Source organism: Schistocerca nitens, chromosome 2, assembly GCF_023898315.1.
Source record: "Schistocerca nitens isolate TAMUIC-IGC-003100 chromosome 2, iqSchNite1.1, whole genome shotgun sequence".
In the NCBI taxonomy this organism is placed as follows: Eukaryota; Metazoa; Arthropoda; class Insecta; order Orthoptera; family Acrididae; genus Schistocerca; species Schistocerca nitens.
In genome coordinates, this window is record NC_064615.1 from 47,135,263 (window position 1) to 47,207,351 (window position 72,089).

The following is a 72,089-nucleotide window of genomic DNA, read 5'->3' on the forward strand; positions in this document are numbered from 1 at the left end:
GGTTAATCGTAATGAAAAAATGAATGTTGGTGGGGAGAATAGACATATTCAGCGTAATCCATCACTAGGTGGCAACAATGAAAGTAGGATGTAACCCAACATAATCGATCTACTATGACGCCGAGAGCGAAAGGAGTATAAATGGTTCAAATTGCTCTAAGCACTATGGGACATAACATCTGAGGTCATCAGTCCCCTAGACATAGAACTACTTAAACCTAACTAACCTTAGGACATCAAACACATCCATGCCCTAGGCAGGAAAGGAGTATAAAAATTATTTTCTGAAGTATAGGGAGAATACGAGCTGAGTGAAGAATTATTATTAGAAAAGCAGGAGTCAGTGAACAAAGTATCTACGCTGATAGTGCGCGCGGAATAGTAAGAGAAAAGGAATTACAATTTTTGATTGACACTGGTAGTCAGTTTAGTTTGTTATCGAAAGAAACCTGGGAGAGATTTAAACCGTTCTGGAAATGTCCCACGATCCCAGTGACGAATTTGCATAATGTAGGATCCATCGGTAATAAAGATGAGAAAGTAGAAGAGGAATTACTGTTGACGTTTAATATATCTGGAATTGTTTTGCAAAAATGTATGTTAGTAGTTTCAGGAATTAATTTACCTATGTTATTAGGAATAGACTGGTTAATAATACACGAGGTATTGTTAGATTTAATTAAGAAACGAATGAGAATTAAGGTAAAAGATAAGCATTTATGGATTAAGCTAAATAAATGTAGTTTGACTCAGGGTCAAGAAGACAATTTTAAGAGCTGGAGCATTCAATTAGATAAAGGATGTCAGGAGAAGTACATGGAACATGTGATGCCGATTGGAATGATTTAGTTAAGGAAAAATTTGCAGAACCTAATGCTTTAAGTGAGAAACAGAAGCGTGAGTCAGCGTTAACTTTAATTAGAAATAAGGGAGCTTTAGTGATCAACTAGGTACATTTAAGGGTTTACCAATGTGCGTTAAAGATTAATGATCATGTACCATTTTCTAAACCTCCAAACCCAAATGCACTTAGTATTCATGATGCAGTGAAGGAAGAAATCAATAGGCTGGTACGTCGGAACATAGATGAGAGATGAAATAGCCAATATAACAATACGATTGTGGCAGTTGAGAAACCAAATGGTTATATTAGTCGGGCCCTCGATGCTACAACCGTGAATAAGATTGCTGAAATTGAAAGGGATGGACCAGTTACTATAGAAGAAATGCTACTTATATTTCATAAAGCGAGGTATTTAAGTTCGATCCACCTGACAGCAGGCTATTTGCAGGGCGCACTCGCGAAAGAGCTAGAAGGTATACAGCGTTTCTGTTGAATGGTAGATCTTATCATTTCTATGTGCTGCCCTTTCAGTTAAATGTATCAGTAGCTGAGTTTGTTTGAGGTTTAGACATGTTACCGGGTGATTATATGCTAAACCAAGTGTTTGTTCACGTAGATGATGCATTAAAGATTACTAAAACGGGAGAGGAACACTTTAAGTTAGTGGGAGAAATACTACAGGGGTTAACTCAACGAGGAGTAACAGTTAAGTCTTCTAATAATTTCCGGGTATGCAGCCGGATCCCGTCGACATTCTGCCACGATATTTCGGCCCAGAGACGTCCGGCCATCATCACGTGAGTACATAACTACTGAAGAGCCCAGGTGCAGTCACGGTATTTATGCCAAATCTCGCGCATGCGAATTGTACTGGCGTCCTACAGCGCATGCGTCAGGTGTTGTCGGGGAATGAAGACTCCTACGCCATCTGTTGGTGTTCTGTTAAGTCTGTACATTGTGCTGCCCTCTGCAGCGAATATATTTCGGGTAACTGTAAAATGGACGTGTGAGAATAAAGGTGTGTGTGAGCAGAAGTTTTACTGTGTCCTTGATTTCACTACTGTGTAGCAACATTTTGGTGCCGAAACCCGGGAAAACATGAAGAGATAGAGTGCTACTACACATTAAAGAGGACTCGACGCTGGCGGAGAAGGTTTTGAGCGACTTCAATCTCAAAATCCGGTCACGTCACGCCACATTCAGCTCACACAGATAAGTTGCGGCATTGCTCTGAAACTGTAGCAAAGGACACTGCGGGGCGATTGATTTGTATGTGATGTTACTTGGTGCATGTTTGTTGGTGGCATAGCAATAGAGGGCAGTTGGCGTATTAATTGCAAGGCACAAAGGGGACTTGCTAAAGTATTGGTAGACTGCAGCGCCATCTGTTAGCAACAGCGACCACTACTAAAGGTCGCGGAAGTTGAAAACTGCACGGTCGCGCCATCTGTTGAGAACTACAAACACCATTAGGGGGCTGCTAACGGTTCACACTCCTGGACAGCGCCATCCCTTAGCGATAGCATCCAACTGACGGGGTGTCTTGACCTTGAACGCACTCTCGTGACAGAAAGCAAAACCACCAACTCACCATGGCAGAAGCAGTAGCTACGAACTTGGGGAGGCTGCGCCGGAAGCGGACGACCTTGCGATCGAATGCGACGCGTTTCGTCAGCCAAATAAACGCCTTCGATGGTTCTACAGCTGCAGGAGAAGTAGAACACTTCCAGGAACGCCTACAAGAAACATTAGAAGAGTTGACCCGACTCAACGATACAATACAGGACTTGCTGGATGACTCTGAATACGAAGCCGACACGGAAGCTTGTGAGGAATATACTGATAAATGCAAACGCGCCCTCCGAAAGGCGAAAGGCCTTCTAGGAGGAGCGCGCTCAGGAGACAGAAACGCGACGTCAGCGGCTCAACAACACGCCTGTATGGACATAAAATTGCCTACTATCAAACTGCACGCATTCTCAGGGGATATAGAAGCTTGGCCTCGATTTTGGGAGCAATTCACAGCTTCCATAGACGAGAATCCGATGGTGTCAACAATGAACAAGCATGTATTCCTCCGTGGTTACCTTGATGGGGAACCTAAGGACTTGGTCGATGGCATTGCTGTTACAGCCGATACATATGAGCAGACTAAGCAAATTTTGAAATCCAAGTATGGGGATAGGAACAGAATTATCCAAAGTCACCTGGATTTCTTGGAGAATCTTAACACTTCGACTTCAGGCAGTCCAGAGGCTCTCAATTCCACCTACATTGAGTGCCATAAGCGCATCCAAGCACTACGAGCACTAGGAGAAAATGTGGACTCTTATGGGAGAGTGCTTGCACCCAAACTTCTTCGAGCCTTTCCTGAAGAAATTTGCAAAAATTGGCTTGTTCATGCCTGAAGGCAAAAGATTGAAGAAGGGAACCTCACCCACCTTATGGTGTTCTTAAATGAAGAGGTGGAAGGAGCTATCAACACACGCAAAATTCGTGGAGATATTGTACCACACGAAAATTACGTACAAACTTCATCTGCCTTCCATGTAAAGGTTAAAACGAAGTGGGATAAGAAGAAACAACAGAATTCAGAGCCCTTCTGTGTGTATTGCGGCGAAAGAGGGCACTGGGGCCAAGACTGCCAAAAGATTGCAAGCTTGCAGGCAAGAATCGACGCCCTCAAGACAATGAACCGTTGCTTTCTGTGCCTGAGACGGGGCCACAACAGAAGTCAGTGTTTCAAACTGGGAAAGGCGTCCTGTGCGAAATGTAAGGGGGAGCATCACATTTCTATCTGCATTAGCCATATCACAACAGTAAATAAAATTGAAACTATGACTTCTAACTTCACATACCTGCAGACTACTCGTGTGAGTATCACAGGACCCACTGGTAAGAGCAAACAGACACGTGCCATCCTGGACACAGGGAGTCAATCGAGTTTCATTCACCATTCACTGATCGAATCTCTCCAACTAAGTGTCATTGGAAGCACTACTCTCGAGATAACTACTTTCGAATCCAGTTACAGTTCATCACTCTCAAGGAAGAAGGTGCAGTTTAATATGATGGGGTGCTCCACTAATTCCCGCATATCAGTAACAGCGCATGTCGTTGGCACTCATGGGTCTCAAAGCTTCATCACTTGTCATCACTACATATTCCTAGATGGATAGGGACGCTGGGCAGAGGTGGCTCTGCGGAGGTGCATGTATTCTGTGATGCATCTGAAAGAGCCTACGGTGCTGTTTTATATATAAGGACATCTACTGAAACTGGATACACTGTGCACCTTGTCTGTAGCAAGAACAGACTGGCTCCTATCAAGAAGATAACTCTACCCAGGTTGGAGTTACTTGCTGCATTGGTCGGATCACGACTCCTTCATTACTTTTGCCAGGAAACAGGGTTTGATGCCAACAGAGCTACCTTGTGGAGCGACTCAACAGTCACTTTGGAATGGGTACGGAGTGATCCAAACAAATGGAAAACATTTTTCTGTAATCGTGTGACAGAGATATTGACATACACCACACCCAGCCAATGGAGGCATTGTCCGGGAAGCCAAAATCCTGCAGATCATCTCACGCGGGGACTAGAAGCAAATGTGCTAGCCACTCTTGATATCTGGTGGGGTGGTCCACCATGGCTTTCGGAAGACAAGCAGTTCTGGCCAATGGAAATCTTATCCCCACCTCCATCAATGCCAGAAGCCAAAACGAGAGCAAATGTCACTCTGATCAGCATCACTGAACCACTACTGGACATTGCAAGGTTTAGTTCATAATGGCGAGTACTGCATATAACTGCCTCTGTATTTCGATTTATCAGCACAACAAGAAACAAAAATAGAATCTTTGGCAGTTTTAGTGCTTTGGAATTGCAAAATGCCCGCACCTACTAGATCAGAAGAGTTCAAGAGGAACTATTCACTAGTGAACTGTCTGCATTGCGTAAGGAAGAACAATTGCCCGAGGAATCAAAGATTGCTCGATACAATCCCTTTATATCGGATGGCATCCTTCGTTTTGGTGGTAGGCTGCAATGTGCTGCACTGTCACACTCAGAGAAGCATCCAGTTATATTGGATGGACGTCACCATTTCACTGAGCTTCTCATCAGACACACACATGTAAGACTGCATCATCTCGGTGTGCGGATTGTGTTAGGGGAACTGCAAGAAGAATTTTGGATTCTGTGAGGATGACAAGCTGTTTGGAGAGTTCTTCACTCTTGCCTACCATGCAAGATAATACACAGTCGCCGGTATGAAGAGATGGAGGTCCCACTACCACTGGACAGAGTTCAGCCTTCAAGACCATTTGCAGTAACAGGCATCGATTTTGCCGGACCATTATATGTCAAATCTGGACATCAAACAAAAAAGTCCTACATGGTCCTATTCACATGTGCAACAACACGGGCCATTCATATTGAACTTGCAACTGACATGTTCACTGACAGATTTTTGATGGCCATGCAACGCTTTGCAGGATGTAGGAGCCTACCAGTCACTGTCTACTCAGACAATGCTACAACATTCCATGCAGCCAACTCAGAACTGGCAGAGCTTTTCAAAACCATGCAGCATACTGACGTACAGCTCTACTGTGCCCACCATGGAATCACTTGGAAATTCATACCACCACGTGCGGCTTGGTGGGGAGGCTGGTGGGAACGCATGATAGGCTCAGTCAAGCGCTGCCTGAGGAAAGTTCTTGGTCGCTCCCAGGTGGATGAAGAGAGCTTAAACACCACCTTGATCAGCATAGAAGCCGCAATAAACTCACGACCCATCACTCAAGGAGAGAGTGACACTGCACTGACGCCAGCCCACTTTCTAAATGGTGGGAAATTAGTAACAATTCCATGTGGGCCAGAGCCAGCAACTAGAAAGGACCTTGCCAAGGAGTTCCGACTCAGACAAAAGGTCAATGACGACATCTGGCGCAGGTGGAAGACAGAATACCTCCTGCTGCTAAGACAATATCATGAGGATATCATGAGGTGAAGGGATACCCTTCGCAGAGGAAACCGAGAATTGGAGAGGTTGTTCTGCTCCAAGAAGACAGCAAACCACGGCACTTGTGGAAGAGGGCTGTGGTAGAAGAAGTGCGGCATGGCAGAGACAGTAAAATACGGTGCATCATCCTCCGCCAGCCAGATGGTATGAAGATCTGTCGACCGGTCCAGCTGGTCATCCCCCTCGAGATGGACCAGGGTGGGGAGGATGTCGGGGAATGAAGACTCCTACGCCATCTGTTGGTGTTCTGTTAAGTCTGTACATTGTGCTGCCCTCTGCAGCGAATATATTTCGGGTAACTGTAAAATGGACGTGTGAGAATAAAGGTGTGTGTGAGCACAAGTTTTACTGTGTCCTTGATTTCATTACTGTGTAGCAACAGGTGTTGACATGCGCGGCATAGCCGAGTTGTACGTGCTGCCCTCGGTGGTGAAAATAAAAGATCATCTAGTCATTGAGTATCGAATGACGCTGTCGATTCCGCTGTGATTGTATAATTTTAATAACAGGATTCCAATTTTTATCCAGCTGAAAGCCGTTGTCACGATTTATAAGATTGTCGGCAAGACGTATTTCCACTGATTCCTTGATTACGGAATCCCAAAATCCGGAAACCGGAGCTAAAATTTTTGTTCCATTGTATTTCATTGAATGTCCCAATGAAATACAGTGCTCTGCTACTGCCGATTTTGACGGTTGCCGCAGACGGGTGTATCTTTCATGTTTTGTACATCGTTCATGGACAGTACTTGTCGTCTGGCCAATATATGCAGAGCCACATTCACAGGGAATTTTGTAGACGCCTGTTTTCTTCCATTGTAAATCGTCTTCAACGGATCCAACCAGGGCCCGGTTCTTCGCTGGTGGACGGAAGATAACCTTGATTTTATTTTTCTTCAGTAATCGGCCTATTTTCGACGACACATTCCCGGCGTATGGAAGAAACGCAGTTGATTTAAAGTTGTCATCAGCGTCCTCAGTGCGTTTCTTCTTGTTATGACAGTTCCGCATGGCCTTCCTTATTTGGCGTGAAGTGTAGCCATTCTCTTTAAAAACCTTCTCCAAGTGTTCTAATTCTGCGTGAAGGTTTTCATCATCCGATATTACATGCGCTCGATGTGTTAAGGTACTGAGAACACCGGCTGTTTCTGCTGGGTGATGGCAGCTTGACGCCTGGAGATACAATCACAGCGGAATCGATGACTAGATGATCTTTTATTTTCACCACCGAGGGCAGCACGTACAACTCGGCTATGCCGCACATGTCAACACCTGAAGCATGCGCTGTAGGATGCCAGTACATTTCACATGCGCGAGATTCGGCATAAATACCGCGACTGCACCTGGGCTCTTCTTTTTTCGCCATGTTACTCTTTAAGTCTCCGACTTTATCGCCTGTTTTTATTATTTATTCTCTTCATCTTTCTAACAAAGTCTGTAGGCTGAAGAGCGGCATACTAAGCTGCTGCCAGCCCGCCCCCTTCGGGGGGAATTGAAATTCAATAAAGAAGAAAAAAAAAACTGGGCTCTTCAGTAGTTGTGTACTCACCTGATGATGGCCGGACGTCTCTGGGCTGAAATATCGTGGCAGAATGTCAACGGGATCCGGCTGCATACCCGGAAATTTTTAGAAGAAGAAATACGCCGGGAAAATTTCAGAAGTCATAACAGTTGAGTCCTCAAGGGCCCATTTTGTTTGTAGCGAGATTGAATTCTTAGGGTATTTAGTTAGCCGTAAAGGTATTGGACCTGATCCTAAGAAGCTACAAGCTATTCGTGAGTGCCACACTCTTAGAAACAGGAAACAGTTTAAGTCTTTCTTTGGCTTAGTAGAATATTATAGGCGTTACTTTCCTAGTCATGTGATGAGTAGTATAAAGCTTAACGCATTGGTTGTGGAATGAGCAGTGTCATGCCAAATGAGAAGCAAAAAATATGCGTTAATAAAGGCATCGATTCTTGGGCATCCTGATTTAAATAAGAAATTTTGTTTAGCAGTTGATGCATCGATATATATCATTGGTTGTTAGATGTTCCAAGAGTTTGGGGTGGATGGTGAGTGCCAAATACTGACTCTTGCATTCGCTAGCAGGACGCTAAACATGAGTGAAAGGAATAATTCAACCATGCAAAAGGAAGATTTGCCATGGTGTGGTCGGTAAAGATGTTGAAGTATTTATTTTATGGGCACAAGTTAGCAATATATGGGGACCATTAGGCTTTCAAGTTTTGATGTCCAGTAAGGTCTTACATGACCGACTAATAGGTTGGGCTTTATTCCTTCAAGCTTATGACATAGAAATACGGTGCGTAAAAGGAGTTGAGAATGAAGTACCAGACGCTTTGTCACGATTACTCATAGGTATGAAGGAGTCCTCAGATTGTACAGAATATGGTAAGGAACTTACAATACATAAATATTCCAGCTGTTAGAGTATGAACGGGAATTAAAACGACTGGCAAAGAATTCGCGCCAGGAACAGCAAGACGACTCTTGGATTCGTAAAGTGGGAGCGAGGTTAGTATCCGAAAATTGGATACAGTGAAGTTTATAGACAATTCGTTTAATTGTTTAACTTTCTGAACATTTCGACTGTAAACAAAACCTCCGTAGCTAGGTGTGCGATCAAAAGCATATGCTATATTCAATGTCTAATTATTTCTTTCGTAGCGTTCTTTTAAGTGAAACTCAATTCCTTACATACAGACGTAATAGAGTTCGTTCTTGCAAAATATAACTTCTGACATAGTCGAGTGTATTAAGCTATTTTCGAAGTAAAGTGTTCTCTGTATGTCAATCTGTAATAATTCCGTCAGAGTTCGTTATCCTGTCTGCCTAAAACAGTCAGTCGCTATCTTTGAATCGTTGCTTACGATTTCAAGTTCCATACTGTCACAATACTAACAAATCAGTGTTGATAGGCGCCGTAAAATTTTGTAGAGTTCTCTCAAAACACTGCCACTAATATTCTCTTTTCAAATAAAAGCACAGTAATATCGTTTAAGCAGGATTGAATTCCGTCAGTTAATTATCAAACGAAATCATTATCTTACTCTTCCAAAGATAACCTCTCTTTTCATATTTTCGTACTTATCCGAAAAAAAAAAAAGGCTGAGCACTATGGGACTTAACATCTGAAGTCATCAGTCCCCTAGAACTTAGAACTACTTAAACCTAACTAACCTAAGGACATCACATACGTCCATGCCCGAGGCAGGATTCGAGCCTGCGACCGTAGCGGTCGCGCGGTTCCAGACTGAAGCGCCTAGAACCGCTCTGCCACACCGGCCGGCTATCTGTCAAAATCAACCATTCTATTACTTCAAACGAAATTGAATAATATCAGTCACTATCGTATATAATACTGCTCAAATAAAGATTTTCGTAGATTCTAAAGTTCGATTCCTTTGATCAAAGCTGCACATACTTTATCACTGTACGGTAAGAGCAAGACAACAAAGACAAAACAAAAATCCTAAATTCCATCGCTACTTTGGACCATAACCTTACATTAACATTCATTCAAAAATTGCAAACCTAAACTTCTTCAGGCGTAGACGAAAAGCGCCCCTTTATAATCCTCAGTGAAAAATTTTAGCAGCAAACCCCACTTTCATTAACTTCCAAGTCTCAGTATCACTACGCGCTTTATATTGATGGTTCCATGAGTTGTCTCAACTTTATAACAACCAAACTGTGCAAAGGTGCGGTTTTAAATACTTTCGGGCAACAACCGAAGGCCAAGCAAAATATGTGAATATTTCTGTCAGTGCGACATTTAAACCAAAATTGCTATCGAGACATTACCTCGCTCCATGCAACACTACAGCACACTATGAAATAACAAACTTGCAACCTCCTGGTCACCTCTAGGAGTGCCAAACAGTGAACTAACAGTTAATTACGGAAAATCGAATAATTCTAATAGCACAAAATACCACACCAATAGCAAACACTAGCACATGGACTTGCTATTCTATACATGCGACCCTTCGTCATTACAAATATTAATGTACCCTCTCACCAAATCAAAATCCCACAAATCGCCATTGCCACAATTGAGATATTTTGTAGGAGTGGAACGCTATTGTTGGAACCTAGCCAAACAAAAGTAGATCACAGATCTTCACGAAAAATCATTCGAACTCACTATCCGCCTATTCATCAGCATTTCAGATCACCACACAGTAAATCTGCACTACAACTTGTCTGACGCCACCAGGAATCAAATCCAAATCTCTGCTGAACTCCCGCCTATGATCAGTGGTGCACACAGCTCCCCCCAAAGAAACTACGCCGAGCGCCCATCTCGTGCAGGTTTAGCGAACAACACCCTAGCCTCGCCCTAATTCAATATGGAACTACCAAAATCAGCAAACCCCTAGCGCAACTTCGACTTGTGACGATCCATTAATTGGTGATGCCGTGTGGTGACCAGCTGCACCGCAATGTCGTATCATTTCTGGAGACTGGGCTGTCCAATGGCTGATTTCTGCTACACAATGGTCAAGATACAAGAGTGGTGGGTCTAGAGCACGTTCACATACATGCAGTTAACAACTTATATGTATGATTAGAATTACACGAGTGACGGCCAATCTTTCAAATGTACTTGACACTGTACAACCTTCGGAAGGTTTCCCGGAACACGCTGCAACGTTTGTCCTAGTTCTACACGACTGTTTTGTTAACTATTGCCCGCTCACCATGGTTGTGCAACGAGCTGTATAATTGAACAAGGGCATTTCACAATGGCATCTTAACGTGTGAACATCATAACAGACGCTCAGGGTTTATGTGAGATGAACATGGACAGTTCATACTTAAAGACTGTTGCATTCGTGTCATACACAGAAGGTGCTGGTATAATAGAGACATTCTCAGGAAGCATTGCGTTGCCGACGTCCATCTAGGATGTGAAATGTCCTAAAACACGAAGGAGCGTAAAGTGGTTAACATGTTTCTACCATTGAATTCACTAGGATGAATCTAATATACCCTATAAAGATACGGTGAGGTCGCTTCTATTATTCGACAACACGGATACCATAATCTATGACAAATACGAGAAGATGATTACATGTATGCGTCGAAGGTTCAAGTTTGCTGCTATTCAAGACGTGAAATTTTACGTGTGTTCTGCTCTCCATTGCCTGAAAAAGTTGTGTCTGCTTATGAGAATATAAAATTACTGTTAAGTTAAATGAAAAATAAAAGATTTTTTACCTGGCGATCCATTGCCTGAAGAAGTTGTGTCTGCTTATGGGAATATAAAACTGCTGTTAAGTTAAATGAAAAATTAAAAAAGTTTTTACCTGACAATCTGTGTACTTTTTCTTTCACACTTTGTTAGTACGTAACTTTACCCAGAAACGTCTGTGGTTCTCCTCAAGCAAAGGAGATACAATTTTAAACATACTTGCTATATGTCTCTGGAAGGGGACACGGTCATGTGCTGCCCGCTCCCATAACGAAACACATGCTACATGATAGGCATAATCTAATGCAAGCATTAGTTTTTTTTGTTATTCTCCAACTGAAGCTTTACCTCCTTAACAGCACTGATGTTTAAAACTAATGTCATCTGTGTCTTGCAGATCGGTTTTCTGCAAATGACAAAAACAAAGACGTAAGGTAACGAATTTTTCTTTTATCAATTTTCACAGGTAGAATTTGATTCTTCACGTATATGTTGCTTTTTGAGATACAATTTAGTTCTTGACATGCAATTTGGTTCTAATATTTCAATGCAGAGATATTAGTAACTATAGCTCGATACAATCTGGTTTTAATATTTTCAGTGCAGAGATACCTTAAACTTACACACTATTACTATTGCTGATAACTATGACTAGAAAAAAAAACCTTCCACCGTCCATTCATCATTAGCTGCACCATGTGCGGCGGCTGCCGTGGAGCACCACCAGCGCCGCTATACAGACCCTGAAAATCGTCTTGAATCTCGAGAACCCCTGATGCCGTACGACGTACATACTTCTCCCGCCTCTGGGGGCACCTTCCAGTATGCGATACGCTTACGTCTTGCATCTCACACACACGAACTCCACAATCGGTGACCCATTCGCCTAGTCTTTCATTAGGACGATAACCTTTTTGTTAAAAAAATGGATCAAATGGCTCTGAGCACTATGGGTCTTAACATCTGTGGTCATCAGTCCCCTAGAACTTAGAACTACTTAAATCTATCTAACCTAAGGACATCACACACATCCATGCCCGAGGCAGGATTCGAACCTGCGACCGTAGCGGTCACGCGGTTCCAGACTGACGCGCCGAGAACCGCACGGCCACACCGGCCGGCACCTTTTTGTTCTGTGAAACATTATCTACATCTACATTTACATCTACATGATTACTCTGCTATCCACAATAAAGGGCCTGGCACAACGTTCAATGAACCACGTTCGAGCTGTCTCTCTACCGTTCCACTCTTGAACGGCACACGGGAAAAACGAGCACAATCAATTTTTCTGTGCTAGCCCTGATTTCTCTCATTTTATCGTGATGATCATTTCTCATGGGTACCAACAGAATGTTTTCGCAACCGGAGGAGAATACTGGTGACTGAAATTTCATGAGAAGATCCCGTCGCAACGAAAAACGCCTTTGTTTTAACCATTGCCACTCCAATTCACGTATCATGTCTGTGACACTATCTCCCCAATTTCACGATAATACAAAACGAGCTGCCCTTCTTTGTACTTTTTCCATGTCATCCGCCAGTCCCACCTGATGCGGTTCCCACACCGCACAGCAATACTCCAGAACAGGGAGGACAAGCGTGGTGTAAGCAGTCTCTTTAGTAGACCTGTTGCACATTCTAAGTCTTCTGCCAATGAATCGCAGTCTTTGGTTTGCTCTATCCACAATATTATCTATGTGATCGTTACAATTTGGGTTATTTGTAATTGTAATCCCTAAGTATTTAGCTGAATTTACAGCCTTCAGATTTGTTTGACTTATTGCGTAATCTAAATTTAGCTGATTTCTTTTAATACTCATGTGAATAACTTCACACTTTTCTTAATTCAGGGTCAACTGTCACTTTTCGCACCATACAGATATCTTATCTAAATCATTTTGCAAGTCATTTTGATCATCTGATGACTTTACAAGATGGTAAATGACAGTATCATCTGCAAACAATTTTAGACGGCTACTCAGATTGTCTCCTATGTCGTTAATATATATCAGGAACAATAGAGGGCCTATGACACTTCCTGGGGGAACGCCAGATATTACATCTGTTTTACTCGATGACTTTCCGTCTATTACTACCTTTCTGACAGGAAATCAAGAATCCAGTCGCACAACTGAGGCGATACTCCGTAGGCGCGCAGTTTGCTTAGAAGACGCTTGTGAGGAACGGTGTCGAAAGCCTTCTGGAAATCTAAAAATATGGAATCAATTTGACATCCCCTGTGGACAGCACTTATTACTTCATGAGTATAAAGAGCTAGTTGTGTTTCACAAGAACGATATGTTCTGAATCCGTGCTGACTAGGCGGAAGTGTTCTGCAGCTATTCCATCTTTCCCTGGATTTTTGATAATAATTTTTGCTCTTTTAAATTTTTTCTATAATGTCGCTGAACGAAGAATTTCGTTAAAAAGGCAAACTAGCCAATTTCGCGTTACCGGTCCACTGTGCACCCAAAATTCAGGGTAAAACCCATCTGCACCTGCAGCTTTTCTACATTTCGTATGCTTAAGGGCTGTCTCCAGTTTAGTGATTGTACATGGAGAAGAGAATTCCAGGTTATGTTCCAGAGATTTCTTGACTTCCATAAGCTCTCTCTTTACTTGCCGAAGATTTGCTTTATGTGTTGGGACCTTGGAAACTCTCACTTAGTGACTGGTGATTGAGTTGCATGAGACCGTCGAGTTTTCTTTGTTGTGGGAAGGGTCTTCTCCAAGTTCGTGAATCGGCGTCAGTTCTTTTCTACTGGAGTGTGTGAAATCGAGGTCCCTTGTTTCTTTATGCCATTTTTCTCTTCTTTGTTCATTCAAGGAATTCATAAGGTTCATAGCTGTTTCTTGGTCTCCACTTTCCTTGAATTGGTTAAAAAGCTGGTTGATCTCTTAATTCCAGCCAGGAATGTATTCTTCCCGGCATCCTCTGGGTATGCTCTTTTTGGCAGTAGATATTACGATCTTTAAAAGCTTTGAGTATGATTTTGGAAGTGCAGGGACCTGTGTAATTAACTCGACCAGCTGCTTTTTGAAAGTTCCAGCGGGATACAGGAGCAGATCGCACTGGGGGAATGTGTAGCCCGTAGGAGATGAGAATGGGGCGATGTCGGCTTCTGGGAAAGTCACTCAGATGTTTAGGACGGGTGGTAGGGACAGAGCATCGAGTGACATTATACCTCGAGCAATTAAACAGAGAACCGATTTGTGGAGATAACATCTTGGACCTACTGATAACAAACAGACCAGAACTTTTGGACTCTGTAAGTGCAGAACACGGAGTCAGTGATCATAAGGCCGTTGCAGCATCCCTGAATATGGAAGTTAATAGGAATATAAAAAAGGGAGGAAGGTATATCTGTTTAGCGAGAGTAATAGAAGGCAGATTTCAGACTACCTAACAGATCAAAACGAAAATTTCTGTTCCGACAATGACAATGTTGAATGTTTATGGAAAAAGTTCAAGGCAATCGTAAAATGCGTTTTAGACAGGTACGTGCCGAGTAAAACTGTGAGGGACGGGAAAAACCCACCGTGGTTCAACAACAAAGTTATGAAACTACTGCGAAAGCAAAGAGAGCTTCACTCCAAGTTTAAACGCAGCCAAAACCTCTCAGACAAACAGAAGCTAAACGATGTCAAAATTAGAGTAAGGAGGGCTATGCGTGAAGCGTTCAGTGAATTCGAAAGTAAAATTCTATGTACCGACATGACAAAAAATCCTAGGAAGTTCTGGTCTTACGTTAAATCAGTAAGTGGCTCGAAACAGCATATACAGACACTCCGGGATGATGATGGCATTGAAACAGAGGATGACACGCGTAAAGCTGAAATACTAAACACCTTTTTCCAAAGCTGTTTCACAGAGGAAGACCGCACTGCAGTTCCTTCTCTAAATCCTCGTTCAAACGAACAAATGGCTGACATCGAAATAAGTGTCCAAGGAATAGAAAAGCAACTGGAATCACTCAACAGAGGAACGTCCACTGGACCTGACGGGATACCAATTCGATTCTACACAGGGTACGCGAAAGAACTTGCCCCCTTCTAACAGCCGTGTACCGCAAGTCTCTAGAGGAACGAAAGGTTCCAAATGATTGAAAAAGAGCACAGGTAGTCCCAGTCTTCAAGAAGGGTCGTCGAGCAGATGCGAAAAACTATAGGCCTATATCTCTGACGTCGATTTGTTGTAGAATTTTAGAACATGTTTTTTGCTCGCGTATCATGTCGTTTTTGGAAACCCAGAATCTACTCTGTAGGAATTAACATGGATTCCGGAAACAACGATCGTGTGAGACCCAACTCGCTTTATTTGTTCATGAGACCCAGAAAATATTAGATACCGGCTCCCAGGTAGATGCTATTTTCCTTGACTTCCGGAAGGCGTTCGATACAGTTCCGCACTGTTGCCTGATAAACAAAGTAAGAGCCTACGGAATATCAGACAAGCTGTGTGGGTGGATTGAAGAGTTTTTAGCAAACAGAACACAGCATGTTGTTATCAATGGAGAGACGTCTACAGACGTTAAGGTAACCTCTGGCGTGCCACAGGGGAGTGTTATGGGACCATTGCTTTTCACAATATATATAAATGACCTAGTAGATAGTGTCGGAAGTTCCATGCGGCTTTTCGCGGATGATGCTGTAGTATACAGAGAAGTTGCAGCATGAGAAAATTGTAGCGAAATGCAGGAAGATCTGCAGCGTATAGGCACTTGGTGCAGGGAGTGGCAACTGGCCCTTAACATAGATAAATGTAATGTATTGTGAATACATAGAAAGAAGGATCCTTTATTGTATGATTATATGATAGCGGAACAAACACTGATAGCAGTTACTTCTGGAAAATATCTGGGAGTATGCGTGCGGAACGATTTGAAGTGGAATGATCACATAAAATTAATTGTTGGTAAGGCGGGTACCAGGTTGAGATTCACTGGGAGAGTCGTTAGAAAATGTAGTCCATCAACAAAGAAGGTGGCTTACAAAACACTCGTTCGACCTATACTTGAGTATTGCTCATCAGTGTGGGATCCGTACCAGATCGGGTTGACGGAAGAGATAGAGAAGATCCAAAGAAGAGCGGCCCGTTTCGTCACAGGGTTATTTGGTAACCGTGATAGCGTTACGGAGATGTTTAGCAAACTCAAGTGGCAGATTCTGCAAGCGAGGCGCTCTGCATCGCGGTGTAGCTTGCTCGCCAGGTTTCGAGAGGGTGCGTTTCTGGATGAGGTATCGAATATATTGCTTCCCCCTACTTATACCTCCCTAGGAGATCACGAATGTAAAATAAGAGAGATTCGAGCGCGCACGGAGGCTTTCAGACAGTCGTTCTTCCCGCGAACCATACGCGACTGGAACAGAAAAGGCAGGTAATGACAGTGGCACGTAAAAAGCCCTCCGCCACACACTGTTGGGTGGCTTGCGGAGTATAAATGTAGATGTAGATGTAGATGTATACCTTTCTGAAGATAGTTCCGCCACTACTCTCCGAAGGGTCCACAGCTGACAGGCAGAGGTCAGGTGTGCTCTCTGTACCCCATCTTCCAGACCTGAATGTGCCTTTTCCCTTTGCATCATAATGGAGCTTTATGTTGTTTGCTTCCATCCACTCTGCCACACTTCTACCATTTTCATCCTCTTCGGCACAGCCCCACTCATAACTATGGCTGTTAAAATCGCCTACATATACTGCATGGTGTTCTAGCACTGGGAGTTGTTTGCGCCAAGTGCTATTCGGTGGTTTGTAGATATTTGCTATTTTTATATTTCCGATCTGAATTACCGCTACCATTACGTTTTCTTTGTCTGATTTCTCCTCGAGAATAACTGAGACATCCTTTAAGTTGTTGCGGACAAAGCTGGCAACTGCATATTGAGGGTGGTTAATTCGGGACAATAATTTATAACCTGGGATGCGCCCTCGCTTCCACAGAACGTTGTCATCTTCAGTACGAGTCTCTTGCAGCGCTAAGACGTCCGCCCTATTCTCTCTCAAAATTGTAGATAGTATTTCGCCCTTATTTCTGGTCAGTCCCTCAACATTCAGTTGACATATTCTGAGCACGTTTCCAGGCTGGCTCTGAACAGGGCCGTTTCTATAGGGTTTCATGTAGTTGTTAATTTCGTAATCACTGTTGGAATTATATTTAAATCGCCTTCTGCGGGAGTAAGCCTAATTGTAAAGGACCAATTAGTTTTTCCAGGGAGCACCGGCAGTGATCAAGGCACGTGAAGATGCATTCGAAGGCGAAAACAGTAACTGCTCACGTGGAGGTCTCTCGCTTGCTCCCAACTTCTGTGATGGCCCTTTTTAGAGATGTCCATTCCTCTTCAACTGTACTGCCTACTGAGCTATCCTTACTACTGTATCTCTACCCTTAGAACTTCAACCGTATAACGTCATTCCTTAGTACTTCCCTATCCCACTTCTTTGCATATTGATTCTCCCTGACTTATGTATTAAACTTCAGCCTACTCTTCATCACTTGTATGTTGTGATCTGTGTCTATATCTGCTCCTGGGACACCTTACAATCCAGTATCTGATTTCGGAATCCCTGTATGACCATGATGTAATCCAACTGAAATCTTCCTGATACAACCGGCCTTTTCCAAGTATACGTCCGCCTCTTGTGATTCTTGAACAGAGTATTCGCTATTACTATCTGAAACTTGTTACAGAACTTAATTAGTCTTTCTCCTCTCTCATTCCTTGTCCCAAGCCCATATTCTATTGTAGTATTTTCTTCTACTCTTTCCCTGCATTCCAGTCACCCACGACTAATAGATTTTCATCTCCCTTTATGTCCTGTACTATCCTTTCAATATCCTTATATACTTTCTCTATCTCTTCATCTTCAGCTTTCGACGTCGGCATGTATACCTGAACTATCGTTGTCGGTGTTGGTTTCCTGTCGATTCTGATAAGAACAACCCTGTCACTGAACTGTTCACAGTAACACACTCTCTGCCCTTCCTTCCTATTCATAACGAATCCTACTCCCTTTATACTATTTTCTGCTGCTGTTGATATTACCCTATACTCATCTGACCAGAAATCCTTGTCTTCTTTTCCCTTCACTTCACAGGCCCCTACTATATCTAGATTGATCCTTTGCTTTTCCCTTTTCAGATTTTCTAGTTTTCCTACCACGTTAAAGCTTCTGACGTTCCACGCCCCGACTAGTAGAACGTTATCCTTTCGTTGATTATTCAATCTTTTTCTCATGGTAACCTTCCCCTTGGCAGTCCCCTCCCGGAGATCCGAATGGGGGACTATTTCGGACTTTTTTGCCGATAGAGAGGTCATCATGACACTTCTTCAATTACAGGCTACAAGTCCTGTTGATACACGTCACGTGTCTTTAATGCAGTGGTTTCCATTGCCTTCTGTATCCTCATGCAGTTGATCATTGCTGATTCTTCCGCGTGTAGGGGCATTTTCCCACCCCTAGGACAAGAGAGTGCCCTTAACCTCTGTCGGCTCCTCCGTCCTCTTTGGCAAGGCCGTTGGCAGAATGAGGGTGATTTCTTATGCCGGAAGTCTTCGGCCGCCAATGCTAATTATTAATCAAAATTTAAGCAGCGGCGGGATTCGAAACCGGGACCGAAGACATTTCGATTATGAATCAAAGACGCTACCCCCTTTTTTTGTCTTTGATCTTATTTTTTTCGATATTGTTCGTTGCATTTGTTCGGCACGGATGTCCCATGACATGCGTTCAAGTTCAACGTTCAGCCGTTGAATCAGTTTTTTTTTTATTACAGAGGGCAGCTAATCCTCTGACCGAACACGCTGAGCCACAGCGACGGCATATTTTTCTCATGTTAAACCCCTAGACCACGGGTCTGACTTGAAGAGTCCATACCAGCTGAACACGAGTGCAGTCGTAAAGGCCACCGTGAACCCAGGACTAGCAATTAACCATACAAATCTAGAAAACGTGTCAACAACCATCAAAATACTTCGGTTCGCCTTCTTGGTACGAGGAAGAGGCCCTACGTAATCAATAAAGAGTTTGTCCTTAGGGTTCTCCTTATGCTCTGATTGTAACAATCCCTTCGGAGGACTATTACTCGATTTAGCATTCTTACAGGCTCCACACTCACCCACTAATCTCCTGATATACAACGTGAGCCAAGTGAGGTGAGCCTTAACTTTTTCCAATGTTTTATGTAGGCACAGATGTGTTCCCACTACAGAGTTGTGAAAATAATGGAAAACGGGAGGCACCAGCTCCTGAGGCAAACAAATTTTGAAGTCCCCAGCTTCTTTAACGCGTTTACATAGTATGCCATTCCTGATGGAGTAGTTGCTAAACTCTACACCAGATAAGAGTTGCTTTCTTAACGGACCCCACAATAGATATTGACCCTGTTTCGTTTTAAGGTCCTCAAACAATTAGGGAACCTCAGGCAGAACGGTACACACAACCAGGTGAGACTCACTGAAGTCCTTTTTCTCTACAGCGCTCTCCTCCTGAAACATGCGACCGACGGTGTCGCCGACTTGGTTGTGAGGTCCTTTTACGTGTCGCATCTTGAAATGAAATGTAGAGGTGCAGACCGCCCATCGGGCAATCCTACCAGTGTTCCTTGGTCGAGCCAACACCCAACTTACGGCCTGATTGTTCATCTCGAGATGAAATCCCCTGTGCTCAGGATGGAAGTGGAACTTCTCTAAGGCGAAAAGCAGAGCCAGAGCCTCGCACTCATAAACGGAGTAATTAAGCTCAGGACCAGACAACCTTCTAGACGCAAAAGCTAATGGGCTTCTTATACCTTGATCCTCTTGCAACAGCACCGCAGCAATAACGGCACTGGAGGCATCAGTTTGAACGATAGATCTTTTGAAACTTCCTGGCAGATTAAAACTGTGTGCCCGACCGAGACTCGAACTCGGGACCTTTGCCTTTCGCGGGCAGATCTGATAGATCTTTTGTCGAAATCCGGCAGGGCTAAGACCGGCGGGTTGGTGATAGCGGTCTTGATAGCTTCAAAAGCCGCCTGCTGGTTCTCAAACCAGACAAATTTCTTCTCCTCCCTACGTAGTTTATTCAGGGCAGCGGCTATCTGGGCATAATCAGGGACAAAACTGCGAAAGTAATTCGTCATTCCAATAAAACTGGCTATCACCATATTTCGAGACTGAGGAAATTTCTTCAGCATCTTAGATCGTTCCTGGTCAATCCTAATGCTGTCTGCGGAAATTAAATGGCTCTGAAAGGACACCTGTTTCCTAGCAAGTGTAATCTTGGACGATTTAACGGTCAACCCCGCATTCCGAAACTTGGAGGGGACCTCCCGAAGATGGGAAATGTGATCCTGAAATGACTGACTGTAAATGAGAGCATCATCGAGGTAATTAAAGACACAAGAAAACTTCAAGTCGCCCACGATCTAATAAACGAGACAAAACAACCGTCCCAGTGAACGAGCCGAACAGCACCCAGTCGAAATCATAAAGGTTCCAACCAGTGCAGAACGCAGTGACATGTTTAGACTCCTCGGTAAGATGAATCTGATACTAAGCTTGGTTGAGATCAAGCACCGTGAACCACTTTGTCCCCGAAAACAAGATAAAGCAGTTATGGAGATCCGGCAAGGGGACACATTCTAAGATAACGTTTATATAAAGGATTCTATAATCAACCACCGACATGTAGTCCTGATACTGAGCTTTAGGAAGGAGAAAAATCGGTGACGTGTAGGGGGATGTAGACGGCCTAATGACCCCCTCCTTCAACATACTCGCCAATTTCTGTCTCAAGATTTTCATTTTGGATGGCTAGAGGCGATGAAGAGACTGTCACACCGGAATATCGTCAGCAAAGCGTATTTGGTACTGTACGATGTTAGTGATCCCCGACTTGCTAGAGAAAATCTCGGGAATCTCCCGTAACACATTCAACAACAGCCCAGCCTGACCCCGCTCAAGATGGACCACGTCAAATTCACCTGAGTTACAATTTATCGAATCTACCACACCTGTGCAACTGCGAGTGCAAAAGAATATCTTGTCACTAGGCGAAGAATCCACTTTTTCTGAATAAAATCTCATCTGAACAACAAACTGAGCATTAGATCTTTAACAAGCAAGAGCGTAACGGGCCACGAGAAATTACAAATGGACAAATTACGGTGCGCCTCGCCGACCAGAGGCTGCTCTTGCCGATTGACCACACGACATCTCTGAGCGTAGGGGTGCACGGAAGATAATTTACACAAATGCCCAAACTCCAAATATCAATTATAGTTGAACAAGGACATGGAGCTAACACAAGCGCACACAAGGGTTGTTGTCCTAGACGGGCACAGATAAAAGGAGGGCAGATCCGGAGGGAGCTTGAATACGCGCACACCATGGCGCATGAGGAAACAAGCTCCTACTTGTTCACCTGGCATCATTTGCCGGGGCTATGAGCTCGTGATGCGGGACTCCCGCGCAACAAGTGATCGTGGCCGCCGCACCGAAAACAACCTTTCCCATGAAATGTGTTGGATGCTTGAGGAGCCCAGTTAATTCTCGAGGCGTCTGGAGGAGTCTCCAAGCGCTCCTTACGCCTCCGCTCCTCATCGGCAAAACTAGGATTCAGTGGAATCAGTGGGGCAGAAAGAAAAGGCCAGGCGTGGCTTTACCTCCGGATGCATGCGCTCTAAAATGTTTGATACGTATTGAGTTCCGAAACCGACACACCAAGAGCGAAGGTGGCTAGACGCACTCGCTCGACATACACGCTCTGCGGTTCAAAGGATTCCTGTATCCCCCAGTACACTCCTGGAAATGGAAAAAAGAACACATTGACACCGGTGTGTCAGACCCACCATACTTGCTCCGGACACTGCGAGAGGGCTGTACAAGCAATGATCACACGCACGGCACAGCGGACACACCAGGAACCGCGGTGTTGGCCGTCGAATGGCGCTAGATGCGCAGCATTTGTGCACTGCCGCCGTCAGTGTCAGCCAGTTTGCCGTGGCATACGGAGCTCCATCGCAGTCTTTAACACTGGTAGCATGCCGCGACAGCGTGGATGTGAACCGTATGTGCAGCTGACGGACTTTGAGCGAGGGCGTATAATGGGCATGCGGGAGGCCGGGTGGACGTACCGCCGAATTGCTCAACACGTGGGGCGTGAGGTCTCCACAGTACATCGATGTTGTCGCCAGTGGTCGGCGGAAGGTGCACGTGCCCGTCGACCTGGGACCGGACCGCAGCGACGCACGGATGCACGCCAAGACCGTAGGATCCTACGCAGTGCCGTAGGGGACCGCACCGCCACTTCCCAGCAAATTAGGGACACTGTTGCTCCTGGGGTATCGGCGAGGACCATTCGCAACCGTCTCCATGAAGCTGGGCTACGGTCCCGCACACCGTTAGGCCGTCTTCCGCTCACGCCCCAACATCGTGCAGCCCGCCTCCAGTGGTGTCGCGACAGGCGTGAATGGAGGGACGATTGGAGACGTGTCGTCTTCAACGATGAGAGTCGCTTCGGCCTTGGTGCCAATGATGTTCGTATGCGTGTTTGGCGCCGTGCAGGTGAGCGCCACAATCAGGACTGCATACGACCGAGGCACACAGGGCCAACACCCGGCATCATGGTGTGGGGAGCGATCTCCTACACTGGCCGTACACCACTGGTGATCGTCGAGGGGACACTGAATAGTGCACGGTACATCCAAACCGTCATCGAACCCATCGTTCTACCATTCCTAGACCGGCAAGGGAACTTGCTGTTCCAACAGGACAATGCACGTCCGCATGTATCCCGTGCCATCCAACGTACTCTAGAAGGTGTAAGTCAACTACCCTGGCCAGCAAGATCTCCGGATCTGTCCCCCATTGAGCATGTTTGGGACTGGATGAAGCGTCGTCTCACGCGGTCTGCACGTCCAGCACGAACGCTGGTCCAACTGAGGCGCCAGGTGGAAATGGCATGGCAAGCCGTCCCACAGGACTACATCCAGCATCTGTACGATCGTCTCCATGGGAGAATAGCAGCCTGCATTGCTGCGAAAGGTGGATATACACTGTACTAGTGCCGACATTGTGCATGCTCTGTTGCCTGTGTCTATGTGCCTGTGGTTCTGTCAGTGTGATCATGTGATGTATCTGACCCCAGGAATGTGTCAATAAAGTTTCCCCTTCCTGGGACAATGAATTCACGGTGTTCTTATTTCAATTTCCAGGAGTGTATATCTGCGTTCAACTTCGTTCCCCATCCGCTGCGAGGGCTTCCTATCGACAATCAGTCCCCTTATTCTTCCGCTTCAGGACTTCAGATATACGTAAAATCAATCAGAATACCTTTCGCCAAGGGGTAAAGTAATAGTAGTATCACATGATCAGGCGTCCCCAAGGCGTCCGCATAACAGTCAAATCTACATCTACATAGATACTCCGCAAGCCACCGTAAGGTTCGTGGCGGAGGTTACCTTGTACCATTACTCGCCATTTCCCCTCCTGTTCCACTCGCAAGTAGAGCGAAGGGAAAAATGACTGTCTGTAGCCGGCCGAAGTGGCCGTGCGGTTAAAGGCGCTGCAGTCTGGAACCGCAAGACCGCTACGGTCGCAGGTTCGAATCCTGCCTCGGGCATGGATGTTTATGTCCTTAGGTTAGTTAGGTTTGACTAGTTCTAAGTTCTAGGGGACTAATAACCTCAGCAGTTGAGTCCCATAGTGCTCAGAGCCATTTTTTTGACTGTCTGTACGCCTTCGTATAACTCCTAATCTCTCGTATCTTATCTTCGTGGTCCTTACGCGCGATATAAGCTGGCGGAGCAGAATCGTTCAGCAGTCAGCTTCAAAAGCCAGTTCTCTAAATTTTCTCAATAGTGTTTCTTAAAAAGAAGTATTTGATTCCCGAAGCATCTTCGTAACATTTAAGTTTTGTTCGAACTTACCGGTAACAAATCTAACAGCGATTCTCTGAATTGCTCCGATGTCTTCGTTCAGTCCGACCTGGTACGGCTAGAAAACACAGAAGCATTACTCAAGAATAAACCGAAGTCGGCCATTTGATTTCCCTACTGCAGTTTTCACATGTTCGTTCCACCTCATATCGCTTTGCAACGTTACGCCCGGATATTTAAACGACTTTGTGACACCATAGTTAATACTGTAAATATTTTGTACTGATAATTTCAGTTCAATGTCACGTATGTAATTTTCACTATGTAATGTCTTTGACATATTGTAGTGAAGTGGAAAGTTGTGTAAAATGTTTTCTTTTTACTGTTTAAATTCTTTGTTTTAATTGGAGGAAAATGTTATATAAATACGTCGATTTTGTGTTGACATGTTAATGTATTTAAATATTAAGATTTTTTAGAAGATGTTTGTTGACAACTATGTACAAGCTGGTTCATACCTACAGACTTGTATTGTATAAAGTGAAAAGCAACAGCATTTCCCATTTGCAACGGAAGTGAGATGGCGGACGCCAAAAAAGTAGTTGGCGCGAGCTAAAAGGTTGATGTGGCGCTCAGTCTGGGCGCGAAGTGAAACAGCACAGTTGGTCGGCAGCTAGCCACTGGATAGTTTTGGTCTGAGCAGCAATAGAGCGAGCTGCACAGGTGCCGGGTGAGGCTTCCGGTACCTGGATGTAATATGGAAAGGCCTCAGATATATGTACGACTGTAAAATTGTGCTCTATTAATGGAAAAGGCTCTAATGTTGAAAATGTCGTCGCTAAGAAGGAAGATAATAGAGAGTTACATCCAGAGGAGACACTAGTAGCCGGTATGTACTTGCCACCGATATTAATCGCTTCGGAGGTTATAAGAGGTCAGAATTTTGTCAAAGTATGAACCAGTACATTAAAGTGTTGTTTAATTTGCAATAATAAGGCAAATTCTGTGAAACTTGTGTCCGATCCTTGATTTGGTTCCTCTCATGATATCTCTTAGGATCCACTCCACATAAATACTGACATCCGAGAATCTTGTGTGTTAAAAACTGATGAAAATGAATATTTGTTTGTTTGGATAATTCTGAATGCAAAAAGATATCTAGAGATACTGTGTTTTCAATTGAAGTCAAGGGAGAAAGTTAGTGTTGCATTTACGAAAACCTCCATAGTGTTTGATTTGTTTTTAATTCAAAGTATTTGTGCTTCAGAGATTAACTGCATTTAATTCTGTCAGTGAAAATTACTGGTTGTGCTAATGACGTTGGTTAGAGTAAAATGCATTTAAAGTCATACTTGAGAACCTGTATGAAAAATCACTGGCATTAATTGTTTTAAAAGTCCTGCAAGGTGAGTGAAATTAGTGAAAGAATAATACCAAAATTGGCATCTTACAAATTGTCTCAGAAAAGTGTGAATAGTTTGCATTATGGTATTGGACAGTTTAAGGATCCCAAGTTTTGAGTTGCTGAAAATGAATAAACCTGCTTGAATAATGAATATATTAATTGCAGTTGAAGTTAATTTGGAATTTTGTTTACTTTGTGTGATGAAAATTGGAAAGCCAGTTTGAGAGCCCCTACGAACAATTTTGTTTATTGAAGACAAAGTTACTGTAATTGCCCTTATCCATAAAAATAGAAGCAATATTACTTCTTAATGAGTGTAAAAATCCTACTGCAAGTGACTTTTAGCAATATTTGTACTATTTGGAAAGTACTGTTTAAATATGACTAAGTCCATGTCCATTTCTTGTTTAATTTTGACTTTCATAACTTTTGGTGATCACATAATTCATTTACAACAAAGTAATTACTAATGAGAAGAAATAAGCTGTTAACTGTTTCTATGAGTACTTGCATACACTATTTATAAGTGCTAGCATCACTGTACCACTTGTCTGATTATAGTTGAGTTCATTGTGATTCTTTGGCTAAGAAGTAAAATCTTTCCTTAATCATAACTCTATACAGATTATGTAATAATAATGTTCCACATTATTGTGCTTAATTAGGCTGGCGACCGTTTTTATTTCATTTAAGCAAACTTGGTTACTTAAAACATTTTTCAAATTTCAATCTTTAGCTTTCAGGTTTCTTCTGTAGTACTGAATTCAGGTTCGATAAGCCAAACCCATTAGGTAACTCACGGTCAATTTCACTTAAATCCTCACAGAGGTTAACATTTACTGCATCGTAAGACCATATCTGGTAATACACATTGTATGTTAATACAATACGCGATGCAGTGTAGTGTTATAACTTGACTGTGTCAGAATGGACACTGGTAGTACTATATCCGAACATTGCAGTTTTGTTCTTCCTACTCATCAGCATTAAACTGCATGTTTCCATATTTAGGGCTAGCTGCCATTCACCACATCAACTAGAAATTTTCTCGAAGACGTCTTGTATCTTCCTACAGACACTCATCTTCAACGCCTTACCGTACACCACGGCATCATCGGCAAACTACAGCAGACTGCTGCCCACCCTTTCCGCCAAACCATTTACGTATACAAGGAACCAGAGCGGTCCTATCACACTTCCCTGGGGCACTCCTGATGACACCCTTGTCTCTGATGAGCACTCGCCGTCCAGGAAAACATATGGGTTCTATTACTTACGAAGTCTTCGAGCCCTCACATATCTGTCAATTTATTCATCAATAGCAATGACAGCCACAAAAACTGCTGAACACGGCCCAAGGTATCTGAAATACCGTTAAGTAGGCACATAATTTTGTTGGGTAGTCTAGCGAAATGCTCAGCGGGAGGGCTGCCTAATCTTTGGGACCCGGTCGGCCGATCACAGAACTGATTTGGGGGGGAAGGGGGGGGGGTTTCTGCTCCCGCTTCCTGACTGTCCAAGCTTAAGGACGCAGCTTGGACCTGCAAATGGTTCAAATGGCGAGAGGCACTCGCGTCGGTCATCTGGTTCAAATGGCTCTGAGCACTATGGGACTTAACATCTGAGGTCATCAGTCCCCTAGAACGTAGAACTACTTGAACCTAACTAACCTAAGGACACCACACACATCCATGTCCGAGGCAGGATTCGAACCTCAGACCGTAGTGGTCACGCGGTTCCTGGCTGAGGCGCCCAGAACCGCTCGGCCACAGCGGCCGGCAGGACCTGCAAATCCCTCACTCGATCACTCAGCCACCCAACCCTGGTAACTTCAGGCTGGCTAAGTCGCAAGGAGGTAAAGTCCCTCAAACAGTTCCCCAAATGATCTAGATAGGCCTGAATCTTATAAATTTGCCTAACAGTCGGTTGACTGTCCTGCAGAGAGGACAGGTTCCACTGCACATCATCCAACGCCTCGGAAGCATTATCGAGAGCAACATGTACCTCCCCAATGGTGCTCGCCGAAACACACAGCACACAACCCGGCCGCCAGCTGTGGAACACTACCCTAGGTGCTAAGCTCCCGAATTCTAGATTCATACTGAAAGTGCTCCTTCTTTAGATGTCCGATTGCGGGGCAGCCCCTTCGATCTATAGCAAGCTAGCTCCCTGCGCACAACGGAATAAATTAATACAATGCTCGAGAGACAATAAGAGATCCTTAAGCACTAAGGAAATGATAACAGGGAATCACAAACGACCAGAGAAACGGTAAAATTCACCCCTTGCAACCACACTCTGTGAATACCAGTCTAGGGTGGAGGGACGCAGGGCGATAGGGTAGGGCCCATATACCATCATGTGTCACTACCTGTTACTACCTTACTGACGCAAATACCTTCGAAACAGGTAGGCCTTTGACAATCACATTTCAGTTAATTACAACAAAGATTGAGTGAGATACAATATGTGATCAAAAGTATCCAGACACCCCCAAAAAGATACGGTTTTCGTATTAGGTGCATTGTGCTACCACTTACTGCTAGGTACTCCAAATTAGCGACCTCAGTAGTCATTAGACATCGTGCGGGAGCAGAATGGGGCGCTCCTCAGAACTCACGGACTTCGAACATGGTCAGGTGATTGGGTATCACTTGTGTCATACGTCTGTACGCGAGATTTACACACTTCTAAACATCTCTAGGTCCAATGCTTCCGATGTGATAGTGAAGTGGAAACGTGAAGGGACACATACAGCACAAATGCATACGGGACGATCTTGTCTGTTCACTGACAGAGACCGCCGATAGTTGAAGAGGGTCGTAATGTCTAATAGACATCTATCCAGAATATCAAACAGGATTTCCAAACTGCATCAGGATCCACTGCAAGTGCTATGACAGTTAGGCGGGACGTGAGAAAACTAGGATCTCATGGTCGAGCGGATGCCACACATTACGCCGGTAAATGCTAAACGACGCCTCGTTTTGTGTAATGAGCGCAAACACTGGACGATTGAAGAGTGGAAGAACGTTGTGTAACTACCATTAGATTAAGTGAAGGCAGACCTACGCTTCTAGCATTTGTAGACTTACAGCAAGCTTTTGATAATGTTGACTGGAAAACTCTCTTTCAAATTCTGAAGGTTGGGGAGGTTAAATACAGGGAGAGAATGGCTATTTACAATTTGAACAGAAACCAGATGGCAGTTATAAGAGTCGAGGGACATGAAAGCGAAGCAGTGGGTGGGAAGAGGGTGAGAAAGGGTTGTAGCCTCTCCCCGATGTTATTCAATCTGTATATTTAGCAAGCAGCAAAGGAAACAAAAGAAAAATTGGGAGTAGTAATTAAAATCCATGAAGAAGAAATAAAAACTTTGAGGTTTTCCGATGACTTTGTAATTCTGTCAGAGACAGCAAAGGACCTGGAAGAGCAGTTGAACGGAATTTACAGTGTCTTGAAAGGAGGATATAAGATGAACATCAATAAAACCAAAAGGAGGATAAAGGAAAGCAGACGAATTAAACCAGGTAATGCTGAGGGAATTAGATTAGAAAATGAGACACTTAAAGCAGTAAATGAGTTGTACCATTTGGGGAGCAAAGTAACTGATGATGGTCGAAGTAGAGAGGATACAAAGTGTAGACTTGCAATGGGAAGGAAAGTGTTTCTGAAGAAGAGAAACTTGATTTAAATATCAGGAAGTTTTTTCTGAAAGTATTTGTATGGCGTGTAGCCATGTATGGAAGTGAAACATGGACGATAAGTAGTTTAGGCGAGAAGTGAATAGCAGCTTTCGAAATGTGGTGCTAGAGAAGAATGCTGAAAATTAGATCGGTAGATCACATAACTAACGAGGAGGTACTGAGTAGAATTGGGGAGAAGAGCATTTTGTGGCACAACTTGACTAGAAGAAGGGGTAGGTTGGTAGGACATGTTCTGAGGCATCAAGGGATCACAACTTTAGTACTGGAGGGCAGTGTGGAAGGTACAAATCGTAGAGGAAGACCAACAGATGAATACACTAGACAGATTCAGAAGGATGTAGGTTGCAGTAGGTACTGGGGGATGAAGAAGTTTGCACATGATAGAGTAGCATGCAGAGCTGTATCAAACCAGTCTCTGGACTTAAGACCGCAACAAACAACAACATCGTTTCATAGTATTCATAGTATAAACACGCGTTTCATGTCGAAGTGCTAACGTTGTTCCGAGGAAAAGTGACGAATAGATTGGTAAATGCCTCAAAAAGTAGATTATGACGCCAAAACGAAGTGGTTTTGAGGAACGTATGTTAAATGGTAACAGATTTTCGAATAAAGGGAACATTCAGAATGAGAATTTTACTCTGCAGCGGAGTGTGCGCTGATATGAAACTTCCTGGCAGATTAAAACTGTGTGCCCGACCGAGACTCGAACTCGGGACCTTTGCCTTCTGTAAAGTTTGGAAGGTAGGAGACGAGGTACTGGCAGAAGTAAAGCTGTGAGTACCGGGCGTGAGTCGTGCTTCGGTAGCTCAGTTGGTAGAGCACTAGCCCTCGAAAGGCAAAGGTCCCGAGTTCGAGTCTCGGTCGGGCACACAGTTTTAATCTGCCAGGAAGTTTCAAAGGGAACATTGTGTTCAACATGTGGCATGTGAAGTTACAGACAATGAAATACAGGCAAACGTGTCAGTATCTAGAGAAACGCCCATTAGTGCTTCGAAGATTAAAATAAAACCTTGTGATACACATTTTTCTCAAAGCAAAGTGATGTAAATGGTGGGTTAGGTTATTTTCTGATAGATTTACACATCCTAACAGGGGTGTTAGGTGAATGTGTGTGTTGCAAAATATGTGGAGGGCCAGTTGGATGGATTAGCCAGGAAACTTATCATTAATTGGGCCAGTTGGAAATATACTCACTCGTTTTGGAATTCTGGTAAGTGTAAATATAATTATTTTGAAGTAAATGCTAGGTGGTTTTGTTTATTGAGACCTATTGGCAAAGGACACACTGCAGCAGAAACAATGTGTGCCGTGATAAATATGGCACGTCCACCTTGTAAAATCGACAAGTATGCAGGATTTATTGGAGCTGCTGTGGAATCTGTTGCATTTGAGTCAATGAAGGGTGCCGCAAATGAAGCTGTTGAAATGAATGATGGTATGACTGACATAACAATAGCTTTTGATGGCACTGCCACTTGTCAGAAGTGCGACTACAGTTCTAAGAATTTTGTTGCTACAGTGAGTAGTGTGGATTCTGAAAGGTAATAGATTTCCAGATTTTAACCAAACATTGTTATAAGTGTGTAAATCAGGGAATCAAGATATGTATCTGTAACAGAAATTATGAAGGAACAAACGGTGGTATGGAGGCTTCTGCAGCTATTGAAATGTTTAGTCGATCTGTGAACGAAAGAAGAGTGTGTTATATTACGTTCATCGATGATGGAGACTCAAAAGTATATAACAGTTTATTAGCCGGCCAGCCTTATGGTGAGAAGATTACCACAAAACTCGAATGTATTGGCCATGTCGAGAAGAGGATGGGCACCAGGTTGAGGAAATTGAAACAAAGTTTGCGAGACAAGAATCTAATGGTACATTCATAAGTGGCAGGCTGACAGAGAAAATGATTGTGAGCTACAGCAGTATTATGGGATGTCTATTAGAGATAATACTGAGGATTTGTTGAAAATGGAGCTGGCAGTATGGGCTACCTTCTTCCACAGACAGGTCAACTGATGAAATACCAGTACACCACCTTTGCCTTGCCTTCTGAACCTGATTCATGGTGCAATTACTGCAGTGCCCAGTACTGTAATAGTTCATACAGCCATAAACATCCCAGCAGCAGTCATGGATATCATAAAACCTATTTACGGAGACCTGGCAAATCCTGAATTACTGAAGAAGTGTCTGCATGGTCAGACTCAAAATCCCAATGAGTCGTTCAGTAAACTTATATGGACTCGCTTACCAAAAAATGTTTTGTTGGAATGAAGACACTAAAGTAGGGGTCAGTGACGCTGATATTGCTTTTAATTATGGCAAGACTGGTAGGGTGAAAGTGATACAGCATATAGGAATTAATCCTGGAGCAAACTGCATCAGAGAACTTGAACGGATGGACAAGGTTCGCATTGATAAAGCAGAGTATGTAATACAGTTTGCACTAACGAAAGAAGAAAAGAAGAAAAAGACTTAGAAAAATATCAAGAGGTTGGTATACAGTATGGTGCAGGGTGCTTCTGAGTGATTAAAAATAAAAAACAATTAAGTTTATATTAAGTGAGTTACAGTCTTTTGAAACTTAAAAGCCGTTCCTGAAAATTTACGTTTCCTGTTGCATTTTTCCCTAAATCTCAGAAACCACCTCAGTAGAGTATTTAAATTTTCAGGGAGTAATGACACACATTTCCTGAATCTACTGAACTAAAAGAAGAACATAATGTTATGTATAATTAAAATTATTTGGGATAACGTACAAAAAAGTAAACAAAATTTTAACCTTGTAATTAAAAAATTGTATTTCCGAAAGCATTAGCAGAAATTCAATTATTGTATTTCAGTTGACTCAGAACATACAGTTTAGTTTCCTGCAAAAGTTTCATGTCAATGGCTACAATGGTTCCTGAAATACAGGGAAGCCGAGTCACTAAATTTAACATTTTCTGGACAGGGCCTTCCAACTTCCCTTAAGATTCACATATTCATTTCTAATAAGGCTATTGTTAACATGTCACTGTAGTAATGAAGCGAAGAGCTTCCTCTTTAAGTGAACACTAGAAGATAGTCTAAATATTCGTTATATGAAATTTCAACGAGAGCAACTGAGTTTCAGCTGGGGATTGTAGCACTCAAGTGTAATGATGCAGCAAGATTACTGCTTCGAATTCGTCACCCTTTCAATATCGATTCGTTCTAAGGTGTTTTGACTGACTAACTGTAACATTCGAGTTTAAATATGTAGCAAGATTACTGCTTCAAATTGATCAGAGTTTTGGAATCGATCCGATCGTAGGTGGTATGACGGACCGCCTGTAACTTTACAGATTTGTCATAGTTAAGGGAGGTTTCCTTCCTGAAGACCACAGTATAAAGGCTTTCAGCAGTAGATCATTTCGACTAACAACTGGAATTTGAGAACAGAGCAAGATACGGGAAACGTTGTTTTACCTTCTAGAAGCATCTCTGGAAAGATCATTTCTTAACGGAAAATCACATTCGTTACAAGGCAAATAGCATATTGTAATACATATTCCGTCAAACCGGCCTAGTTATTCGCGCAGTGAATCAAGTACGTGATTTAACATTGTAGAGAAACATGGAGGATAGGAAGGAGATGCTGGCTTAAATTGAATACATGCGCTTGTCTGGTATATAGGCTACTGTCAGTGTGACTATTAGGTGGTCTTTCAAACTCATCACAGAAAATCTATTTGCACCTCGGAAAGTGATGACAACTGAAAATGGTTCAAATGGCTCTGAGCGCTATGGGACTTCATATCTGAGGTTATCAGTCCCCTATAACTTAGAACTACTTAAACTTAGCTAACCTAAGGACATCACCCACATCCATGCCCGAGGAAGGATTAGAATCTGCGACAGTAGCGGTCGCGCGGTTCCAGACTGAAGCGATTCAAATGGCTCTGAGCACTATGGGACTTAACTTCTCAGGTCATCAGTCCCATAGAACTTAGAACTACATAAACCTAACTAACCTAAGGACATCACACACATACATGCCCGAGGCAGGATTCGAACCTGCGACCGTAGCGGTCGCGCGGTTCCAGACTGTAGCGCCTAGAACCGCTCGGCCACTCGGGCCGGCCCAGACTGAAGCGCCTAGAACCGCTCGGCCACAGCTGCCGGACGTTGACAACTGAAAACAGAACAGTTTTCGCGATAACTAGGGAGTTGGCATACACTAATCTCCCTTTTAGCTTTCAGTAGATGGAGTAACAGGAATGACATTCGGTCACATAAATGTAATAGTTGCAGAATTCAGGATAGGTGTGTGTCCGATCCCAAAACGGAGTAAGCACCCGGAAAGACATGGTCTTTCGTCTGTGTCAATGATTGAGTGGAGTACTTGTTCACTGTAATGTTATGTAAGAGTTTTTCAGGTGAAAATCTATGACAGCTCATAGTCAGCTCCTCTTTTAGTACCAAGAGGGCCACAGGTTTTAATGTGGCAATGTGGCTCTAAGCTCCCGAGACACTGGGTAATTGGTATTTGACAGTGGTCAATGACGAACGATATAACACCATATTGCTTCCCTTCCAGACCAAATACTAACGATGAAATTTCCTCACAAAGGTTAGAAGCAGATACCTACAGACGCGGAATCACATCACTATCGCAGAAATAAACATGGCTCAATTTCTTTAATCATGGGCTGGAGGGCAGACACGTTATCACAGATAAACAGTAAGTACTCGTTAGTGCAGGAACGGCACATGCAAGTGCTCGTGGTGTAGGTGCTACGGCTGACATTTTTATTGCCTATAATACGGCTTCAGGAAAAAGCTCGTGATATTTCACAACAACTACAGGGTTTCTAAGAGGGAAAAGGAATTGTGCCAAGGTGAGTGGAATCATGCATTCGTATCTATTATTACCTTGTTATATGACTTTAATACTGCTTATGAGATAACTACTTGGTCACATACTAACGTGTAATGTAAGGTACTGATAATCAAACAAACAAATAGCTTGCGCTTGGAAATAACAACTTAAGCTTCTTGTCTGATGCAACTTGTGTTTCATCCGCAAATTTTTGATAATACTCTGTTTACTGCGTAACATGCTTATCGCGCTTGGCTTTTCCAATCTATAATATCCAGCCCTTCTGAAATATTCAGATCCATCGGTGCTGCGCCCGGGCTTGCAGCCTCATCCTAAGTTACGCTTCGTTTGATCTCCTAAGTAAATACCAGTGGATGTCACGTTCGTTCGTGTATAATTTAAAGCTAATAGTTCGTTCTTAGTGACTATTCTGTTTAAGTTATCTTAGACCATGATGCAGGGAACATCTAAAGTACCTGACTAAGATTATTCTCAGTGAATGATTATACACATCGTTCAACAGTTACTACAGTAGTATCAGCTACACCGAAGGAAAAAGTCGCAATACCATGAAGGAGTTACGCGGCATAAACTTAAGTTGGTCGGCATGTTTCTACGTCTGAAAGATGACGTCTATTCAGTTTCGTGCCGGTGGCATAAGTGTGGCGTTAGTAGCGCCGCTATAACGATGCAAATCAGACATGTTTTAAATAGCCACTGTAACGGTCGCGAGTATTAGATACCTTTGAGATGCAACGTGTTGAGTTGATGTTAGTCAAATGTACTAAAAACTTAGCTAAAAACTGAGATTTTAGTTTTTTTGTAAACATGAAGTTTAAAATGTAACGGCTCATTCACTTCTTCATAAATGAAGTAAATTCTAGAGTTTCGTACACCTGTAAGTAGGGGTTCTATGCTGTGCAAAATTCATCGAAGAACCTCATTTACTTATGAAGAGAAGTGTACCTACAGCAGTAAATGCAGCCAATAGTAAGCGAAAAAATGATGAAATTTCACATGTAAAAAAATTGTTTTGTAATGTTTTTGAACTTCCACTGCTATGGGTGTGAATCCTGAATCCTTCCTGGACACGATGACAAAGTTTTATGAATTTATTTATAAAAGTATAGACAGTGGAAATTAAAATGTCCTCTGCTGCCTCTTGTGGAGTTTTTTTAATATTTATATTTTGATTAAATTATTATTCTCTTGTGAAGATTCAGAAATCTGTTGTGAGTTTTGCACCACTTCATGGCGGCAAGAGCAAAGACTTTACAAAAAAAATTAAGTACTGTATGTGATAGCTTATATGTCACCTGAAATCGTTTGCAGAAGGCGTAGCGTTTTCAAGATTAAGAACAGAGTTCGCATTGCCACCTAATTTCTTTGTGTCGTGATCATGGTCGATGACGACAGGACATGAGACATAGCAACTACGAACAGAGAAACCTAAGGGACCAGACAGAGCTGGAAATTTTCTTTGCTATGCTACACCACACGTTAAAAGAAATTGGATTTAAATCACAAACAAGGTAAATAGCAATGCGCCTTCTGCCTTAACTATGACGTTTGCCGACATGCAGTCGGTCCCTGGTAGCTGTTTGAAAACTATAAAAACACCGTTATTTCTGTTGCCATTAATAGGAGATGGATAGCACAGAAATACTTTAAGCAATGAGCAGACACTACAGCATTTGAGAGCACAATAACCAATTTAATTACCTTAGTATTGCTAACAATAGGCTCCGTGCAGTTTCAATGTTATTTCATCTTTGATGCACACATAAATTCTTACATGGCACTGAACAACAGTAATATTTTATAATAACAAATTAGTGATTGCGGACTGCGCCATATACGCGTCCACCGTCTTTAAAAAAATATATCAGGACTGTGGTAACAGAAGAGGATTACAATTCTTCAGCTGTCAAAAAATAAGAAACACAAAATATCTCTATCGATACAATTTATGAACAATTCGTATTCTGCGCTACTCAGCGAAGATCAAAGAAATTTTTACACAAATTGTATGGGTTCCATGAGCCTGCATGGTTAGATTATCGAAGGTAAGTTCATTTAAGCTATCGAAACAGATACTAATATTACACTCTCCTGCTCCAAGTCGGCTCGTTTGACGTCACCCCCCCCCCCCCCCTTAAGGCTACAAAGGCGGCATTTGTCAACACGTCATTCAGTTTGCACGAGGGAGTGTAATAGGGCGAAGAGAAGCTGGGTGTTCCTCCAGCGATAATGCAGAGAGGCTTGGCAGGAATGTAGCCACTGTACAAAGTTGACGTTGGCGGTGGTCGCAAGAAGACCGGACTTCGAACGGCCACGTGGTACTCCTGAGAGGGAAGGACATCGTGGTTCGGCGTATGGTTGTGGCGCATACTACTGCGCCTGCAGCAGCAACATGAGCAGCAGTTGGCATCTCAGTGACACGATGAACTGACATAAATCAGGTACTTGAAGAACAGCTTCGAGCCGAACGCCCTGTGGCGTGCATTCCACTGACTCGAAACCTACGCCATTTGCGACCTGCGAGAGCTCATTGTAGGGTAGGTTCGAGGTCGGTTGTGTTTTCTGATGAAAGCTGGTTCTCCCACGGTGCCAGTGATGGCCCTGTGTTGGTTAGGAGGCCAGTTGAGCGAATGCAGCCATCCTGTCTGCGTTCTAGAAACACTCGACCTACACATAAAGCTATGGTTCAAATGGCTCTGAGCACTATGGGACTTAACATCTATGGTAATCAGTCCCCTAGAACTTAGAACTACTTAAACCTAACTAACCTAAGGACAACACACAACACCCAGCCATCACGAGGCAGAGAAAATCCCTGACCCCGCCGGGAATCGAACCCGGGACCCCGTGCTCGGGAAGCGAGAACGCTACCGCGAGACCACGAGCCATAAAGCTATGGTCTGGCGTGCGACTTACTATTTACACTACTGGCCATTAAAATTACTGTACCAAGAAGAAATGCAGATGATAAACGGGTATTCATTGGACAAATATATTGTACTAGAACTGACATGTGATTACATTTTCACGTAATTTGGGTGCATAGATCTTGAGAAATCAGTACCCAGAACAACCACCTCTGGCGGTAGCGACACCTACAACGTGCTGACATGAGGAAAGTTTCCAACCGATTTCTCATACACAGACAGCAGTTGACCGGCGTTGCCTGGTGAAACGTTGTTGTGATGCCTCGTGTAAGAAGGATAAATGCGTACCATTACGTTTCCGACTTTGATAAAGGTCGGATTGTAGCCTATCGCGATTGCGGTTTATCGTATGGCGATATTGCTGCTCACGTTGGTCGAGATCCAATGACTGTTAGCAGAATATGGAATCGGTGGGTTCAGGAGGGTAATACGGAACGCCGTGCTGGATCCCAACGGCCTCGTATCACTAGCAGTCGAGATGACAGACATCTTATCCGCATGGCTGTAACGGATCGTGCAGCCATGTCTCGATCCCCGAGTCAACAGATGGGGGCGTTTGCAAGACAACAACCATCTGCACGAAGAGTTCGACGACGTTTGCAGTAGCTTGGACTAACAGCTCGGAGACCATGGCTGCGGTTACCCTTGACGCTGCATCACAGACAGGAGCGCCTGCGATCGTGTACTCGACGACGAACCTGGGTACACGAATGGCAAAACGTAATTCTTTCGGATGAATCCAGGTTCTGTTTACAGCATCTTGATGGTCGCATCGCGGTGAACGCACAATGGAAGCGTGTATTCGTCATCGCCGTACTGGCGTATCACCCGGCGTCATGATATGGGATGCCACTGGTTACACGTCTCGGTCACCTCTTGTTCGCATTGACAGCACTTTGAACAGTGGACGTTACATTTCAGAATCTGTTGCAACCCGTGGCTCTACCCTTCGTTCGATCCCTGCGAAACCCTACGTTTCAGCAGGATAATGCACGACTGCATGTTCGACTGCTGCTCTGGCCAGCACATTCTCCAGATTTATCACCCATTTAAAACGTCTGATCAATGGTGGCCGAGCAACTGGCTCTTCACAATACGCCAGTCACTACTCTTGATGAATGGTGGTATCGTATCGAAGCTGCTTGGGCAGCTGTACCTGTACACGCCATCCAAGCTCTGTTTGACTCAATGCCCAGGCGTATCAAGGCCGTTATTACGACCAGAGGAGGTTGTGCTGGGTACTGATTTCTCAGGATCTATGCACCTAAATTGCGTGAAAATGTAATCGCATGTCAGTTCCAGTATAATATATTTGTCCAATGAATACCCGTTTATCATCTGCATTTCTTCTTGGTTTTGCAATTTTAATGGCCAGTAGTGTATATCCGTTCGCAGCACTTCGTGAAGGACTGGTCTAAGTTCTTTAGCGGCGAGAGCCTCGTATCATGCGGGGAGTCCACACTGCATCAGGAGCGACAGCTTTAAATATCGCTTGCATTCCACCTTGAATTCCTGACACTGAGCCATCTTCATCTCTGTTTACTCGAATGCACCATATTTTTCGAATGAATACCCGTTTATCATCTGAATTTCTTCTTGGTGTAGCAATTTTGATAGCCAGTAGTGTAGTTGTGATTCAGAAATCTAGAAGGATTGCACAAAAGTTATTTATTGAGAAAAAACCTGGACCGTTGTCACGCCAGACGCCCATCTTCAACGGTAAATAAAACTACGGAAGATAAACCAAAAGTTTTGGAAACATTTATTTAATGATCTATTCGGAGTAAGTGAAATTTCCTTTCTAGGTCATAACATAGATTGTGTTAGCAGAAATTTCGTGGTGCTCAGTTCTCTCTGTTCGTCCTTGACATACTAAGCGTAACAGATAACAGTGCACAGCCTGATGGCATGTTCTTTGACTTCCGGATGGCATTCGACACGATGCCGCACTATCATTTAATGAACATAATAGGAGAACGTGGAATATCGAACGACCTTCAGGACTTGCGTGCAGATGGAACTCAACACGCTTTGCATAAGATGGTGAAATCCTCAGACAAAGAAGTAACTTCGAGAATTCTCGATGCGAGCGTTTAGACGATGACTATTCACGATATACGAGGGTGTGCTGAAAAGTAGTGCCTCCGAATGTTTTTTATGTGAAAACTCTTAAAACGTTTTAAATAAAACAAACGTTATTAACATTGTGCATCTTTATTCTTTATGTGTACATATTTGGAGCCCTCCGAACTGTTGCGTGTAATATGGCGGTAAGTAAGGGAGCTACGTCGCTGGGCGAGAAACAGCTTGTCTAATCGAGTTTAGAATTCGAAGAGTTCGTCAGCTCATGGGGCACCCTCGCCTTCAGCACACCACACACGAGCGCTGCGACATCTGCAACGGTTCGAAGCCTTGGACCCACTCTCATCGATCATCTCCATACACTCTCGACTTGACCCCATCCGATTTTCATCTGGTAGCAGAATTTAACCACCACTTTCGAGGACCTCACCTCGACAGCGGTAAAGCGGTGCTACCAGAGGTGAAGTTGCGGCTCCGTCAACAGTGTCAAACATGCGACAGTGGCGGTATCAACAAACTGGTCCCTCGTTGGGAGAAATGTATCCGTGACCAGGGTGACTATGTTGAGAAATAAATATGTAGACATAATGAATAAAGTTGTAGAATATTATTAACGTTTGTTTTATTTAAATGCTTTAATAGCCTTTTCAGCAGTTGCAGGGGAAACACTCTGAATAATTGTCTGACCTGGCCTTGTAACGTTAACCAAAACGGCCTTGCTGTGCTGGTACTGCGAACGGCTGAAAGCAAGGGGAAACTACAGCCGTAATTTTTCCCGAGGGCATGCAGCTTTACTGTATGGTTAAATGATGATGGCGTCCTCTTGGGTAAAATATTCCGGAGGTAAAATAGACCCTATTCGGATCTCCGGGCGGGGACTGCTCTGGAGACGTCGTTATCAGAAGAAACAAAACTTTGGAATGTCACATCTCTTAATCGGGCAGGTAGGTTAGAGAAGTTAAAACGGGAAATGGATAGTTTAAAGTTAGATATAGTGGAGACTAGTGAAGTTCAGTGGCAGGAGGAACAAGACTTCTGGTCAGATGAATACACGGTTATAAATACAAAATCAAATAATGATAATATAGGAGTATGTTTAACAATGAATAAAAAGTAGGAACGCGGATAGGCTACTACAAACAGAATAGTGAACGCATTATTGTAGTCAAGATAGTCACAAAGCCCAAGCCTACACCACAGTAGTACAAGTTTATATACCAACTAGCTCTGCAGATGATGAAGAGATTGAAGAAATGTATGATGCGATAAAAGAAATTATTCAGATGGTTAAGGAAGATGAAAATTTAGTAGTCATGGAGGACTGAAATTCGATTGTAGGAAAAGGAAGAGAAGGAAAGTAGTAGGTGAGTATGGACTGGAGGTCAGGATTGAGAGAGGAAGCCGCCTGGTAGAATTTTCCGCAGAGCATAACTTAATAATAGCTAACAATTGAATCATGAAAGAAGGTTTCACATGTGGAAGAGATCTAGAGACACCGGAAGGTTTCATATCGATTATATAGGGGTAAGACAGAGATTTACGAACCTCGTTTTAAACTGTAAGACAATAACATAGGCAGGTGTGAGTTCTGACCACACTTTATTGGTTATGAACTATAGGTTAAAACAGAAGAGACTGCAGAAAGGTAGGAATGGGACCTAAATAAACCGAAGGAACCAGATGTTTTTGAGAATTTCAGAAAGAGCATTAGGGAACAGTTGACAAGAACAGGGGAAAGAAATAGAGTAGAGGAAAAATGGGTAGCTCTGAGAACTGAGGTAGTGAAGGCAGCATAGGATCAAGTAGGTAAAAAGTCGAGGGCTAGTAGAAATCCTTGGGTAACACAAGAGATATTGAATGTAATTGATGAAAGGCGAAAATTTAAAAATGTGGTAAATGAGTGAAGCGAAAAGAAATACAAACCTCTCAAAAAATGAGAGCGACAGGAAGTGCAAAAGGGCTAAGCGGGAATGGCTAGAGGACAATTGTAAGAATGTAGAAGCATATATAATTAGGGGTAAGATAGATGCCGCCTACAGAAAAATTAGAGAGATCTTTGGAGAAAAGAGAACCACCTGTATGAATATCAAGAGCTCACATGGTAAACCAGTCCTAAGCAAAGAAGGGAAAGCAGAAAGGTGGAAGGAGTATGTGGACGGTACACACAAGAGCGATGTACTTGAGGACAATATTTTGCAATGCAAGAGGACGTAGATGAAGATGAGATGAGGGATATGAGATTTCGTGACGAACTTGACAGAGCATTAAGAGACCCAAGTAGAAAAAAGACCCAGGAGTAGACAACATTCCGTTAGCACTACTGATAACCTTGGGAGAGCAATCCCCAGCCAAACTCTTCCATCTGTTGGGCAAGTTGTATGAGACAGGTGAAATACCATTAGACTTGAAGAAGAATATAATAATTCCAGTTACCAAAAAATCAGGTGATAACTGGTGTGAGAATTACCGAACTATCAGTTCGATTACATTATAATACTGTCACAGACTGCAAAGGACTTGGAAGAACAGTTGAACGGAATGGACAATGTCTTGAAAAGAAGACATAAGATGAACATTAAAAAAAGCAAAACGATGATAATGGAATGTAGTCGAATTAAATCAGGTGATGCTGAGAGAATTAGTTTAAAAATGAGGCACTTAAAGCAGTACATGAGTTTTGGAATTTGGGCAGCAAAATAACCGAGGATGGTCGAAGTAGAGATGATATAAAATGTAGGCTGGCTATGCCAAGGAAAGCGTTTCTGAAAAAGACAAATTTGTTAACATCGAGTGTAGATTTAAGTGTCTGTATGGATGTTATATATGGTCGATAACGGTTTAGTCAAGAAGAGAGTAGAAGCTTTTCGAATGTGGTGCTACAGAAGAATACTGAAGATTAGGTGGGTAGACCACATAACTAATGAAGAGGTATTGAATAGAATTGGAGAGAAGAGGAGTTTGTGGTACAACTTGACTAGAAGAAGGAATAGATTGGTAGGACAAGTTCTGATGCATCAAGGGATCACCAATTTAGTACTGGAGGTAAGCCTGGAGGGTAAAAATCGTAGAGGGAGATCAAGAGATGAATACACCAAGCTTATTCAGAAGGAGGTAGGATACAGTAGGTACTCGGAGATGAAGAGGCTTGCACAAGATAGCGTAGCATGGAGAGTTGCTTAAACCAGTCTCTGGACTGAACACCACAACAACAACAACAAAGAATTTTCAAACAATTCGGAATTGTTACTTTTCAGCCCGGCCCTGTACATCAGAGAGTTGCTTGGTAACGTCGGAAGCTGCTGCCATTCGCAGATTATGTAGTTGCTCGCAGGGAAGTTGCAACCCAAGGAAACAGGTGCCCAATGCTGGAAGACTTGTCGGTGATTGAGATTGGCAGTTGACCCTAAGCGTAAATACGTGTAACTAATTGCGCGTAAATATCGGGAAAGACTTGTTACTGTTTGATTACATTACTGGTGACAAGTGAGTGGCAACAGTTAATAACAATAAAATATCCAGCAGTGTTCGTCCGGAGAAAAGCTATTAAAACTGAATATGAGTACAGGTAGTAGTAGGAAAAGCAGATGGCAAGTTGAGATCAAACGATATGTCATCAAAGAAGAGACGTATAAAAGACTCGTTTGACCGATTCTTCGTTACTGATTCTCAGTGTGGGACCACCATCAGATATCTTTAACAGGGGAGTTAGAGGATATCAAATGAAGAGCGGCACGTTTCTTCAGGAGCCAGAAGAAGTTGCTGATTGTGATGGACAACAAGGTACATGCTGTGAAACTAACTACCCATCTGTGACGCTCCTCCTTCCGGTCACATTTGCATGATGACGTTTTACTCAAGCGTCTGTCTATAGGATATAGGCACGTACCCATGGCGTCTTGCTTCGGAGTGAATACACATCGCTCTGTGGTGGCTGTGGCGTGCACATTGCAGTACGTCATAGTTTAATGTAGTGCATTTCATATTAAGACGAGTTGGCACTAATTGATTGAAAGCTAGATATACACGTGAGAGTTTTTTTACTATCGGTGAGCTTTTGCGAGTAATGAGTGTAGTGTAAACAGCGTCGAGAGTCAGCTCGCCGGTGGGGACCGAGAGTGGGGCAACATCTCAGATAGTCGCGCTCTGAGATATTACACGTCTCGTGTAGACGGTAATCTCCACCTCTCGAGAGAAGCGCACCTTTGCTGTCAGATAAGAAAAGCTATACTGGTATAATAGCGCTCGGAGGCGCTGAGCGGCAATATTGTGTCCCAGCTTTGTGCCGTATTTAACAGTTTTGAGCGATACCACGCCTGCTCTCTGAGCACTATGGGACTTAACATCTGAGGTCATCAGTCCCCTAGAACTTAGAACTACTTAAACCTAACTAGCCTAAGGACATCACACACATCCATGCCCGAGGCATGATTCGAACCTTCGTCCGTAGCAGTCGCGCGGCTATTGACTGAAGCGCCTAGAAACGCTCGGTCACAGCGGCCGGCCCTTGGTAATACATTTTATCGTACTCATACACACACTAAATCGAAGTAACCACGAAACTGCGTGTTGTCAGCCACAATATGTGGCCGCGGCATGTTTCTGAGAGAAAAAATTGCCGTTCCACCTCATAAAAGAACTGCGCGAGTGGTTAGCCTATTTCGAAAGTTGTACACTTTGATAATGCTACGCAGAAAACATATAAAAACATCTTAGAGACAGCATATAAAATAAGCAAACGAAAATACACTCCTCGAAATTGAAATAAGAATACCGTGAATTCATTGTCCCAGGAAGGGGAAACTTTATTGACACATTCCTGGGGTCAGATACATCACATGATCACACTGACAGAACCACAGGCACATAGACACAGGCAACAGAGCATGCACAATGTCGGCACTAGTACAGTGTACCTTTCGCAGCAATGCAGGCTGCTATTCTCCCATGGAGACGATCGTAGAGATGCTGGATGTAGTCCTGTGGAACGGCTTGCCATGCCATTTCCACCTGGCGCCTCAGTTGGACCAGCGTTCGTGCTGGACGTGCAGACCGCGTGAGACGACGCTTCATCCAGTCCCAAACATGCTCAATGGGGGACAGATCCGGAGATCTTGCTGGCCAGGGTAGTTGACTTACACCTTCTAGAGCACGTTGGGTGGCACGGGATACATGCGGACGTGCATTGTCCTGTTGGAACAGCAAGGTCCCTTGCCGGTCTAGGAATGGTAGAACGATGGGTTCGATGACGGTTTGGATGCACCGTGCACTATTCAGTGTCCCCTCGACGATCACCAGTGGTGTACGGCCAGTGTAGGAGATCGCTCCCCACACCATGATGCCGGGTGTTGGCCCTGTGTGCCTCGGTCGTATGCAGTCCTGATTGTGGCGCTCACCTGCACGGCGCCAAACACGCATACGACCATCATTGGCACCAAGGCAGAAGCGACTCTCATCGCTGAAGACGACACGTCTCCATTCGTCCCTCCATTCACGCCTGTCGCGACACCACTGGAGGCGGGCTGCACGATGTTGGGGCGTGAGCGGAAGACGGCCTAACGGTGTGCGGGACCGTAGCCCAGCTTCATGGAGACGGTTGCGAATGGTCCTCGCCGATACCCCAGGAGCAACAGTGTCCCTAATTTGCTGGGAAGTGGCGGTGCGGTCCCCTACGGCACTGCGTAGGATCCTACGGCCTTGGCGTGCATCCGTGCGTCGCTGCGGTCCGGTCCCAGGTCGACGGGCACGCGCACCTTCCGCCGACCACTGGCGACAACATCGATGTACTGTGGAGACCTCCCGCCCCACGTGTTGAGCAATTCGGCGGTACGTCCACCCGGCCTCCCGCATGCCCACTATACGCCCTCGCTCAAAGTCCGTCAACTGCACATACGGTTCACGTCCACGCTGTCGCGGCATGCTACCAGTGTTAAAGACTGCGATGGAGCTCCGTATGCCACGGCAAACTGGCTGACACTGACGGCGGCGGTGCACAAATGCTGCGCAGCTAGCGCCATTCGACGGCCAACACCGCGGTTCCTGGTGTGTCCGCTGTGCCGTGCGTGTGATCATTGCTTGTACAGCCCTCTCGCAGTGTCCGGAGCAAGTATGGTGGGTCTGACACACCGGTGTCAATGTGTTCTTTTTTCCGTTTCCAGGAGTGTATAAAAATTGTCGTTGAAGCGACTCGAGGCTATATAAGCGTAATTGAGTTAGTAACGCGCTACCCACTGTAGCCTGCTCTGTAAGCGTGTGTTACCACTGTCGTGTATACGAGCTGTAAGCTGAGCTCCGGCTTCTTTTTTAGTAAACAACGAGATGTTTGTATGTATGAAATCTTATTTACTGTCTTGTTAAACACTAGGATGCTACTATACTTACTTGTTCCCGGAACGACTGGTACAAAGCATATTTCCTGATGTCTTGCTGGGTTGATGTCTCAATTCTTCTTTGAAGTATCTGAACGATTGAGCTAGTGCCCCCGTAAATCCGTTCAGACTACGAGCTTCACTAAGACTATCGCTACAAGCAGCACTCGTCGATCACATCGCAGCCGTCCATCGAAATACTGCACGCTAGAGCGAAATAGTTGGAGACAAAAGACAAAAGGCATGAGATACCTCCAAGTATCGTGTAGACCTCCGTTTCGCCAGTGTAGTGCAGCACTGTGTAGTGGCATGGTCTTAAAACGTCGTTGGAATTCCACTGCAACAATATTAAGCCATGCTGCCTCTATAGGCGTCCGTAACTGTGAGAGTGTTGCCGGTGCACGATTTTGTGCGTGAACTGACCTCTAGATTATGTTACACGTTCGTTGGGAATCATGTCGGGCGATCCGGGTGGCCGGACTGTCCAGAATGTTCTTCAAACCAATCGGGAAGAACTGTGTCCCGGTGACTTGGGGCATTGTCGTCCACAAAAATTCTATAATTGACTGGAAACATGATGCCCATAAATGGGTGCAAACGGACTACATGTAGTTGAACATAAGCACCTCCAGTCAATGACCGGTTCAACTGGATCGGAGGACCCAGCCACTCTCGTCTCTTACGCTGAGGGAATGGGTTATGGGCTCACTAGTAAAGATACCTTTCTGAAATCTGGCTGAACTGTTCCTTGGGTATGTAGGCAAAGAGTAATAAGCTAATTTCTTATTCTCATTTATTACTTAGTTACTGGAAAAAAGTGAGCAGAAAGACATGACACACCAACGTCATTGTCTGGAACGCCCGTCATTTTATTATTTTTTGAAAATAAAAACACTGTGCTATTAGTCTGTGAGCAATACCCCACAGAATAAGATTTGCAAAATGCAGGACTTCCAACATGGACACACTTCACTTTGACCAAAGTAACTTTAATCTGTAACTCCTCGGATGGGAGTATCAGTGATGAATGTATTTCTTAAAAAAAAATCAAATAAAGTTGAAGAGGAATCTATGAATAATGTACAAAAAGATTCGAGTTGATTATTTCATTATTTTTCCAAAACAAAACGAAAAAATGCTTATGAAAGCTGATAGTCAAGGGAAGGCAGGATTCGGTTATGATTGTGGACGGGACCGTAATCAGTTTCTATTGGTTGCCTTTTACAGTTACACACAATGTATTTTTAAAACAGTTATCCCAGACTTAACAATAAATAAAAAATATCACACGTTATTAATGAAAGAAGTGGCCGTGCGGTTAAAGGCGCTGCAGTCTGGAACCGCAAGACCGCTACGGTCGCAGGTTCGAATCCTGCCTTGGGCATGGATGTTTGTGATGTCCTTCGGTTAGTTAGGTTTACCTAGTTCTAAGTTCTAGGGGACTAATGACCTCAGCAGTTGAGTCCCATAGTGCTCAGAGCCATTTGAACCATTTTTTTTATTAATGAAAGAATAAACAAGTGTGTAAAGAATACTGTTTTCAGTGCGTTACAATTTAAAAATCACCGTAAAATACAGATACAGATGATGTTAAAACAAGCCACTGTGACCATGGCTGAAGGCCTTACAAGCCAATAATGGCAATAAATGAAGAATGTTTTCATAATTCGCTGCAATTACAACTTAAAGGTATTGAAATATTAAAACGTAAATGGCCACAAACTCAGCAGAAGGTATCAGACGCCAGGAATGGCAGTAAATAAGGTTTTATGGATTACTGCTAAAACACAAATATCGAATTATTTTTTCAAAGCAAATGACCACAGTCACTGCTGAAGGACTTTCATGTCAGGAACGGCAATTATATTAAAAATTTAGAAACCTGCTGTAAAACAGCAAACACAAGCAAAGGTTAATGAAAAGAAACATGCAGCTGACCAGCAAATGGGTGAAATAAGATGAAGGTAACCTTGTAACACAACATTACACTGCTAAATTTATTCCAGAAGGCGACTGGAACTATTAACTAGATATACATAACTTTTAATGTAGGCATTACAAGGTATCGTGATAAATAATACAGTAATGTAATACAAGGACCAGTCACAGACGGTGTTCGAGGAATCGACCTCTGAGTAGGTCTGGCAACAAACACTTTCGCGAGCGATGAGGTAGGCAGCCAAGAGTTGCATTCACTTCACAAGATCGTAGCTCATACTAGTGGCAGTCTAACGAGTGACTAATGACAATCTTGCTGAAGCTACCTGACGTCCAGTAAACCAAATGCAAGAATGGAAACTACACGCCAAAGCCGGAACCGGTGGACTGCAGTACGCCCCAAGTATACTGTGCTTAGAGCGCCTGGAACGAGAAGGGAATCACTACCACTAGAGTAAAAGAATCACAAACGGCCTACAATCAAGAAAGCTGTCAAACCGATACGGCTTACCGGACAGCAGTGGCATGGCGGGGAAACGTACACTGCCGTTACATACACTAACCACCAGGGCAGGTAACTGGGGCGTTAGCTTTCAGCAGGCAGGAAAAGTGCCGCTGGTTGAACTTAACAAGCTGAACGCATTGAAGTAATAAGAAGTCGAGGAAAGCTAATCAGATCCACCTTCCCCAAGCACTCCACCACGCTGCTCTTCACCTCAGCGACACTACGAGCAGCAACATGAACACAAGTCACTGGAGAATGGCGAGATGTCACAATGGTGGAGGTTTCTCTCATCTTAAAGCCTGCAGGATCTGGTTTACGATGATGTCGTGCACCCTCGTGATCACAGTCCTTCCATCTGGCAGTCCATGCGCGCCGCCAGTGGTCCCGGCGTGTTCTCACACTGCGCAGACCTGGCTCCTCCTGACTCCCTAACTGAACTGCCACACTCACACGACACGGAAAAACAACGACGTCGTCCCAAAGATAGGGCATCAGTTACTACATATCGATAACCGCCGCTGGCGCCACTAGCGGACAGGGAACGCTTGCGTAACGAGTGGCGCCAGTCAAAACGAGAAGAAGACAAACGACCGCAACCATGCCAACTAAAGGATGCGGTCTGGCCTACAACAGAGGGTGGAAACCTACAACTCGAGCAGCATCACGGCTCAACCTCCCCCTCTCACGGAGAAACCCCGAGGGTGTGTTAGGAGGCCCAAGTAGCGACCTAAACAAACTTAATTTGAATAAGGTATTGCTTACCGGTACGGTTGTCCTTAAACAGAAGTTTAACTGGGCCTAACCTCCGCATAATCATGCACGGACCCAGAAAATGGGGAGTAAACTTACCAAGGGTGCCAACAAGCACCTCCCTCCCAGGAAAATTACGGACATACACCTGACCTCCCAGCTTACCCATGACGGCTCGCCGATTACGGTTATAACAACCAGCTTGTCCATTGTGGGCCCTGAGAATATTGCGCCTTTCACGATTCCAGTTTACTTTGACGACTTGAGGGGTTATCTCCAGAGGGATTAGATCTTGAATCCCCCTTAAGTTCGAAAGGGGGGGGGGTATTAACAGGATAAGCAAACATCAAGGAAACCGGAGGAGCCTTCAAAGCCTCATGGCTGGCGGTATTGAAGGCAAAGATAAGCAACGGCTGACTACAGACTAGAATCCCACTTACAGGGAGACTTCTGATGAAAGATAATCAGTGCGGATTTAAGGTTACGATTGACCTTTTCTGCAAGGAACCCCTGCGGATAATACGGAGTGGTAGTTACATGCTTAACACCGCTTTGAAAACAGGAGCCTTGAAGGGAGCTGACAGAAAGGCCGGCGCATTATCTCTAACGATTTGCTTAGGAGGTCCAAAAACTCTAAATACGTTAGTTAAATGCGCAGTGGTGGTGGCAGCAGTCACATTACGACTCGGAAGAAGCCAGGTAAGCCTACAAAACGCGTCAATAATAACTAATACATACCGATGGTCTCGTTTGGTGCGAGGTAAGGGGCCCCCATAATCAATATAGAGTTTGTCCATGGGGCAAGATTCATGCTCAGAACCAAGGAACCCCTGCTGAAGAGCGTTATTTGGCTTGGCAACACAGTACAACTGACACCGGAAACCATTTCTCTAGCGTCTCGGTCAATTGACAGCCAAATCAGATGCTCCTTAATCTTCTGTAAGGTCTTATAGGTTTCTAAATACCCGCCACTCAACGAGTTGTGAAAATACTGGAAATCGGGGCGCACTAGGGTGCCTGGTAGACAGATCTTAATCCCCTTGGTACGTCCCACCCTTTTACACAAAATGCCTTTCCTGATAATGTATTCATTCAAACGCTTCCCCGCTGAAAGCACTTTCTTATCGGGTCCCCAAGTGGGGTCCTGATCCTGATGGTCGGCAATGTCACTAAACAAAAGAGGAATACCGCCTAACACGACACAACTAAGACTGCCTTCCGAAACTTCCTGGGCGCCCTCACTAGATGGCTGTTCAGAATACATACGGCTGGGGACGTCAGAGAGCACATTCTCAGTGCCTCTAATGTGCTTAATCTCGAACTGAAACTTCCAAAATGCGTACCGTCCACCTAGCGATACGGCCAGTTTTACGCGGCCCGGCTAGCACCCAGGTTAAGGCTTGATTGTCGGCCTCTAGCTGAAATACTCTATGTTCGAGATAAAACCGGTACTTATCCAGAGCGAACAAGACGGCCAATGTCTCACATTCGTAAACAGAATATTTAAGCTCGGCAATGGTTAACCGACGAGACGCGTATGCTAACGGCTGCCTTTGATTCTCTGACTCAAGAAGGAGAACTGCCGAAATTCCCGCATTAGATGCGTCGGTTTGGACAATAAATTTCCTATTAAAATCAGGCATTCCGAGAACCGGAGGATTGGCTATAGCCGCTTTAATGTGCTCAACTGCGGCCTCTTGTGTAGGTCCCCACTCAAAACGCACCCCTTTTCGGCGCAGTTCATTTACAGGAGCCGCCAACTGAGCAAAATTAGGGACAAAACGCTAAAATAATTCTCCATCACTATGAACTTGGCAATCCCTTGCTTATCAGTGTGTGGCGGAAGGGCTCTCAAGGCCTCAGTGCGCTCCTGATCAATGCGAATACTCTCGCCTGATACTAGGAGACCTAAGAAAGATACCTGCTGCCTGGCTAATGTCACCGTCCCCCCTGCAGCCTAGCAAAAACTTACTGGATATGTTCGAAATGCTCTTGAAACGAACGCCTATAAATTACTAAATCGTCCAGGTAATTGTTAACACAGACTAATTTAAAGTGTCCAAGATATTATCCAGCTAACGAGTAAGGACTGCTGCGCCAGTAGCCATACCAAAGGGGATCCTATTAAATTCAAACAGATTCCAATCAGTACAAAATGCTGTAACGTGTTTACATTCTTCGGCTAGGGGAATCTGATAATAGGCTTGATTCAGGTCGAGCACAGTGAACCAATTAGCCCCAGAAAACCAAGTAAAAGAGTTATGAAGATCAGGTAAAGGAAGCGATTCGAGGACAACCTTCTTATTTAGGCGACGGTAGACAACAACAGGCCGAAAGTCCTGCCCCTGATCCTTAGGGATGAGGAATATAGGGGAGGCATAAGCGGATGTAGAAGGCCTAAAAACTCCCTGCTCAAGCATTTTGGGGATCTTTCCCTTTAGTATCTTCATCTTAGGTAGGAAGAGACGATATGGGGACTGCCTGACGGAAATATGATCAGATAGACGAATATGGTATTGGTTCAAATGGCTCTGAGCACTATGGGGCTTAACTGCTGTGGTCATCAGTCTCCTACAATTTAGAAGTACTTAAACCTAACTAACCTAAGGACATCACACACATAAATGCCCGAGGCAGGATTCGAACCTGCGACCGTAGCGGTCACGCGGTTCCAGACTGTAGCGCCTAGAACCTCACGGCCACTCCGGCCGGCGAATATGGTATTCGAGAACATTAGTAACCCCAGTCTACCACAGAGAAGACCTGGGAACCGCTCTGACAAAGCCGCTAGTTCAGAGTCCTGCTGGGAAGCAATATGTGTGAGATCAAACTCACCAACCTTTGCATCAACAGCCAGCATTCCCGCATCTCGACGCACCTTACGTTTAGTACACTCACAGAACCCAAATTTCTGACCATAAACGAACTTAAAGAAAAAGGTGTACCCTGAATAATCCAAGACAAGACCAGTTTTACCGATGAAATCACACCCCGAAATCAAATCGACCAGAAACTCCTTATTCAAGGCCAAAGACAAGGGCCACGAGAAATCCCCAACCGAGGTACTCCTTCGGACCCAACCATGCAGAGGCAACACCTGCCCATTAGCAACCGGACGTCTCTCCACCGAAGAAGGGACCGGCCTAAGTCTCGCAGGATGACCAAATTAAAGTAACCATTCCAAGCTCAACAATGAAAAGGAGCTACCAAAATCCGAAAGGGCACAGATAGGTTCGCCACCTACTCGAGAACACATATAAGGCAGTGGGGGTGACGATCGAGCAGCGACGTGGGCACACCAGGGTTTAAAGGCTCGACCCCGGGGTCACTGCCCAGCCAAACGTCATTTACTGAGTCTGGGTGTCCACGGCTGAACGCAAGTACGAACTAAATGCCCTAATTGACCACACCTGAAACAACGCCGCAATTCCCCTTCAGCAGACTCAGCAGATGTTGGTAATCCGGAGTTCCCTTCGGTGCCACCCACGGGCTGAATTTTAACTTCACGGTGTCTATCGTCCGAGAACGGCAACGCGGATATCGCTACAATGGCGGCACGAAGCTCTTCACAAGTGGAGGGACGATCACGAAAAACAAAATGTGACTTGTCCGCTGCTTGCATTCCCCTCAGGACAACTGAAACTAACTCCCGTTCTGGAAAGTTGACTAACAAGGCTATACACGCCGTCTTAATCCTTTCCATGTCCTGATGCAACTCCTCCATAACTTGCTGCATCTGCCAAATATAGGGACACTCGAGCTGTTTACGAACTCCCGTGGTCAATCGTTCGCTGATCACAAGCTCCCTGAACTGCTGCAATGAAATCCATTCTGCCTTAGCCCTGGATACCAGAGTCTTCAATTCGCCTCTAGTGAAATGATACAATAGAGACAAAATCGCCTGATGCGAAACACCAAACACATCAGTGTGTTGCTCAAAGCGAACCAGTAACCATAACACCTTTTCAATTTGCTCTAGTCGATCTATAGCTAGTTCTGTGATGTCTCGAAACAGATGGATCAGGGGATGAGGCAATTTAGCAAACGCCCCGACCAACCCCTCAGAGGATATAAGGGCGTTATTCCCGGGCTCACTAGTGCACCGCCTGGAAGGTAACAAATCATGCTCCCCCGTCCTCTTCCCATAAACCTCCAAACATGTGACCTTAAACTGCAATCCGTTAACCAAGGACCCCAATTCAGCGGTTGCTTCCTTATCACAATCCTCTAATTTTAATGTCCTTAAATCAGATATCCCTTTGGCTAAATGTAACAACTCTAAGAAGCCGATGTTGTGCTCAAGACTCCTAACAGCTTTAAACAAAAACTCAGTGGCTGCCTTGGTGTCACCCACAACCTCCGGCGTGACGTCAACCGGCTGGAGAACTGTAGCACTCAAGCGAGCTGCTAAGTCCGGAACTCTACCCTCAGTAGGCTGGCGTCTTATCGTCATAAGTGAGGTGGTCCTTCCTCAATAGGCCGATCCCGGGGCACTGCCTGACCGCCATTAAAGTGTTGATCACTTAAAACAGAACACAATACCAAAGGCAGAAATCATACTACACTAACAGAGTTTAACAAATCAAACCAACAGTAACTGAAATGGCGATATTACAGTAACCACGCTCTGCTACCAGTTGAAAGCTGATAGCCAAGGGAAGACAGGATTCGTTTACGATTGTGGACGGGGCGTAATCAGTTACTGTGGGTTGCCTTTTACAGTTACACACATTTATTTTTAAAACAGTAATTCCAGACTCAACAATAAATAAAAAAATTTACACATTATTAATGAAGGAATAAACAACTGTGTAAATAATAGTGTTTTCAGTGCGTTACAATTTAGGAAATCACCATAAAATACAGATACAGATATGTTAATAAAACAAGCCAATGTAATCATGGCTGAAGGCCTTACACCCCAAGAATTGCAATAAATTAAGAAAGTTTAAAACTCGCTGCAATTACAACTTACAGGTATTGACTATTAAAAAGTAAGTGACCACAAACACAGCAGAAGGTATCAAACGCCAGGAATGTCAGTAAATAAGGTTTTAAGGCTTACTGCTAAAATACAAATATCGAATTATTTTTTCAAAGCAATTGACCACAGTCACGGCTGGAGGCCTTTCATACCAGGAACTATATTAAAAATTTAGAAACCTGCTGTAAAACAGCGAATACAAGCAAAGGTTAATTAAAAGAAACAAGCAACTGACCATCAAACTGGTGAAATAAGGTGATGGTAACCTTGTAACACAACTTTGCACTGCTAGATTTATTCCAGATGGCTGCCGGAACTATGAACTGGTCCTTGTGTTTTATTATTGTATTACTTATCGCCATACCTTGCAATGCCTACATTAACAGTCATGACCTTTGTTGTGTCTAGACAAGACATCCTAGACACAATGAGAGGAAGCCGAAAGGCACGCGCTTAAACTCACGCAGGCTGGCGTGAGGTCTGAAACAGGATACGTAATGAATGCTATAAAGAAAAGTACGTAGCTTCTGGAATACTTAACTTTAATCCACATTTGTAGAACATCGCTCTTGATGATACATTAATAGAATCTCAATATCAATTGAATACGGCGCCTTGCTAGGTCGTAGCAAATGTAGCTGAAGGCTATGCTAACTATCGTCTCGGCAATTGAGAGCGTAGTTGTCAGTGAACCATTGCTATGAACGTCGGCTGTACAACTGGGCGAGTGCCAGGACGTCGCTCTAGACCTGCCGTCTGGTGGCGCTCGGTCTGCAATTACGGACAGTGGCGACACGCGGGTCCGACGTATACTACCGGACCGCGGCCGATTTAAAGGCTACCACCTAGCAAGTGTGGTGTCTGGCGGTGACACCACAACATTTAATGTACGAATTAAGAGGTATGGTGATAAATAATACAGTAATAAGACACAAGGAGCAGTCACAGACGGTGCTCGAGTAATCGACCTATGAGAAAGTCTGTCAACGAACACTTTCGCGAACGATGAGATAGGCAGCCAAGAGTTGCATTCACTTCACAAGATCGTAACTCATACTAGTGGCAATCTAACAAATGACTGATGATAATCTTGCTGAAGCTAGCTCACGTCCAATAAACCAAATGCAGGAATGGAACAACACTACAAAGCTGCAACCGGTGGACTGCACTACGCCCCCAAAATACTGTGCCTAGAGCGCCTGGAACGAGAAAGGAATCACTACCACCAGACAAGAAGACTCGGCCTACAATCAAGAAAGCTGTCAAAACTACACCGTTTACCTGACAGCAGCAGCAAGACGAGGAAGCGTACACTGCCGTTACATACACTAACCACCAGGGCAGGTAACCGGGGCGTTAGCTTCCACCAGACAGGAAAAGTGGCACTGGTTGAACTTAACAAATTGTAACAAGCTGAACGCAGTAAAGTAATAAGAAGTCGAGGAAAGCTTATCAGATCCGCCGTCCCCAAGCACTTCAGTCACTGCTCATTACCTTGGCGACATTACGAGCAGCAACACGAACCCAGGTCACTGGAGAATGGCGAGATGTCACAATGGTGGAGGTTTCTCTACTTGAATTGAAATGCACTCATCTCACAGCCTGCAGGATCTGGTTACCGACAAGGTCGTGCACCCTCGCGACCACAGCCCTTCCATCTGGCAGTCCATGGGCGCCGCCAGCGGTCCCAGCTTGTTACCGCACTGTGCAGACCTGGCTCCTCCTGAGTCCCCAACCGAACTGCCACACCCACACGACACGGAAAAACAATAACGTCGTCCCAAAGATAGGGCAACAGTTACTAAATATCGATAACCGCCGCTGCCGCCACTAGCGGACAGGCAACGCTTGACAAACGAGTGGCGCCAGTCAAGATGAGCTGAAGAAAACCGCAACCATGCCAACTCAAGGATACGATCTGGCCTGCAACAGAGGACGGAAACCTACAACAGCACCAACGCGAGCTGCAGCATGGCTCAGTTTAATTCATAGGTTGACTGCCGAGTATGGATACTTAATGAACAGCTATGTCAGCAGTTACAAGCTTTATTGGCAATCAGTATCGACAGCTAGGTCTGAAAGAAGTTAAACCTGTAGTGAATTTACCACCTTCATTATGTTGATCCTTAAGCCGCGAATCTGATAACACCCATAACTGCCGCACGGGATTAGCCGGTTGGTCTGAGGTGCTGCTGTCGTGGACTGTGCGGCTGGTCCTGGCGGAGGTTCGAGTCCTCCCTCGTGCATGGGTATGTGTGTTTGTCCTTAGGACAATTTAGGTTAAGTAGTGTGTAAGCTTAGGGACTGATGACCTTAGCAGTTCAGTTCCATACGATTTTTACACACACATTTGAACACCCATAACTAGTAAATCAACACGAATGTCATAACACTAGGAAAACAACAGAGGAAGTTAGTGTGTTTATAAACGATGTGTTATCGATGGTTCGATGAAACGTGTTTGCGGATGGCTAGGTTATGTATCACGGGTGAGGTCAAGAGATACACTCCTGGAAATTGAAATAAGAACACCGTGAATTCATTGTCCCAGGAAGGGGAAACTTTATTGACACATTCCTGGGGTCAGATACATCACATGATCACACTGACAGAACCACAGGCACATAGACACAGGCAACAGAGCATGCACAATGTCGGCACTAGTACAGTGTATATCCACCTTTCGCAGCAATGCAGGCTGCTATTCTCCCATGGAGACGATCGTAGAGATGCTGGATGTAGTCCTGTGGAACGGCTTGCCATGCCATTTCCACCTGGCGCCTCAGTTGGACCAGTGTTCGTGCTGGACGTGCAGACCGCATACCCCAGTCTACCACAGAGAAGACCTGGGAACCGCTCTGACAAAGCCGCTAGTTCAGAGTCCTGCTGGGAAGCAATATGTGTGAGATCAAACTCACCAACCTTTGCATCAACAGCCAGCATTCCCGCATCTCGACGCACCTTACGTTTAGTACACTCACAGAACCCAAATTTCTGACCATAAACGAACTTAAAGAAAAAGGTGTACCCTGAATAATCCAAGACAAGACCAGTTTTACCGATGAAATCACACCCCGAAATCAAATCGACCAGAAACTCCTTATTCAAGGCCAAAGACAAGGGCCACGAGAAATCCCCAACCGAGGTACTCCTTCGGACCCAACCATGCAGAGGCAACACCTGCCCATTAGCAACCGGACGTCTCTCCACCGAAGAAGGGACCGGCCTAAGTCTCGCAGGATGACCAAATTAAAGTAACCATTCCAAGCTCAACAATGAAAAGGAGCTACCAAAATCCGAAAGGGCACAGATAGGTTCGCCACCTACTCGAGAACACATATAAGGCAGTGGGGGTGACGATCGAGCAGCGACGTGGGCACACCAGGGTTTAAAGGCTCGACCCCGGGGTCACTGCCCAGCCAAACGTCATTTACTGAGTCTGGGTGTCCACGGCTGAACGCAAGTACGAACTAAATGCCCTAATTGACCACACCTGAAACAACGCCGCAATTCCCCTTCAGCAGACTCAGCAGATGTTGGTAATCCGGAGTTCCCTTCGGTGCCACCCACGGGCTGAATTTTAACTTCACGGTGTCTATCGTCCGAGAACGGCAACGCGGATATCGCTACAATGGCGGCACGAAGCTCTTCACAAGTGGAGGGACGATCACGAAAAACAAAATGTGACTTGTCCGCTGCTTGCATTCCCCTCAGGACAACTGAAACTAACTCCCGTTCTGGAAAGTTGACTAACAAGGCTATACACGCCGTCTTAATCCTTTCCATGTCCTGATGCAACTCCTCCATAACTTGCTGCATCTGCCAAATATAGGGACACTCGAGCTGTTTACGAACTCCCGTGGTCAATCGTTCGCTGATCACAAGCTCCCTGAACTGCTGCAATGAAATCCATTCTGCCTTAGCCCTGGATACCAGAGTCTTCAATTCGCCTCTAGTGAAATGATACAATAGAGACAAAATCGCCTGATGCGAAACACCAAACACATCAGTGTGTTGCTCAAAGCGAACCAGTAACCATAACACCTTTTCAATTTGCTCTAGTCGATCTATAGCTAGTTCTGTGATGTCTCGAAACAGATGGATCAGGGGATGAGGCAATTTAGCAAACGCCCCGACCAACCCCTCAGAGGATATAAGGGCGTTATTCCCGGGCTCACTAGTGCACCGCCTGGAAGGTAACAAATCATGCTCCCCCGTCCTCTTCCCATAAACCTCCAAACATGTGACCTTAAACTGCAATCCGTTAACCAAGGACCCCAATTCAGCGGTTGCTTCCTTATCACAATCCTCTAATTTTAATGTCCTTAAATCAGATATCCCTTTGGCTAAATGTAACAACTCTAAGAAGCCGATGTTGTGCTCAAGACTCCTAACAGCTTTAAACAAAAACTCAGTGGCTGCCTTGGTGTCACCCACAACCTCCGGCGTGACGTCAACCGGCTGGAGAACTGTAGCACTCAAGCGGGCTGCTAAGTCCGGAACTCTACCCTCAGTAGGCTGGCGTCTTATCGTCATAAGTGAGGTGGTCCTTCCTCAATAGGCCGATCCCGGGGCACTGCCTGACCGCCATTAAAGTGTTGATCACTTAAAACAGAACACAATACCAAAGGCAGAAATCATACTACACTAACAGAGTTTAACAAATCAAACCAACAGTAACTGAAATGGCGATATTACAGTAACCACGCTCTGCTACCAGTTGAAAGCTGATAGCCAAGGGAAGACAGGATTCGTTTACGATTGTGGACGGGGCGTAATCAGTTACTGTGGGTTGCCTTTTACAGTTACACACATTTATTTTTAAAACAGTAATTCCAGACTCAACAATAAATAAAAAAATTTACACATTATTAATGAAGGAATAAACAACTGTGTAAATAATAGTGTTTTCAGTGCGTTACAATTTAGGAAATCACCATAAAATACAGATACAGATATGTTAATAAAACAAGCCAATGTAATCATGGCTGAAGGCCTTACACCCCAAGAATTGCAATAAATTAAGAAAGTTTAAAACTCGCTGCAATTACAACTTACAGGTATTGACTATTAAAAAGTAAGTGACCACAAACACAGCAGAAGGTATCAAACGCCAGGAATGTCAGTAAATAAGGTTTTAAGGCTTACTGCTAAAATACAAATATCGAATTATTTTTTCAAAGCAATTGACCACAGTCACGGCTGGAGGCCTTTCATACCAGGAACTATATTAAAAATTTAGAAACCTGCTGTAAAACAGCGAATACAAGCAAAGGTTAATTAAAAGAAACAAGCAACTGACCATCAAACTGGTGAAATAAGGTGATGGTAACCTTGTAACACAACTTTGCACTGCTAGATTTATTCCAGATGGCTGCCGGAACTATGAACTGGTCCTTGTGTTTTATTATTGTATTACTTATCGCCATACCTTGCAATGCCTACATTAACAGTCATGACCTTTGTTGTGTCTAGACAAGACATCCTAGACACAATGAGAGGAAGCCGAAAGGCACGCGCTTAAACTCACGCAGGCTGGCGTGAGGTCTGAAACAGGATACGTAATGAATGCTATAAAGAAAAGTACGTAGCTTCTGGAATACTTAACTTTAATCCACATTTGTAGAACATCGCTCTTGATGATACATTAATAGAATCTCAATATCAATTGAATACGGCGCCTTGCTAGGTCGTAGCAAATGTAGCTGAAGGCTATGCTAACTATCGTCTCGGCAATTGAGAGCGTAGTTGTCAGTGAACCATTGCTATGAACGTCGGCTGTACAACTGGGCGAGTGCCAGGACGTCGCTCTAGACCTGCCGTCTGGTGGCGCTCGGTCTGCAATTACGGACAGTGGCGACACGCGGGTCCGACGTATACTACCGGACCGCGGCCGATTTAAAGGCTACCACCTAGCAAGTGTGGTGTCTGGCGGTGACACCACAACCTTTAATGTACGAATTAAGAGGTATGGTGATAAATAATACAGTAATAAGACACAAGGAGCAGTCACAGACGGTGCTCGAGTAATCGACCTATGAGAAAGTCTGTCAACGAACACTTTCGCGAACGATGAGATAGGCAGCCAAGAGTTGCATTCACTTCACAAGATCGTAACTCATACTAGTGGCAATCTAACAAATGACTGATGATAATCTTGCTGAAGCTAGCTCACGTCCAATAAACCAAATGCAGGAATGGAACAACACTACAAAGCTGCAACCGGTGGACTGCACTACGCCCCCAAAATACTGTGCCTAGAGCGCCTGGAACGAGAAAGGAATCACTACCACCAGACAAGAAGACTCGGCCTACAATCAAGAAAGCTGTCAAAACTACACCGTTTACCTGACAGCAGCAGCAAGACGAGGAAGCGTACACTGCCGTTACATACACTAACCACCAGGGCAGGTAACCGGGGCGTTAGCTTCCACCAGACAGGAAAAGTGGCACTGGTTGAACTTAACAAATTGTAACAAGCTGAACGCAGTAAAGTAATAAGAAGTCGAGGAAAGCTTATCAGATCCGCCGTCCCCAAGCACTTCAGTCACTGCTCATTACCTTGGCGACATTACGAGCAGCAACACGAACCCAGGTCACTGGAGAATGGCGAGATGTCACAATGGTGGAGGTTTCTCTACTTGAATTGAAATGCACTCATCTCACAGCCTGCAGGATCTGGTTACCGACAAGGTCGTGCACCCTCGCGACCACAGCCCTTCCATCTGGCAGTCCATGGGCGCCGCCAGCGGTCCCAGCTTGTTACCGCACTGTGCAGACCTGGCTCCTCCTGAGTCCCCAACCGAACTGCCACACCCACACGACACGGAAAAACAATAACGTCGTCCCAAAGATAGGGCAACAGTTACTAAATATCGATAACCGCCGCTGCCGCCACTAGCGGACAGGCAACGCTTGACAAACGAGTGGCGCCAGTCAAGATGAGCTGAAGAAAACCGCAACCATGCCAACTCAAGGATACGATCTGGCCTGCAACAGAGGACGGAAACCTACAACAGCACCAACGCGAGCTGCAGCATGGCTCAGTTTAATTCATAGGTTGACTGCCGAGTATGGATACTTAATGAACAGCTATGTCAGCAGTTACAAGCTTTATTGGCAATCAGTATCGACAGCTAGGTCTGAAAGAAGTTAAACCTGTAGTGAATTTACCACCTTCATTATGTTGATCCTTAAGCCGCGAATCTGATAACACCCATAACTGCCGCACGGGATTAGCCGGTTGGTCTGAGGTGCTGCTGTCGTGGACTGTGCGGCTGGTCCTGGCGGAGGTTCGAGTCCTCCCTCGTGCATGGGTATGTGTGTTTGTCCTTAGGACAATTTAGGTTAAGTAGTGTGTAAGCTTAGGGACTGATGACCTTAGCAGTTCAGTTCCATACGATTTTTACACACACATTTGAACACCCATAACTAGTAAATCAACACGAATGTCATAACACTAGGAAAACAACAGAGGAAGTTAGTGTGTTTATAAACGATGTGTTATCGATGGTTCGATGAAACGTGTTTGCGGATGGCTAGGTTATGTATCACGGGTGAGGTCAAGAGATACACTCCTGGAAATTGAAATAAGAACACCGTGAATTCATTGTCCCAGGAAGGGGAAACTTTATTGACACATTCCTGGGGTCAGATACATCACATGATCACACTGACAGAACCACAGGCACATAGACACAGGCAACAGAGCATGCACAATGTCGGCACTAGTACAGTGTATATCCACCTTTCGCAGCAATGCAGGCTGCTATTCTCCCATGGAGACGATCGTAGAGATGCTGGATGTAGTCCTGTGGAACGGCTTGCCATGCCATTTCCACCTGGCGCCTCAGTTGGACCAGCGTTCGTGCTGGACGTGCAGACCGCGTGAGACGACGCTTCATCCAGTCCCAAACATGCTCCATGGGGGACAGATCCGGAGATCTTGCTGGCCAGGGTAGTTGACTTACACCTTCTAGAGCACGTGGGGTGGCACGGGATACATGCGGACGTGCATTGTCCTGTTGGAACAGCAAGTTCCCTTGCCGGTCTAGGAATGGTAGAACGATGGGTTCGATGACGGTTTGGATGTACCGTGCACTATTCAGTGTCCCCCCGACGATCACTAGTGGTGTACGGCCAGTGTAGGAGATCGCTCCCCACACCATGATGCCGGGTGTTGGCCCTGTGTGCCTCGGTCGTATGCAGTCCTGATTGTGGCGCTCACCTGCACGGCGCCAAACACGCATACGACCATCATTGGCACCAAGGCAGAAGCGACTCTCATCGCTGAAGACGACACGTCTCCATTCGTCCCTCCATTCACGCCTGTCGCGACACCACTGGAGGCGGGCTGCACGATGTTGGGGCGTGAGCGGAAGACGGCCTAACGGTGTGCGGGACCGTAGCCCAGCTTCATGGAGACGGTTGCGAATGGTCCTCGCCGATACCCCAGGAGCAACAGTGTCCCTAATTTGCTGGGAAGTGGCGGTGCGGTCCCCTACGGCACTGCGTAGGATCCTACGGTCTTGGCGTGCATCCGTGCGTCGCTGCGGTCCGGTCCCAGGTCGACGGGCACGTGCACCTTCCGCCGACCACTGGCGACAACATCGATGTACTGTGGAGACCTCACGCCCCACGTGTTGAGCAATTCGGCGGTACGTCCACCCGGCCTCCCGCATGCCCACTATACGCCCTCACTCAAAGTCCGTCAACTGCACATACGGTTCACGTCCACGCTGTCGCGGCATGCTACCAGTGTTAAAGACTGCGATGGAGCTCCGTATGCCACGGCAAACTGGCTGACACTGACGGCGGCGGTGCACAAATGCTGCGCAGCTAGCGCCATTCGACGGCCAACACCGCGGTTCCTGGTGTGTCCGCTGTGCCGTGCGTGTGATCATTGCTTGTACAGCCCTCTCGCAGTGTCCGGAGCAAGTATGGTGGGTCTGACACACCGGTGTCAATGTGTTCTTTTTTCCATTTCCAGGAGTGTATATTCGTTCCTTGATAAGACATCCACATTTGTAGAATTGGCAGAGGCTTTATGGCAAAGATATAGAATACAAAATAGTGTACGGTTTTTTAGGGAAAATTTCAATAGCTTAATACAGAAGGCGATAAAGCAGTTGACTCGTTTTCTGAGAGGATACAGAAGGTAAATCGACAGACCTACGGGATAACACACGAGCCAGACGCGGACACGGTCATACTGAAACAGGCTGACAGTAGGGCACTAGGAGTTTTCCTAAGAGGAATTCCCACAGATTTGCCACTGTAGGTGAGAATGGAGAATTTAGCTGCGGCACTTTGTATTTCCACACAAGAAATAGATACTACAGCAAAAATGCGTAGATATTTACGTCCGGTAAGTGATTATACCGTTGTGGCCAGCAGGAACATTTGAAGGCACAATGTCGGTAACCACAGTGCAGTAATTGCCAACGCCTCTGGCATACGGCTCAGGATTGTGAATCTGGAAAGCAGGGCGATTAAAATGGTGAAAGACAACAGTTAAACACCAACGGAAAATTTCCATTCATCGTGAAGCATATGCAGAGACGAACTCTTCCTCGATAGGAAGGGTGAAGAGAAGAAATACAAATTTCTAGTGGATACGGGGCACACATATCAGTTGTGAGTCTGGAACAAGAGGAGACTGGAAACGCTGCAACACAAACTACGTACGGTAGGCGATAATGCGACAGGGAGTTTGAAGTAGGAAACAAATGTTTTCATGAGCAAATAGAAGTGTTGCCAACTGTAGGGCAGGTGTTTTCTGAAGTACTTGGATTAAACTTCCTGGTTAGGCATCATGCTAAAATCAACCTTTGGCAACAAACAGTTGAACTCAATGCGTATTCATTTCTGATGGTTACAAGAGGAAAGCCAATTCGGGTTACAGTAGATCTCGATGTACCACAGCAAGCTTAGGCTTGATAGAACCTATTTCCAGTAATGACGTTTTGGATAAACAGCATTGTTTAATATAAAGAAGTATAGCATACGTACCAGCTATAAAGGAAGCAACCACAGTTTCTTAGGCATGAAGGTTTACTGTGTAGATTAACAAAATGCAGACCATGCGTCGATGTTTCTGCGGCACTCCAAACCGAAGCGTTCGGACAAGCAAATGGCCGAGTACTCTTGGGACAAGGAGCTAAAGGGCTATTGACAGATGGATTGTAGAGAGGTTTTGATGGAGAACATGACGTAGTGATGTGGATCAATATGTTAGAAATTGCATTCTTTGTGCTCATTGTACAGATTTAAATCACAAAAATGTACAATTCCAGAGCTTATCAGAATCAGAGAAACTTTTACAAATAATAGGAATTGACGTGTTAGCACCGTTTAATAGAAGTTTAAGAGGAAATAAGGACTGAGTATGATCGATCATTTTTCGGGGTACCTCATAATGTGAGCGGTACCAAATCAAAGAGGAAGCACTGTAACTCACTGTAACAATTAGCAGTTTGGTACCTAAATGTGGGGTACCCGAAACTAAAGTTCCAGATCAAAGAACTAACGTTATTTCTGATCTGATAAAGAAGTTATTTCACCAATTGAAATTTAAGACACTATGTTGTAATACCTTCCACCCACAAGTAAATGATCGTATGGAGTGAGTCCACTTTTATCACAGCGAAAATGTTGAGTGGCTATGAGAATAACCAATTCTTGGTATGAACATCAACAAAAGCAAAAAGAGGAAAATTGAATGTAGTCGAATTAGGTCGGGTGATGCTGAGGGAGTTAGATTAGGAAATGAGACACTTAAAGTAGTAAAGGAGTTTTGCTATTTGGGGGGCAAAATAACTGATGATGGTCGAAGTGGAGAGGATATAAAATATAGACTGGCAATGGCAAGGAAAGCGTTTCTGAAGAAGAAAAATTTGTTAACATCGAGTATAGATTTAAATGTCAGGAAGTCGTTTCTGAAAGTATTTGTATGGAGTGTAGCCATGAATGGAAGTGAAATATGGACGATAAATAGTTTGGGGAAGAAGAGAATAGAAGTTTTCGAAATGTGGTGCTACAGAAGAATGCTGAAGATTAGATGGGTAGATCACATAACCAATGAGGAAGTATTGAATAGAACTGGGGAGAAGAGGAGTATGTGGCACAACTTGACCAGAAGAAGGGATTGGTTGGTAGGACATGTTCTGAGGCATCAAGGGATCACCAATTTAGTATTGGAGGGCAGTGTGGAGGATAAAAATCGTAGCGGGAGACCAAGAGATGAATACACTAAGCAGATTCAGAAGGATGTAGGTTGCAGTAGGTACTGGGAGATGAAGAAGCTTGCACAGGATAGAGTAGCATGGAGAGCTGCATCAAACTAGTCTCAGGACTGAAGACCACAACAACAACAACAGTATGAAATATGTATTTAAGTTATGCCGTGAGTGCATGCAACTCTAAAATCCAAACAAGGACAGGTCTTTCGCCATATTAAGTAGCGTATGGGCGAAAGATGCCACCACCTCTTGGCGTGATCCAGCCGAAGATGGGTACACATAGCGAACACATGAAGCAATTCGCGAAAACGTTAAAAGAAACATGGCAAAGGGTAAAACTATGGAAGTCTTTACTAAGTTTCAAGAACCATATCAAGTAGTTGAGATGATTTCAGTGCTCAATGTCAAGTTGCAGGAGTCGATGAAAATATCGATAGTACTTGTCCGTCGGATGAAACATTTTAAGAATACCATTACTGCGTTCCTGTAAGTACTGTCACTGTTGACGCAAAAGAACAAGTTACCAACTCAGAATAAAAGTAGGGCAGAATGTACCATATGGACTTAAGTGTAGGGATAAATTAAAGAGTGACAATATAGTGTCATTAATGTTATACTTGGTTACCAGGTTAATGTCATTTTATTTAGTTCGCTGTAGTATGGCCGGCCGCTGTGGCCGAGCGGTTCTAGGCGCTTCAGTCCGGAACCGCGCTGCTGCTACTGTCGCAGGTTCGAATCCTGCCTCGGCATGGATGTGTGTGATGTCCTTAGGTTAGTTATGTTTAAGTAGTTCTACGTCTAGGGGACTGATGACCTCAGATGTTAAGTCTCATAGTGCGTAGAGCCATTTGAACCATTTTTACTGTAGTATGTGCAGTTTTCGGTGAATTACACCTTCATCCTAAGCAGGAAGCGTATTCGTGGTATTCATTTCTCCTACGTCGTCTCGAAGATGATGGATAGGTATATTATTCAAGGCGCAGTGTTTCTACATGAATATGAAGCGGATCTAATTAATATTGTAATATAAAAGCACCAGAGTGCGCAAGGTTAATATTAATGGCACAGCCACACTTAGGGCAGTTTGACAATCAGTGGATCCACTCCATGTTCTCATCAGAAAGTGTAACAGTAAATTGGTATAACAAGAAAACATTTATAGCTATGACAAAAGTAGAGTTAAGGCAGAATGGGTTATTGTTTAATGAAACAAAGTGTAACATAGCCCAAACTCTATTTCACCTTCCTTCTACAATTACAGTTCCACTGTAATTACACGAACTCGACCAGTGTTGTATTTGAAGTATGTAGGTGTATTACCCATACAAAATCTAACTTTTCTGAACGGTACCAAGGATCCCACTTTCCTACAGGTGGTGGATTACGATATCAGAGAAAGGGCAAATTTTGGTAAATCAAATGTTACAGCATGTACGTAAACATCAAGAGAAATGTAGAAGGAAGGTGAGTACTATCTGCGTATGAGACACTAGTGTTATCAGGATACTAGCATTTATTTGTACAGTTTATTTTTTTCGAAGAAGGAAAATCACTCATACAGAAGAAGCTACTTTTCGTGAAATTCACACTCAGTAGATTCGTAGTAGTAAATAAGAGATTTTAGAGGACACAGGATACGATGAAGCAAACTAGGAAGATAACACTAAACCAGGATGATATTTTTGTTTCTAAAGGAAGGCTCAGAGCAAATATAATTATGTAAGAGAGTTCAATAGTATGCTAAGAAAGAATAAAGTCTGGACAAATTTAATTAAAGTAGAGGGGAATGTTACGTATCAAGAATGTAAGGGAATGTGAGAACAGAGTGGAACTGCTCAAGCGTACGAAAGTATCAAGATGAGCCAGCTGCTTGGCGGAAAAATTAGCAAACGGTTAGTCGGTCACCAAGGGCGTAACGTCAACACTTCTCTGTGAGTATGAGTGAGCGAGCTCAGCGGAAAAAGGTCAGAAGAGTGCCTAGCAACCTGTCTCCGTTACTATAATAACATTATGTAAGAAGCGGTAAGGAAGATGCCACAACACTCATCAAGATATTTAACAAGCAGTTAAGACACTGAAACAAACTGGTTAAGCAAATGTAGCAGAACAGAAGAATGGTGACACTTCACAACGAGCATGATGTATTGTAACCTCCCCCTCACTTATCGTCCTTAATGACAGTGAAAAATTAAACCGCGCGTACCTAATGCAAATTTGGGAAAAGCAATCGTCACCGAAGTTAATATGTCGGTAAAGAGGGAGGAAAGGGTTACATCTTTATGAAAGGAAAAATGCAAATGAAACTGGTGGAAATTAATTTTGAAATGGGGTATAGTTAATAAAGAAAGTAAATGTGCGGCCGTTACGTTAGCAATTAACTAGCGGTAATTAGATATTTGAGATTTGGGGAGAATTACGGTCGCCAGTCCTATGGACAATTACTATAATAACTGAAAAAGAAAGGTTATTGCACAAATAATTAGCACTAAAAGCGTGGCAACTGAAGGTTGACACGTGTTGTGTGAAAACTGAATGTTTGTCTGAAGTAATAAATTTCGCTACACCCTGACTTAATTTAGCAAAAGAGTTAATAAAACCGGAAAATTGAAAGTTAATTTAGTGGCTGAAATTAATAGTGTACTTTGTTTCTGAAGCATATCGAAATTCAGTAAAATGCAGTCAGTCTTGGGCTACCTCAACAATCACTTCAAAAGCTACTTGAATCTACACAATTTAGAAATAAGAGATTTTACTTCGAACTTGAATTAAATGATTCTGAACAATTAACAATAGTAAAATTTAGTACGTACAAAGCTGAGCTGCAGTCACAGGTAATCTAAAATATGCTAACAAAACTCGCACTCTTAATTTGTGCTCGTGTAATCTAAATATTGTAGCCAGCTATGAATACTTTAACTGAACTTTGAAATTAAGGCAGTGAAATTGAATTATATTATTTTAATGCTGGCGTTTGAATTTCAACGACACTCGGGTTCATTTCGGAAAAGGAAGGGACCCTGCTTGGCTATGCAATTGGGACAATGAGCAACAAAGGTTCATGCTAAGTTGCTGTAATTTTGTGATGCAACAATTTTAAAAGCTGAGGCCTGCCATACAGTTCTGAAACTTTACGTGCTTTTAGTCTTCCTTGTTGGTTGATTGAAGGTTTGAAGTCGTCGATCGAGGAGGTGGCGACGGTCACTCATTGTCGGCCGTCGCTGTTGCAGAAGCTGGATGCTGGCGCGCCTTCTTCGCGACACAGTCACCAGGCGAAACGGGCTCTTTATGTGTGCCAGCTAATGCTTCCCGTCCGCGACACCGTGGTACAAACTATTATAGCCAGTCGAGCGCAATTACATGCTGCCCAACCCCTAACGCGCGGCAACTCGCGGGAGCGTCACACAAAACACCTGCTCCACTGCACTACTCCCGCCAGACTCTTTCTGCTCAGCCCGCGCTGCACGCGGCAGAGTTAACACTACCAAAGATCCTAAACACTTTCGTTCTCCACACGACCTATCGATGTATTCGTTCGATAGTATAGTTTTCCCTAGGCCAGACCCAGCGTATAAATACAAATAATATTCACAAAACAAACCAATTCTACATCGACATAAATGCACATATATACAAGTAGTAAAACAATTACAATATTCAAAGACACAGAAATGTTATATTTTCAGGTAACAAAATAAGGGAAAAAATTTGCAGTGCAATAGATGGAAATAGGAGGATATGCATTGCCGGCGTTACAGTACGATGTCAAAAAGCAGAGCCTGTCTCCGACGTCATAAATACTCTACTTTGCTAGACTAGCGTCAATCGATCGGGACGATCGATAACGTCCGTGCCGTTCACACTCGATTCTCTGATTATTGTACTGTAACATCTTGTGAATGAGATTGTTCCAGTACTGGTCACACTCCTGCCACCTTACAACACGACTAAAAATCTGTAGCCACAGATGATAGAACATCGACATGGTAGTCCACGGGCAATAACCTGGGAGAGACAGAGTACTCCCAGGACAGCGTGTGAAATGTAACATACATGCTCCGTGGTCATCGTCATCTCCGAGCAAAGTTTCTTACCGGGCACACTTCCGCACCACGCGCAGCAGTTCGTCTACTGGAAGTCACCGAACCGAGCACAGGGCTGATGTTGCAGTATACGGCAACCTGAGCCAGCCACTGGATTCAGCAGATCCCCCTGAAGCACACTAGGCCACCGCCTAGGATACGGCGTTGATATGTATTCAAATGAAGTAATATTTATCCTGTTTTATTGCGTCTGTCGACTCCACACAGAGCCCTCGGCCTACATCCTGACAAACGTCAGGAGTTTCCAGCGCAGGAGTGGGCGACCTCTGCATATAGTTAATTGTAAAAGAATTTTGATGTACCAGCTGCAGATCAAAGCGCACTGCTGAAATGCAGCCCGCCGGAAGGGAACGAAGTCACATTAATACACCATCTAATTTTAGAAACCGTAACAAAATGTGTATTGAAATCAGAACAACGTGATTAAAATACTGTTTCCCAAAAGCATACAATCCATACTAATTACTCCATACTACACTACTGGCCATTAAAATTGCTACACCAAGAAGAAGTGCAGATGATAAACGGGTATTCATTTGACAAATACACTCCTGGAAATGGAAAAAAGAACACATTGACACCGGTGTGTCAGACCCACCATACTTGCTCCGGACACTGCGAGAGGGCTGTACAAGCAATGATCACACGCACGGCACAGCGGACACACCAGGAACCGCGGTGTCGGCCGTCGAATGGCGCTAGCTGCGCAGCATTTGTGCACCGCCGCCGTCAGTGTCAGCCAGTTTGCCGTGGCATACGGAGCTCCATCGCAGTCTTTAACACTGGTAGCATGCCGCGACAGCGTGGACGTGAACCGTATGTGCAGTTGACGGACTTTGAGCGAGGGCGTATAGTGGGCATGCGGGAGGCCGGGTGGACGTACCGCCGAATTGCTCAACACGTGGGGCGTGAGGTCTCCACAGTACATCGATGTTGTCGCCAGTGGTCGGCGGAAGGTGCACGTGCCCGTCGACCTGGGACCGGACCGCAGCGACGCACGGATGCACGCCAAGACCGTAGGATCCTACGCAGTGCCGTAGGGGACCGCACCGCCACTTCCCAGCAAATTAGGGACACTGTTGCTCCTGGGGTATCGGCGAGGACCATTCGCAACCGTCTCCATGAAGCTGGGCTACGGTCCCGCACACCGTTAGGCCGTCTTCCGCTCACGCCCCAACATCGTGCAGCCCGCCTCCAGTGGTGTCGCGACAGGCGTGAATGGAGGGACGAATGGAGACGTGTCGTCTTCAGCGATGAGAGTCGCTTCTGCCTTGGTGCCAATGATGGTCGTATGCGTGTTTGGCGCCGTGCAGGTGAGCGCCACAATCAGGACTGCATACGACCGAGGCACACAGGGCCAACACCCGGCATCATGGTGTGGGGAGCGATCTCCTACACTGGCCGTACACCACTGGTGGTCGTCGAGGGGACACTGAATAGTGCACGGTACATCCAAACCGTCATCGAACCCATCGTTCTACCATTCCTAGACCGGCAAGGGAACTTGCTGTTCCAACAGGACAATGCACGTCCGCATGTATCCCGTGCCACCCAACGTGCTCTAGAAGGTGTAAGTCAACTACCCTGGCCAGCAAGATCTCCGGATCTGTCCCCCATTGAGCATGTTTGGGACTGGATGAAGCGTCGTCTCACGCGGTCTGCACGTCCAGCACGAACGCTGGTCCAACTGAGGCGCCAGGTGGAAATGGCATGGCAAGCCGTTCCACAGGACTACATCCAGCATCTCTACGATCGTCTCCATGGGAGAATAGCAGCCTGCATTGCTGCGAAAGGTGGATATACACTGTACTAGTGCCGACATTGTGCATGCTCTGTTGCCTGTGTCTATGTGCCTGTGGTTCTGTCAGTGTGATCATGTGATGTATCTGACCCCAGGAATGTGTCAATAAAGTTTCCCCTTCCTGGGACAATGAATTCACGGTGTTCTTATTTCAATTTCCAGGAGTGTATATTATACTAGAACTGACATGTGATTACATTTTCACGCAATTTGGGTGCATAGATACTGAGAAATCAGTACCCAGAACAACCACCCCTGGCCGTAATAACGCCTTTGATACGCATGGGCATTGAGTCAAACAGAGCTTGGATGGCGTGCACAGGTACAGCTGCCCATGCAGCTTAAACACGATGTCACAGTTTATCAAGAGCAGTGACTGGCTATTGTGAAGAGCCAGTTCTCGGCCACCATTGATCAGACGTATTCAGTTGGTGAGAGATCTGGAGAATGTGCTGGCCAGGACAGCAGTCGAACATTTTCTGTACCCAGAAAGGCCTGTGCAGGACCTGCAACATGCGGACGTGCATTAGCCTGCTGAAATGTAGGGTTTCGCAGGGATCGAATGAAGGGTAGAGCCACGGGTCGTAACACATCTGAAATGTAACGTCCACTGTTCAAAGTGCCGTCATTGCGAACAACAGGTGACCGAGACGTGTAACCAATTGCATCCCATACCATCGCGCCGGCTGACGAACACACGCTTCCAATGTGCGTTCACCGCGATGTCGCCAAACACGGATGCGACCACCATGATGCTGTAAACAGGACCTGGATTCTTCCGAGAAAATGACGTTTTACCATTCGTGCACCCAGGTTCGGCGTTGAGTACACCATCGCAGGCGCTCCTGTCTGTGATGCAGCGTCAAGGGTAACCGCAACCACGGTCTCCGAGCTGATAATCCATGCTGCTTATAACACTCCTAACTGCTACTGCTATACCATAACCTTAAAGTAGGAGGCACTTTACAAAACAGAACTATTTTGTTATAGCAATTATGGTACAAAGCAGCAAAGCAGTGTTACCCTCTGGGAGGAATTTTGTTAAGTTGACCGTGTTGTACCTAACGGAAGTGGCTTATTGGAAACGAAAGTCAGAATTACGTAAATATTTGAACAATACCAAACACAATTTTGCCTATCTGCACTGTTCAACGGATAAAGAAAACGGCCGCCAGCCTAACTAGGCAAGAGAATGATTAACATTCTCGTTTAAGAAAGTAGGTATAAGTAACTACAACGGACAAACACAACCTAGACTTGGCCACACGCGAGTGCAATGAACTCTGACACACATATGTTTTAAGATTGAAGCTAACAACTGGACAGCACAAACTATTTGCAAAATTATAACAGCTATCGAAACACACTATTACTTTCAGGACTTACACAAAGTGAGTGGTCTTTATACTACGTATAATTTCCTACTATGCAGTTTTCTATTTTTTACTACCATGAGACATGAAATTAACACTAATGTAAGA

The 72,089-nt window shown here is 44.5% G+C and overlaps 1 non-coding gene across 1 annotated transcript; it reads left to right on the top strand.

Annotated features, from left to right (window-relative positions):
- Window positions 1-29,843: 29,843 nt before the first annotated feature.
- On the top strand, window positions 29,844-29,918 carry Trnas-cga (transfer RNA serine (anticodon CGA)). Its single transcript has one exon. It is a non-coding gene; the product is annotated as a tRNA-Ser (tRNA).
- Window positions 29,919-72,089: the final 42,171 nt, after the last annotated feature.